The sequence below is a fragment of the Pithys albifrons genome, chromosome 2 (assembly GCF_047495875.1).
Source record: "Pithys albifrons albifrons isolate INPA30051 chromosome 2, PitAlb_v1, whole genome shotgun sequence".
Classification (NCBI taxonomy): Eukaryota; Metazoa; Chordata; class Aves; order Passeriformes; family Thamnophilidae; genus Pithys; species Pithys albifrons.
In genome coordinates this window covers 101,239,078-101,310,259 of record NC_092459.1, presented here as the reverse complement: position 1 = coordinate 101,310,259, position 71,182 = coordinate 101,239,078, and the positions used below count along the sequence as shown (strand labels likewise).

The following is a 71,182-nucleotide window of genomic DNA, read 5'->3' as shown; positions in this document are numbered from 1 at the left end:
GATGTGTGAAGAGGCTAGCTGGTTAATGAAGCGCATTTTAAAAGAGAAACATAAGCTGTGATATTGCACCACCATTCTGCAAAAGCCAGAAATACTGTGTTGTGTTTCCTTCCTGGGCCTGCCTTCACTTTGAACAATAATACATTTTTTAAAAATCCAGTGATGCTTTCTTTTGTGGGGATCTTGAGGGCTTTGCAGCCTCCCTGATGCCTGACAAGGATGAAATGCTTCAGTCTTTTTAGTTTGCTTGAGGCACTGATAAAGGATCACCCACCAATCCTGTTTTTGCAGGACTTTAAAGAACTAAGCAATTCTGAGGCCCCTCTCTTCATAAGCTGGAGTTAAAATTGCCCAATAACTTCAAAAGATTGCTTTGAGTGGTGAGCAGTATGACCTGGTTGATAATGTATGTCCCTGTGCAAGCCTTTTTTTTTGCAGGAAATCTGAAATACGACTAAAGAAAATGAGCTCCTGTCTGTCTCATGTGTTAAATGGCAAAGACCTTCAACAGTGGCTGACGAGCCTAGTGTTTACAATGTGGAGCTGTTCCTGATCTCACAGTTACTTCCTTCACTTCCTCTGATGTGAGGGTTTCTGGTACATGTAGGAAAGTATAAGGGAAGAAATCCCACATATGCCTCCTGACCTTTTGATTGTTTATTGATGGTGTTGCTCTTACTTGAATGGATTTCTGTGATGCTACTAAAACTGCTGACAGTCTAATCCTGGCCTTTCATTAGGTAAGGGTCCTTCTGTCAGAGTATTAGTGACTATCCTCTCTCATCCTCAAGTCTAGACAGAAGTTGCTTGGGAATGATGCTTGACTGAACATCCTGTTCTGGGTAGAGGTGGTGTGAAGGAAGACCTCATTCACCCTGTTCCCAGGTCACTTCTATTGCTGTGCTGCATCTCTTTCCATCTGATGCTATTGTAGGTGTGATTTGCTTAAGTTTGTGTTGCAGGTCCTCCTTTTAGAAAGCAGGTGACTGAGATGCAGCAGTCTGTGCCTTTTAAACATGGCATTTCTCTCTGAAGGACCTGAAATACCTACAGCTTGGTACAAACACTGCTGTGTGCTGCTCAGTTGGAAGAGGTGACCGTGTTACTGTTTGACTTGTTCCTGCAAAAATAAACACTGGTGGTTGTCTCAAAAATGGCCAAAATCTCTCTGCAATGGGAGTCAAGATATGGAGGAGAAACCCAGGTAAAAGAGGAAGGAAAAGATGTGTGTGTGTGTGTGTGTAATTCAAGTCTTAATCAAACCAAAGTCACTCTGAAGCAGCAGAGGTGGGAGAAATTCTAGAGGTAAGCTTGTGCCTTTTCTTTATGCCTTTTGTCGGTTCAGGGAAAGTGGAAATCGTTTGGGCATTATCAAGGATCTAAGGTCCCCTGATAAACAGAGGAAGAAACAGAATGTAAGCACTTCTGTTTCTTTTGAGAAACCTAGTTGAATGTCCTTGCTGTAGGACACTGATAATGGAAAGTGCAGAACCAGGCCTAACTTTGGTACAGACTCTGTGTTGTGTTTGGATGAAGGCAACGGGAAAGTATTTGTCCTTTGAAGGAGGCTCTGTTTTTGTTCTCATTATCTGAAGAATTTAATACTATCAGAAACTCGCATTTCTTATAGAAGTAAAAACAGGAGAAAGAACAAAAGGCTAGGCAATAATGTGCATTTCCTAAGTGTAAGGGGTAGGTGGGAGAGACAAGGGCGTTCAGCATGAGAGAGAGGTGTGCTTGCCTGACATAAAGATCCAGTGCTGTTTCCCTCTAGGACTTGGGGATGTTTAGATACAGGATTTTGCTTTGCCCTTTTGTAAACATTTGATTTGACTGTTGTAAACATTTACAGGTGTTTGAAACAGTAAGTTCATTGAATTACAACAGACTGCATACCCTAGTTGTTTACAGACTAATAGCAGATGTTGCAATAGATGTAGTTAGTGAAATAGGGACACTCCTTTTCTGTGAGGGAAACACAACCAAAATGGCTCATTCAAGGATGCTTAGCCAAAAAACTGGGTGGTGGCTTTCAGCTTATAGACAACAATCCTCTATCCATGGAAGAGTTTGAAAACTATTCCAAGCACAACTCCATGGTGATTACAGAAGGAAGAACAGGATGTCTGTTATTCTTTGCATGTGTGCACCATCAAAAAGGTGGGATGCTCTGCGTTTGGTGGTAAGAACTCAGGTGCATCCCACAGATGGAGTGCAGAGACAGCCTCTGTGGCTGTGCTGCTGTTGGTGTTTGGCCAGCAGATCTGTCTCCCTATCCTACCCATTTTTGTTGTATTTGGTCTGGTCTGGAAATCCATATGCAGCTGTTCTCTAGAGGACATGGTGCAGATGCTCATGCCCTCAACTACAGGAAGTTGCTTAGGCTTCCTTAGGGTAATCTTTTTACTTTAGGGATTAGGGGGAAAGTAAAACCTCCTTCAGCTCAGTCAGCATCCCCAGATGTACATGATTAAATGCATGCACAAAAAGCAGTAACTGCATGAATCTGTGGAGACTGCTGCACCTTCCCTACAGAATTAGTGCAATTTAAGGATTTGGGGAAGTGCCTGCTTTTGCAATATTAGCTGGTTTCTTTTAGTACTAGTAAAATGTTGCCTCTCTGAAGGATCGATGGATTATCTGTTCCATGTCTCCATGCTGAGTAGGGATTAGCTTAGTGATATACTCTGAGACTACATTCTTAGGATGAAGTTTCTCTGTGTGATTTCTTATTGTAGCTGAAAGTACATTAGAGATATGATTTAGGTCACTTAAGTAGAACACTTGGAAAATGCCAGATATCCAATGGATTGCACAGCACATGATTATCCTGTCCCTCCACGCATGCTGCCTGGGGTGAGAGTGGCATGTGATCACCAGAGCAAGGATGGCACCATCATAACTTCTATAAGGTAGTTGGTTAAAACTTTGTTTTAATAATGCCAAGGTCATGGGTTCAATCCCCTGTGTGGGCCATTGACTTAAGAGTTGGACTTGATGATCCTGTGGGTCCCTTCCAACTCAGAATAGTCTGTGATTCTGTGTATGCATTGAACTTACAGCTACAGCCTTCATCCCACTGTTCTTAACTCTGGATTGTTGGACTTTTAATAATTTTGTTTCTAAAGATAATTTGTATATGAAGTTTCTGATGTTCATTTAAGTGGCAAAAGTAAAAGAAACTGAGATTAAGCATTTGTAATTGCTGGCTTCTTCATGACTGATTTGAACTGGGAACCCCATTTAGTGCAGTAGCCATTACTACTTAAGTTCCAGGGCTGACTCCTACTTAATCAGCATCTGGAGGAAGCTTTCAGTAAAGAAGGCTGAGCAGATGTCAGGTGAAGACTTTAGAGGTTTTTGTTTGATGTAAAGTCTCGGCATGGGACAGGGAACTTTTTTTTTCAGTTTGTAAGCTGGTTCTGGTTAGGTTGAGGGGGTTGAGGGTTTTTTGGTTTTGGTTGGGGTTTTTATTTTTCCCCTCCTGATACCTGAAATTGGTGATTTTCCTGCTCCATGTAGGACTTTAAAGGATGAGATGGGAAAATTAAAATTATGCTGTATTTTCTATCAAGACTGCTTAACCTGCTCTCTTACTTCCAACTCCTGAGCTTGAAGGTTCTTGTTCCATGCATGTTCCCTGTCAAGGACAGAATTGCACCACAATTCATATGCCACATTGCTGGGAAAGGGAAGGAGCAGTTGGAGAGAGCTTACTGTCTGTCTCACCCTGCTTCGTTTGCTCTATCAAGCTGCAGGTAAGCTCAGGGCTTCTGGAAGCTTTGTTTGCCTGTCAAAACAAACCTGAGGCACAAAGAAAACCAACAGCTTTTAAGACTCAGTCCAGTGCAAATTTAGGACAAAGAATTCCAATGTTTTTATGAAACTAAAAATAAACACAAAGCTGTTTCCCCCATAAACCTCACTTCAGCAGCATTGGTATTTTTATGTCAAAAGGCTGAAGGAGAAGCTGGTGGATATTTGTCACAGGAAGTGAGGAGAAAGCAAAGGCAGAGAATGCTCTGCCAGAGGTTTTGTTGATTGCTGGCAGTGTTGATGCTTAGATATCTGCTCCAGGTGCCTTGGGGAAGGTGATACTCTCACTGGCTCCTTTACCTGCTTCCTTCCTTTTGCTCCCTTCCTCCGTGTTCTGTGCAGCCCTACTGTGCTTTGTTCCTCCTGCAGTCTCTGCTTTTGCCACTTGTCACCTTCCTGCTACCAATGGCTTCTCTCTCTCTCCTTCCAGCCCTGCTCCTTGCATCCCTGCTGGGCTTTCAGCAGGTGACCTTGCTGCTCCCAGCATGACATCAAAGGCTGCGGTTCCCTGGAGCCGGGCTCACGCTTTGTTGCAGGCTGCTCCTCACCCCGGCTGTGTCTGCCCTGCTGGTGGTGTGGCCTGATGGTGAACCAGGGGCACAGAGAGGCTGTTGCCGGTCTGATTCACTGGGCTGTCACGCAACCAGCACACACAGCCTTGCCAGCAGATTGCTGGGGGTGATGCAAAGTGCAGACAGGGCCCGCTAGCACTGGCACTACCTCTGAAATGAGATTTTTATCCCTGTCCCTCTGTGCTGCTGGGGAGGCGTGAAGAGCACAGACAGATGAAATTATCTGCTCTCAGTTCCTGCTCCGGTGGTGCTGATGCTCAGCAGAGACAGGCTCTGCTCATCTCTTCTACATGGAGCTGGCCGCCACTGTGGGCCAGGAACTGCGATGGAACATTAACACATCCCTCTGCAGACATACAAACGATGGCCAGAAGGCATGTAATGCTGTGACAAGCCTCCCAGATTTCAAGGCCCATCTCCAAAGTATTGTGTCACAACTTTTAAACAAAGTAATTGGATACTTTGTTTTCAACAGGAAGAATCATTTAAATCCCCTAACCTTTGTTTTCAGAAATGCCTGTTTCTAGAGGAGCTATTTTAGAACAGAATAACCTCTCCTGAAGCAGACCTCCAGCACGGAAAACTTCAAGCCAACTGCTTAATGTTTTGTAAGAAAAATTACAGCCAGCTGAAAAGAGCTGCATGTTGGCAAGTGCCAAGCAGCCTTAATTTAGGAGTCATTTTTCACACAGACACTTCAATTCACCAGAAAAGAGAGCCCAGCTGCCCACAAGTGTATCGGTTTGGACGAAGGAATGGAAAACAACGTTTTTGCCTTTCATTTGCTATGCTTTGATATCTCCTTTCAGGATGCATATATACATCTGTTTTTTTCTTGTCTTAAATGGGTAGTTGTATAAAATCTAGCAGAGGCACATATTTTTGTCCATCATTTAACACTGTAAAATTAAGTGTTCACAGTATTGCCTTAGAAATGGCTTAGTTCAGTGACTTTTTCAAGCACTGATTAGCTGCCAAATAATCAGTGTTTGAAAGACTCTGGACCTGATTCTTCTCTCCTTTACACTGTTTGACATCTGCTGACTTCAATGGCACTACTAATTCCCTACAGGCTTGGTATGGGTAAAACCAAAAAAAAATATATATTGTTCTGTATATATGAATATGTATATATCTATAAAGAATTATATAGAAGTGAAATCATAGTAACAGGTGGGGTTTTTTTCACTTGACATTGTGCTGAGATTCCCAGTCTCCTGAAGCACACTTGTAAGCACCTTTTCCTTAAGGAATACCTTCCTTACACCTACAGATGTTCCTTAGAATTTTGTGTGACTACTTGTAAATGTTCCCATCAGCATCAGGTAGAGGATCAGACTAAAATACTTGTTATAAAAACACTAAACCATTTCTTTTCTTTTTGTAGACAGTACAAAATATGATCCTGTTTTTTTGGTCCAAGAACTGACAGCTCAGCTGAAATGCTCTAACAACTCACAGCTTAGACTTCATGCTGTAGCATTAAATGGGAAGCAGTGCCCTTTCCTACTATCCAGTTTAGTACAGATGTGATCAGTTCTGGAATGATGTAGCATATCATTGCAGTTTTACACACTGTGTGCCATGTGCTACACACTTCTATTGGACAAGTGAGAATGATGCAGCCCAGCATTTTTATATAAGGTTTTAACCCAAAGACTTCAAGGCCTTTTTTTTTTAAAAAAAAAGCTGAGAATAACTGCTCACATTTGTATATGGATGCTCAGATACTTCAGATTATTTGCCCAGAGTCTGTATTACAGTTCTGAGGTATTACAGCTTGTGACTCTGGGAGTGCATTGACCCCAAGTTAAAATCTTTATCCATCAGCATTGGATTGTTGGCCTGTGGTGGCAGGGAAGTGCTGCTTGGTGAAGGCATGCTGAGGATGCATAACCAGAGGGTAGCAGTAAGGTTATATTATTCCAAATATTAACTCAGTTTTGCCTCATGGCAAGGCTTAGACTGGTGCTGAATTAACATCACAACAAGCAATGAAATGGCATAATTTTTCAGTTACCTTTCAGAGTAATTCCCTTTAAGTCCTCTTAGATAAACAAATTTGGTGATGTGCCATCTTAATTTCTTTTCTGCCTTTGCTCCTGTCTTTTGTCTCCATCTGTTCATCACTAGCTCAATGCTTCTTATTGTGACATCCTTCCAAACCAACATCTTTTTTCTTGGAGACCTTTTCCTCACTGTTCTCCCACTTACTCTGACGTTCACTGAACTCATCCTATATTTTATTTTCTTGGCCTTAACTGCTCTCTGCATCCTCTTTCTACTTCACCAAATCCATGTTGTTTCTCATTAGATCAAGCAGTGTTCAGAGCTCTTCCTGGGTTTTTTTTTTCTATGTAGTATTGGTGTGAAATGTCCAACTCAATCAGACATTCCACCCTTCTGTCTTGAAACTGATCCTGGAGGTCTTTAAGATTAATGTAAGATCCTTTCCATCACTCCCTCAACCATTGCAGTAATTCTGACTAGGCTGCTGCCTCTGTGCTTGGATTGTATCTGATAACCATTCCCCGCTTAACTTTACTCAAACCTCAAGCTGCCCTGGCTGCAGCTAGTGGAGTGTGATAGAGGTGACAAAATTAATTTCGTGGAGGGGAAGCAAGCAGTGACAGGGACCCCTGCATAGAGATACCATTATTTTCCTCTCTCAGCCTAACAATCAAAACAAAAGAGAATGCTGCAGCTGGGCACTGGAGTATGTATCCATAGATGGGGGATTGCCTTGCATACTCCTTTTGATACTTCTTTTGCTCCTGTTGTAGTTTGGGATTATTATGTAAATTCTCTCCCCTGCCACTAACTGCCCATGCCAGCAGTTAACAAAAGAAGCAGTTAACTACTGATCGCTTGGATGGGTGCAGGTTTGTCTCTTTTGTTTTTTTGGGGACATCTTTTTTTTCTTAGTTTCGTGGAAGGCAGGAGCGGTGGCTGCCGAGGAGAGAAGTGGCTCTGCTGGCACTGCTGGGGCTTCTGGCTGAGCTGCTGCTTTTCTTCTCGCCGTGGCTGTTTCTCCTGGTTCCTGCATCTGGGATCCCGGCCTCTGTTCCAGCCTGACCACCGCCTGCACCGTCCCGGCCTGCCCGCCCCGGCTGGGGCAGTGACCCAGGAGAGAGAGAGGTTTGCAGCTGCTTTTGCAGGACACGTGGTGGTTCCCCACTTTCAGCTTTCTTTTTCCTTCATCTGGGACAAGAGACACAGAGTTCATCTGAGAGCTCACCACTCGTCTGTCTCGCTGGAGAGGGACTGGGAACTACTGGGAACTCACTCCGCAGCCAGCCGGGCTATGACATTTGACACTGCTTAAGTATAACTTTCCTCCTGGAGGAAAACCTGCTGGGTTTTGTTGTTGTTTGGTTTTTTTCTTTCTCTTGTGGTGTTGGGGAAGCGGTTTGCACTAGTCTGTTTATATATAGCAGTTAAGAACAGTTATCCTTCTATTAAAATTCCTTTTTTTTCCCTTAAATTTGATAAAGAGTGGCGTGATTATCGTGGAGAAGGCCCCCTCCCCCGCTTGTGGGTAAACATTTTGGGTTTTTTTTCCCTCAAACCGAGACAGCTCCTCTGATATTTGGTGTGACCAATCTCAGAGAGGAATGTCAGCCACTGTCAAGCATCTATTACATGTGTTGTTTCATTTGTGTGTGGATAAATCCAGCTTCTCTGAAAAACACCATTGTTGCACACATCAGTTCTATTTTAAAGATTTCTGTTGTTAAGAACATGCTGTTGTGCTCCCTTTCAACAGCATCCATGAGCTGACCCTCATGGGATGGTGTAAATCCAGGTCAGTGCCAACTCGCCTCCTGGGGACAAGTGCATCTCACTTCCCCCTTCATCAGCTTTACATTGAAATGTGCCTGTTCTAATAGTCAGTGTTTGTGATTGAGAAATGGTAATGGCTGGGGATATACCACATGCCATACCTTATCAACGGTGTATTTTAATGAAGAGCTATTTTCTGACAGCACAGGAGAGACTGTAGAAGTTTCAATATCTAGGAATGCTGGGGAGTGAAACCTGAAGCAGAATTTGGCAGCCAGCAAATTATTTATTACCTGGAAGCAAAAGAATAGTGGGCTGGACTTTCACTGAATCCCTGCAGCCTGAAGATGTGGTCCTGCCTGCTTTCTTTGTCTTTGCCATATCTCCTCTGCCTAACTTTTGGCTGAGAGGATTGGGCATGATGCCCTTACTGGTCAGTGTCTTTCTCTGAGGGGTGTACTTGGGCCTCAAGAGGAACACATATCCTCAAAAACTTTTGCCCTGAAAATTCTCATTTTATTTTCCTGGCTGGTCAAAGCTGCTAACAAAGATGTTTTGATTTGTTCTGTAAGAATACCTTCAGTCAACCTTCCCAAGGAGTCTGCAGTTGCAATTTGTGATTAAAGTATTCCAGGTCATCCTGAGTTAGAGGTTCATGGGATTGGAGAGGGAATCTCTGTGACTGACTTGAGGGATATGTAATATCTGACTATAATTTTCAGGGTAAAATTACATCTGTGTTGCTCCAAGTTCCCAGGCTAGATCCCAAGTTCATATTTGTTTCCTTCTGAAATAAATTGCACCATCAAGCTTTGAGACAGACATTGTTAGTCTCATGTTGATTGAAGACCTATTTCTATGAAATATAAAGCAACTTTATATCTCCAGGGTTCCACACTGAGAATGTCAGATTTGGAGCTTTCTAAGGCAGATGCCACCTTAAAATAGACCAGGAGAATTCCTATTGTTCAGGTGACATAATGAGGCTGAGATGCAAATGCAGAGGGAAGAAGTAACTGGTATGTTTTGTCTGATTTGTTTTTTTCTGACATCTCTCTCTTCCATCTCTTTTTCTTTTTTTTTTTTTAATAATACATTTTATGGAGGAGAATAGAGGAAGATCAGGGGCCGGCTTCTGACTGGATGATTTGGGATGTACAGCCTGCATGAAGGGTGAACATAACACCTACATCTGACAGGAATGGATTTAGGCATTTCCTCCCTCTTTGCAGAGGGCTGCACTGCAGTATTAAACACTGGTGCTTCTTTGGATCCCCCTTCCCCCTTTCCTAAAGGAGGAGAGGAGGAACAAGCAGAAGCTAATGCTGGTGGCCAATGCATTCACTGTAGATTCAGAAGCATTGAGTTGAAGTCCTTGCCCGAAAATATGTGTGTAGGTTCTGATGTCCAGGACCACCAAGCCTGCCAGAGCTCAAGAAGCATTTAGACAAAGCTTTCAGGCACCTGGTGTGACTCTTGGGGTGGTCCTGTGCAGGGTCAGGAGTTGGACTCGAAGATCCTTGTGAGTCCCTTCCAAATCAGTATATCCTATGATTCTGTGATCTTTGCAGACGATAATCATTGCACTGTGGGGAGAGGGAGCTGCTCTATCACTCCAACCAAGAAACTGCTGAGAACCACAGGAAAATATATCAGTCAAGCTTCAATGAAGCCAGGATATCCTTGCAGACTGAGTGAATCAGTGTTTACTGGTACTGGGCTAATTTTTGTTGCTGAAAATCCTGCTTGCATCAAGTGGAGTCAGAAGGGCAACAGCTGGTAGGTACAGCCCTGAAAATGAAGAGGCCTCAGGTCTATGCCTTTTTCTGCTGCCAGCTTTCCCTCACAACCACTTTTCCCTACAAGGTCATTTCACTTTTTGTCTTTCAAGTTACCCCCATGCTGTGTGAAATAAGAAAGCCCTCGAAGTTGTCTGTCAAAAGTATTATTTTGTCAACTAAAGAAGCCATGGCAACATAAAGCTACAACACGGTTTCCATCACAAGACTAACTTGAGTCAGTTACTGCCTTTGAAACATCTGTGGTGCAGTCTAAAAGTAGACTTTTCTAACAGAATTGAAGGACATTGAAGGAGTCACAAAAAAACATCCCAAAATAGGGTGATGAAAAGAGGAATATCAGATAAGGGGGGGGTGGGGGGGAGGGAGTGGAACAAAAGAGTGCAACAACTGTTATGAAATGCCTTGAGTTTTCCTGCTTTTATTGTTGTTCTTTTTCAGCCAGCCTGATGAGTTTACTGGCTGTGTTGAATGGTGATACAGTGAACACAACCAATGTCGAGACTCTTGTTGCTAAGGTTCTTAATAACAACATTGTTCCTGAAAGGAATTACCTGCAGCTGTGGGCTTATACCAATGCTTAATTCTGCAGGGACAGGGAAGCTGTAGAAGTCTTACCTGAGGGTTTTATCCATATGTGTACTTGTTCCTATTTTGCCTTTGTCCTGTGTTATGCTAACTTCTATCCTCCCTGCTTCTAGGAATGTATCCGTCTGGAGATTGGAAATGGGAGAATAAGATAATCAATTGATATTTTACTTGTGGAAATGCAAACATATGTCCTGGAGGGGGAAAAAGTTGCTCCTCTGTGAGAGAGATTTGAGACATCTGAAATAGCTGAGATGTATCAGGAAACATACTGGACATGACTTTGTGATGTGACAAGCAATACAGGCCAGTTTGAGGCCTGCCTGTGGACACATCACACTTGCTTGGATCTGTAAACTGCACAAAGGATTTTTAATAAAGAAACGCATTTATACAATGTTTTTCACTTGATGATCTCTGAGTGCTTTAGTAGGCTTGGGAGATGCTGGAGAACAATCAATGCAGAGCTGTTCTATAAATCTTGAAGCATTTATTTCTACGGAAGAAATCTCTTCTTACTCCCTTTTTGTTCAGACATCAAAAGGAAAAGAACAACAAGACAAAGGCAAACAGTGACGCTTACACAAAATGTTTTTCTTTATCATTTTTGCCGAGGGGAAAAAAAGAAAGGAAACAAACAGCATCACATGTACATAATCAGGTTTTTCCCCTTACCTACTTCTAGACATGGGCAGTTAAATGCCTCCCTGACATCCGATCCCATCAGATCTCCGAAGCTAAGCAGGGTCAGCCCCGGATTAGTACTTGGATGGGAGACCTCCTGGGAAATGCTGGGTGCTCAGGACTAGAACAGTCCTGAAGACTTCACTGGCAGATGAACCTCAGGACTTAAACGGTGGGGCCAGTTCTGTGCACTCTGTGCCTCACCTAAAAAACTGCACTGCGCAGGCTGGAAGGGCACACGCATGCGTGGGTGTGCCCTTCCCAAATCTTCCTTGGTGAAGCCTAGCCACACACGCACACACACACTTCTAGACACACTTTCACTGATTTGCTGTAATTAGGCAGAAGGTACCGAAGGGGTTTACATTTTAGATATAACAGAAAATGTTGTAATTGCACCATTCTTTTAACGGATACTTTGATTTGAAAGGCTGGAAAATATGACTTCTGACTTTTTTGCCAAAAGCCATCTAAGATAAAGAGCAGCAAGACAGGAAGACAGTTAAAGTTTAAAGGGTCAGGTGTGCAGGGGTGTGTGAAACAATTGGTACTTTTAAGATATGCCAGAAAGCTTAACCCCAAGGCCAGGAAGGCTACCCAGCACAGAGAGGAATTTGGATGGTAAAAGAAAGCATCAACACAAACTGATGGCTGCTGTAGTTAGGGTGTGCATTAAGGGGAGTTTAAGGCCCTCTTAAAGAGAAATAAGGGATCTGCAGTGTTGGTAGGAGATCTGAGGGATGGGCTAATAAGCAAAGTATGCTGGAGAAGGAAGAGAGGTTTATGTGAAACCTTGAAGGAGGATAGAGAATCACTGTGGCTCCTAAACATACATGCCAGTGCTGTGACTGTGCTGGGCTCACTGGGCTTGTCCTGTCTGGTGCCCACACAGCTGCACATAGTAGGTGCAGCTGTTCCAGGGCTTGACATGGAGAATCTAGGGACAGGTTTGCAGGGGTGCAGTGAGCATCTGCTCTCACAGAGACAAGTGGGAGGTATTGGTATCTGCTTGCTCTGAAAATCAGGTTTTCCTGTTCTCAGACTAGCTGTTTTTGTAAATGCTGACCTTGCCAGTTTTGGTGCCTTGTCCTGGTACAGGAGTGCTTGGAGCTGCTACTGTGAAAAGGAAGTTTCTTCTTATTTTTCTAAGTTATTTAATAAAAATCTCCTCCATTCCCTTTTTCTCACCTTCCTCCATAAGGAGTACCTGGCCTTGGCTGGGTCACCTCTCCATCCACCCCTGGGACATTAACCTGTGATGAAAGTCCACTGATACAGAGCTCATGAAAATTGTGTGGTGGACCCTGGTTGAGGAGGTGTGTAACAGTCAAGAGCCAAGGTAAAGCAAATCTTTTCAAATCCTTTTAATGGCAGGCAAAGCAGAAACAATCTTTGAGCGTGGCTGGTAGGGGATGGTTCACAGTGCTGTACTGGCTGCACCACGCAATGCTGCGGCCCCGGGGTGACTCTCCTGTGGGCTGGTGGCAACAGCAGGGACTGAATTGGATCACAGTAGAAAGTCAGGAATTTTGTTAGAAAGTATTTATGCAGATGAATATCAGATATGGGATGGAGCAGCTGTGTCCCATAGTGTGAAGCCTGCATTGCCCTTCTTGCTGATGGGTAAATGTGATATAGAAGCTCCCCCTGCCCTCCCCCACCATCATAGCAGCTCTCTGTTCCCTGCACTGTTCATTGCAATGAACAACTTTTGGAGGACTGTGGAAGTAGAAATGATAGGGTGCACGTAGGCTTCCCGACTGAATCTTCACCCTGGCTCCTGAAACAGTAATCACTGTGTAACCTTTGCAATAAATAGTTCCTGTGCTGAAGAAAGAATCCAGACTGGTTGTGAGTGGTCTTGTAGCCCTGTGTGTGTGACAGATGTGTACAGCTCATACCCCCTGTCTGTCTTTTGTGTAGCATCTGTAAGGGAAGATAAATCTTCTATCCGTTCTGCAAGCAGTGGTCTCAGCAGCAGAACCTGTTCCTCTCCTGTAGCTATTGTGAATAAATGGCTGCTCCTCTGACCTGACCCAGATTTGTACTCCAGTAATTCCCTGGTGGGATAGAGAAGCCAGCAGTTTGCACTGTGTTTGAACAACGTTCTGTACATCCTGAAGTACACCTGAGATATGATGCTCTGTAGATGGGTCGTTGTTGGAGGTGGGGCTTGTGCACACTGTTTTTGAGTACTTGTGAGGCTGTGCTTTGGAAATCAGGCATTTTGCTGAATTACATGAACTGTGAGGAGAGAGATCATTTAATCATTTGTTAAGGGAGTGGCAGTCCTGCAGGGAAAGGGCTGAGAAGGCCTGGGCTGGATGATGTAGCCTGGAAAGACAACAAAGAGCAGCACTCGACCAGACCCAGTTCTCTGAGGTTACCTTTCAATGCTCATCTTTCTATCCATCATTTTTCCAGTTTTGAAGATACTTTGGAAGCCAAGGTTGTTCTACCACTGCTTTTACCATTTATATTGGCTAGAGAAACACAACTAGTATGAGAAGACTTTTAATTTATTGTTAGTCTACTTAAAAGATTTACCAGTGTGCTCAGAGAGTCCTCATCACTTACAATGATGCTAACAATGATAAATTATACTATCTAAAATATTAGAGAGAAAGGTAATAAAAGAAAAAAAATCTTAACATACCAGGTTCAAAACTAATACACAAAGAGCACTTTAGCTGCTGCAGCTTTTCCTGGGTTATGCTTGCCCCTTCACTGTCAGGGCACCCGACTCAGGCGCTGTCTGTCACTCAGGAGAAGGGGGAGGGCTGAAGGTGTCATGGATCCAACAAGTCTACTCCAGCAGCACAATGACGATGATGGGGTCACCTGCTTCTCTGGGATGGTGGTTGTAGTGATTCTGTCTCCTCCTCTGCTAAAGTCCGCCTGGGGCTGCTCCCACCCCATCGTTACGGCTCCCCTCGCAGTGCTCCTTGGTCCACAGAGCTGGGTACATCTGGACTGAACCTCCAGGCAGAGCTGTGCACACTTTGCAGAACTGCTCCTCAGCGTCCTTGCTGCCTGTGAGATGTTTCCAACCCCAAGGTCATGTTCCTCTATTGATGCAGCACCTACCCATGGGGGAGTAGTTCATAGCACTAGGGCTATATATCCCAACCAAAGCAAGGTTCACAAACCTCTCTATCAGGTTTTGCAGCATTAGTGGCCTGTTTCTGGCAGTGGCCAGACTGTGTTTCATGGACTAGAGGCATACAGACCTCTTCTGCCAGTCCAGAGGCAAGAGCTGTCACACACAAGTCCAGCAAGGATATTGCAAAACCTCCCGTGGCTCAAGGCTCCTCACCAGGACTGAGCAACTGATTTGGAGGCATTTGCTCTTTCCTATCTGGTTTTGCCTTGTGTGGATCTGAGGGTGGCCTGTAGCTCTTGACCTTGGTACATAGCTGCTACTTAGTTTATGTAATATTTTATTTTATAGCCAGACTAATTTGCACAATTAACCAAACATTTTAAATTGACAGGATTACACTTTTAGACTCAAAAGACTAGTTAATAATTTCAGTAGGTGATATAGTCCCAACAAGGAGGGATTGACACCAATATGATGGTCAGCAATGTTTTATTGTGGTTGTAGTAAGAGCAACTTGCTCACTCTTGTCACATACTGCAAACCTTGCTTTGGTGGCTTGTTTTGCTGCATGTGTGACTTCAAAAGTTACAGGTGGATGCTGTTATCTGCAACAACTGCTCAAAACCTAATCAAAATGTTACAGGTTTTGTTAGTACACAGTTAAAAAGTTTCTAGTAATTTCAGTGTCATTTCTAAAAGCATTGTGTAATTAAAATCATGCATTTAAATTAAAGTTACATTACATGCTCATGCAGTATTAGACAGACATGCAGAGGTGATTTCTGGATGCTGGATATGCACACAAACACAGCTGGATCACATAAAATGATTACAGACCCACTGGAAAATAAAGGATACATTTCATATTCACCTCTAACTAAGTTCTGTTCTAAACTGATTAAAAACTGGTGTCTTTTTGTATGCAATTTGCATGTGTAAATATCTCCCCCTTGCTGGTGTCCTTCCAGAGGGGCATCTGAGACCACTCCACCTGCTGTCTGCTTGACATTACCACTGTACAGCTCTCACCTCAGAAACCCTCCTGCTCCCAGTTTCTAAAATCACCTCATCATCTCCTCCATAACAAAATAAAATTTTTCATCAGACCAATACATGATTATGTTACACACATGTAAGCAGTGATTTGTTATCCCCATCACTGGGGACCTTTAGTTTTCTACCCATCCCAGCACCATCAATTTAAATGTAGGTGCTCTACATTAAACTTGAAACCATGCAGTTGTCCTAGTATTGCAAAGCTACACTAACAGTACATATTTTTAAAATATAACTTAGCCTATTAGAAATTTCTACACTTAATTTGTTCATCTTTGCTTCTCATAGGTCTCAAAATACGATGTCTTTAACACAAAGTCACAGCTATGCACAGCTATGTGTCTTCTGTGTTACATATACAGACATTGCATCGTATGCTGGTGTTCTGTTAATCAAGATCACTATCGATCATAGGAAGTATGTCTATACTTATTAAAAGAAACACAGGTTCTCTTATTTGGAGATGGTGACCCCTTTAAATTGGATCCACTTTTTTCTTGTCACCATAGTTTTTTAATCCTTTTCTCTTATTTGAACTTCAGCAACAGCAGCTGTTCTGAAACAAAGAGATTCAACTTTTCCATACATCTATGCATATAAGCTAATAAAGCAAAATAAAACCAGGAAAGAAAGCACTAAGCAACATACAATTAATAATATCCTTAATTTGGAAGTGTTATTTATTCGTCTATTCTACCTACAGAAGACAAAACAGCAAAGATTGTTATGAATAGTTATCTTAGTTACCCAAGGTAGATAACTACACCCATAGAACTTTTTGGTATTACGGATCTAAAAACCTGCATCTTCACATATTTTTATACATTTTACTAGCTAATGTTCTTAAACAGCTGCTCACCATTCCTCCATCATAATTGTTTCAGTTGGTTCCATCTCATTTCTGTAACAGAAGAACTGTATATTTTACTTTTAAAACTAAGACAATAATGTGTATACTTTACCATGTATGTGTTTTTAATTCTTTTTTTATTTCAACTTTTCTTTGCTCTAAAAAGACCATGGTGCTAACACATCAACTATAATCGTGCATCACAGGCTTAACTTTTTGCTTTCAGAGTGAACTCTGTTCTAAGTCTATCAGAATATTTATTATTAATTACCCTCCCCTTAAACCTATATAGTTACATACACAATCTGCTATTTATCCATTGGTAGCACTTAATTCACCTTCCTCTGTTTCAATTCTTTTTTCCTTTTTGTTTTATACAACTCCTAAACTTTGCTGCATGTACTTCCACATGCTTATATGAAAACACACTACTGAATTTTAACAATACTAATGCCAAATGTGAACTGCTTCATTTGTATTGGTACCTTTTGAATTTGCTCTGCTTGTACCTCTTGATTTCTCTGCTTTACCTCTGACAACAGGCAATTATTATTTTTTAAATGGTGAGTTTTTTTCTTTTTATAAGTCCAAAGTCTCTGGATTGCCTACAGAAGACCCAGAAAGAAGATGTTATTCTTTTCTCCATGCTTGACTCTCAGGTTTTATATCATGCTTGGGACTCCTGTAACCTCGCTTGCACAACCCTTCATATCAAGAGCTCATTCTGTCCTGCTGCTGCACATCACTGCTCACAGTGCTGCAGCCCAGCTGGTATGACAGCCTGGACTCGTGCCAGTGTTTTATCAGTCCTTAAAGCCTTCCTTTTTCCCCAAACAGCTTTTGCTAACTTGGCCTAAGCACAGCCTGAACTCTGTGCAGCGAACCAGGTGCCCAGAGTGGCCATGACAGAGCTAAAGCAGTCTCTGCTTACTGCAGTCCTGACTGTTTTTGCTGGAAAAGTCAACTTCTCTCTCTGTGTTTCTCCTGTAAAAACAAGCAAACCAAAAATCCCTTAATGCTTCACTCCTCCTGTGTTTCCTCTGTCAGAGGAGCCTTCTCAATTTGCAGCAGCTGCAGCCCGCACCCGGGGCCCCAGCTTTGTTTGTGACATGGATGGTACCTCGAGGGCTCTGCTTCTGATCCCCACTGCTCCCAGAGTGGGAGCCTTCCCCAGTGGTCTGGTTTTGGTCTGACCACGAGCCCGGGGAAGGGGGGGCTGTCTGTCCTAGGCTATGATGAGGAGAGGGCAGGGGCCCCTAGCTCGCTTCCCTCTCTTCTCCCACTGATCTCCAGCAGCCGATCCAACAAAATCCTGGTGGGAACGTTATCCCAGCGGGCCATATCCTCCCCGTGCTTCCGAAGCTCCCTCCATATGTCCACTCGCATTGTGCTTAACTCCCTCCTGGCCATGGTATTTTGTACCACAAAGCGGGGAGCCGCACTGTACTGCCACTGTCTCTTGCCCTGCCATCTTCCTTTCCTCCCGTTTCCCGAGAAGGGGATCTGGGAGGTCTCACTGGCAGAGGTGGTGGTCTGCAGCACCACTGGGGCCCTCATCTCCCTGGAGTTTTCTGTTCCTCTGCTGCCCCTCCTGCCAGACCCCACTCTGTCCTCCCTTGCCCACACACTCCCTGCCCCCTGCCCTTTCCTTCCCTGGGTGCTCCTGGGTTTGACCTGGTGAGGAGCTGGGTCAGGGGTAGTAGTTTCCTTCATGGTAACTTGTTCCGCCTGTGGGGGCACATTTTCCTCACTCTCCTGCTCTGCTACTCCCCTTTCTCTTTCCACAGCCACCGGAACACTGCTTAGCAAAACGGGGTTTGCTTTAAACCTTTCTGGTATCTCAAAAACTAGAGACTGTGGGCTTTCAGGCTTACACTCCTCTACAGAGGGGCTGCCATCTGGAGTGACCCATCTTTTTCCATCACAGTGCTCATCATCTCTTTGGTGAGGTGTTTCTGTAAGGGCTGTGACTGTGACATGTTTTGCCTCCAATGCTGCTTTTAACTTTTCCATCTTGACCTCGCAGGCTCGGTGGTCTGTGCCCTTCTCTTTTAGGATCTGTATTTTTTGCACCAATAATCGGATTGTGCCTTGCACCTCCTCTACAGCTTTTGTGCTAATGGCTAGTTTTTCCTTCAATGCCTGATTTTCATTCAAAATAGCCTTTTTTTGTTCACACACCTCTTGATACTGAAGAACACTTCGCACTTGTTCCACAGCCACAACTCCTTCTCGAGTTATACCCTCCTCCAGTTTAAGTTGCTGAGCTCTTATTTCTGCTTTCAGTTTCTTGTTTTCCTCCCTTAGGTTCTGAATTTCTACCTGGGCTGCCTGTTTTTCTTCAGCTAAACTTCTGGCAACTAACCACACAGCCCATGCTCCTGCACATTTTAAGGATTTTCGGGAGAAGAGTTTAGACTTGGCCATCTCTTTTAATTTGGCAAACTCCAGGTCAGCCTGCTGGATACTTTTGCAAGAGTTTGGACCCCAGGGGTTTGGTCCCCACTGAATAACCCAATTTGCCAGCTCTGACATATTTTTGTCTCTTCTAAAGGTATTTTTGATGTTACAGAAAGGTCTGCTTACAAACTGTAACTTAAGCAGGCTGAGAGAAGATAGCAGAGGCTCACCCAAATTTGGGCTTGCTCCTCTGTTGTTTTTCTAATGTACTTCTTGCCTCCAGAAGGTTTTCTCAACCTCACAAGAGGAAATCTCACAAGCAGGGTTTTCTGATTTAGCTCTTCTCACAGACAAGTAGAAGGCTTTTGTTCCTCTGTCCAGGGATGCTTAGAGGTATTCCTTGAGCATTTCTTCTCCCTAGGCAAAAGGAAGACGGTTTTCAAACTTGCTGGATTTCCCATTTCAGTATTTTCAGCAAGTCTTTAAAGGGATGCATGTGTTGCCTGCAAAACTGGGTGCTATGCTTTCAGCAAGACACTTGAAGGAACACAGAGTACTCTTATTGCTGGTTGTCCCTGACTGCCTCAGGATGGCACCCAAAAAAGGCTCTCCCAGAAGTGTTGCTCATGAAAAACACCCTAAGGGCTCCCAGAAGGGCTGCTGCCTTCTCCACTAGTTCTATGCACCACAGCTTGTGCCTTTATGTGGGCTAGAGAAACACGCCTTACATGGGAGAAGCTGCTCTTTGAACTACTTCAGAGTTTTAACAGCCTGATCAAAGAGTGCTAATCAATCCACTTACAATGCTGGATAATATTACCTAGACTATTAGGGATAAAGAAGATAAAAGGGAAAAATAATCCTATCAGTGTCAAACCCACCCCCTCCCTCAGCTGCTATGCCTTTCCCCAGTTTATGCTCACCCCTCCGCTGCCCAAGAATGGCTGCAGGTGTTGTTATCCAAGTCCTTCACCTCCCAGCAATGTGATGCTGATGATAGAACTCCTCTGTCTGCCTCTCCAGGAGGGTGGTGATGGTGGGATTCCTCCTCCTCTGCTAGAGTCCAGCTGGGGCTCTCTGTTTGTCCCGTCACCTCTAAGGCTCTCCTCGCCGTGCTCCTCAGTCCCCAGAGCTGGGTATATCCACACTGACCCTCCAGTCAGAGCTGTGCACACCTTGCAGAACTGCTCCTCATTCTCCTTGCTGTTGGTTAGGGGTGTTTCCCAGTCTCAAGGTTGTGTTCCTCTGTTGATGCAGCAGCTGCCCATGGGGGAGTAGTTCATAGCACTGGGGCTGCTGGTATCACACTGTGCCAGGAGTTTCAAGGCCCCATTGCCCTCCCCTGCCTGCGTTTTTCCTCCTGGCTCAGGGAGTGACTGCTGTGCTGCTGCAAAAATACAGCCGAGCCATGCTGCTGGGTGCCTTTCAGCACCCCTTGGACCAGGTGAAGCAAAACCCGAGCACAGATGGGTGAGGTCCCCAAGATGTTTGACAGTTGCTGTTACAGCTACAAAGCTCTCACAAAGCTCCCCATGTGTCAAGTCACAACCAAAACAAGATTGGCCAACCTTGTGCACCCCCGGTGGTTTGGTTTTTGGCCAACCTTGTGGCCATCCTCTGTCAATGGCAAGACCACAGTTTGTGGGTGCTCAGTATGCATTGCACCGCCATCATCTTTCTGTGTTTCCCAAGAGCTCCATGCTTTTCTACAACAGCCACAGCAATAGAGGAGCAAATGGTTTGTGCTTTGCCCTGAACAAAGAGACCATCACTGATGCTCCTCAGCATTTTCAGCAGGACCTGCAAAGAAAGCAGTGGGTCTCTTTGGGGGCTCAATGCATGATGGGTTGACCAGCTCTATGGCCAAATAAAACCATCAGGCAATGCTGGCAGCAAGGGCAATAATTCTACATAGAAACAATTCCTCAAAGAAGTAAAACAAGGAGAAATATTTGAAGTTCTGCAGTTATTAAAACACACAAATTCCTGCTCATAAACCCCCACCGTCCCCACAGATCAATGCTTTGAGAGACATCTGAAGCTTTGTAAATTAGAAGAGGTAATAGGATTAAAGCTGCAATGTGACAAGACAGCTAATTTTTAATTATTTCCAACTCCTTTCTAATTTCTACTTCATTCTGAATATTTAAAAACCTTTCCAAATGTATTTCACAAGTTTCAATAACAACCTGGTAACTGGATGTGGCATTACAGCAATTTATAATCACCTCCTAAAATGGGGATCTAAATTAATCTTTCTACATCTCATTAGTTTAGCTATCAGATCTTTTACAAGATAATTGGCTTTCAGTGGCTTTAATTTAATTTAATTTATTAATATCTTACATTTATTTTTCATAGATGCTGTTTTAATTATTGAACTGATACATCTCAGAAACATAATTCTTTTATACAACATCAAACTTTTGCTTTTAGGGCTCTAGAGCCTTTTAAAGATGTTTTAATGATAAATAATAAGTCCTTGTTTGTGTTTGCCTTTAGAGTGGATATCAATTTACTTTTGCCTTAGGTTCTCACAAAAGAAAATTAGATCTTATTTTGGAACATCCTGTTGTGCAGATGAGGCTGCCTTTATTGTTAAACCAAAGCTTGTTCTAAATTTGTAATGCTATAAAAGTACAAACAAGGGGAGGCAGAAGTAGTAGAAAGAATGTGCAATAAGTAGCCAATTCATACCTGACAGGTATTTATGTAAATTATTTCAGTGGGCAGCAGAGTTAGGGAAGACCAGTTTCCCATGGTGTTGTGTACCATGGCTGAGCTCCCCAGTGCTGGTGGCAATGCTGCCCTGCCTGAAGCTTCTCCTGCAGCCAGGACCACTCCATCAGGGGCTTGCCCTTCCTGTACCCACACCAGTAGCTGGGTTGGGGGGCTCCACCACCATCCCCTTCGCTAATTAACCTGCAAAAATGTAGTATTTTGAAAACTTCCATCCTGCTTTAAATTTTGTCCAAAATGTCCTTATCAAATCAGTGAGGACAAACAGACAAGCTGACTGCATGACTGACCCCGAGAACGTCCTTTCTTCAGAAACCAACCTAAAAATATGTTCCTTCCTAGAGCAGAATGGTAGCTATGTTGAAACATTTGACAGTAAATGTGATGATGATAATTGATGTTTAATGAATAATTCAGGGTAGTTTTAATATTTTAGCTTCATAAAATACCTTTCATTCCCAGGAGTTAAACCAAATTATAAAAGGTGTACCTTTACTCTGCAGGGTCTCCTTTTGCCATTAAATTCACCACTTCATGGGGATCAGCTGCACAACACGTCCAGCACTGGGCAGGTTGCACAGCACTGATGCACAGAGTGGTTGTGTCCCACTGGACATGAGCCAGTAGTGTGTGCTTATAGCTCAGAAAGCCAACTGTGTCGAGGGCTGCATCAAAAGAAAGACAGGTCAGGAGAGGTGATCCTGCCTCTCTACTCTGCCCTTGTGAGACCCCATCTGGAGTGCTGTGTCTGGCTCTGAAGGCCAGCACAAGAAAGACATGGATCTTCTAGAGCCAGTCCAGAGGAGGCCACAAGGATGATCAGAGGGCTGGAGCACCTCTCCTGTGAAGACAGTCTGAGAGAGCTGGGGTTGTTCAGTCTGGAGAATAGACACCTTAGAGCACCTTCCAGTAATAAAAGAGAGCTTACAAAAAAAAGGAAGAATGACTTTTTGCAAAGGCAGATAGTGATAGGACAAGGGGGAACAATTTTAAACTTAAAGAGGAGAGATTTAGATTAGATGTTAGGAAGGAGTTCTTTACTCAGAGAGTGAAGAGGCACTGGAACAGGTTGTCCAGAGAAGCTGGGAATGCTCCATCCTTGGAAGTGTTCAAGGACAGGTTGGATTGGGCTTTGAGCAACCTAGTCTCTAGTGGAAGGTGTCCCTGTTCATAACAGCGGTGGGAACTGGGAGATCTTTAAGGTTCCTTTCAACCCAGAACATTCTATGGTTCTATGAATGACCTCGGGCTGGTGACAGAGTCTGCAAGTCCAAGGACCCACAGAGCTCAGCACTTCCAGTTCTGTGGTGGAAGTGAATTTGCACCCCTCACCAAGACCCATCAGGGCACACCTGTCACCTGTCAGGTGTGAGGTGTGCTGCCACGGAGGGGCTTTGCTCTGACACGGTGTAGGAGCAGCCTAGGGGCACACACGCTGGCGGTGCAAGCCACCCCCTCTCCCACCCAAAACCCGGAGATGAGGAGGGGACAAGGAGCCCCTGCAGACGCGGCTCGCGGTCCAGGGCTGCTGCGCCCATCCTTCCGTTTCACCCGTGCACCCCTTCCGACACACGATCCGAGCCCACCCCACCCGCCGGTGCCCCCCGGGATGGACACCGGACACTAGGGTGTCTCCCAAAAAGCGGCCGGGACGCAGAGCCCTGGGACCCCGGGGGTGCCGGGGGGCGCGGGGGCGGTGCGGGCTCCGCACGGGATGCGCAGGAAAAGCGGCCCAACACCCCCCTCTGCTGTCGGCAAACACCGGCGGCACGGGCGCTCCGCATCGCAGCCGGCTCTGCCACCGCCCCGAGAGGGGTCGAACCCAAAAGTCCCCGGCAGGTCACTCACCCCAGCTCTCTGGGCTTACTTGTCCAGCTAAAGCATAAAAAAGTCTATATCTGAGAAGAGGAACAACCATCAGCAACGTCAGCTCGTGTCAAGTAACACCAGAAGCCTCTGGCCCTTGGGGTAAAGCCAGGTTTGGGTTTAGACACACATGGATTAGAGTATGAAAGTTATTACTTTATAATGTCCCTTCCGCCCCATGCCCAAAATTCAAAAGTTGCTGTTTTACAAGGTTACTCTGCAACAGAGCTCTGCCAAATCCCTTTACTCTGCAAATTGTGACCTCTTTGGACATGAGGCTGGTTGTTAGGCTTTGTCTGCTGAGGATGCAGGGCAGAAGGCCATAAAACAAGACAGGTGTTATGTTACCATATTGCTTTTGTCCAGTTCTATCTAGTGGCCTTTTTTATTTTAGAAACTTTTCAACATTTTAAAATAACTTTGTTAGTAAAACAGTGCTGCAAGCCTTTCTTCTTTCTATCCCTGCTCCAAATGCCCCAGGCTGACACTTTCTTGTAAAATCCATTGAACACAGAATTTTTGCTACTGCAGCTGCTCTTGGCAGCACCCCTAAGCCAGGAGGGTGCCTTCCAAGAGCAACATGCAGGGCTTGGGTGGTGAGCACCTCAGTGAGTCTTGAGGAACTCCACTGAGCTCGTGCTGCTGCAGCTACTGCAGGTCAGGCTGGGACACTTTTCCCTTCTCCAGGAGGCTCCCAACATGGCTCAGCCACAGTTCAAGGCTTTTCCTTGATGGCTTCTTATTAGAACTGTACAAATAAAAAATTATTCCTCCTATTAATCAAATCAGAAAGAAGGTCAACTGGGTTCATTTTAGATCAATCTAAAGCAAATGTTTCTGGTAGTTTGGTTTTCTCAGCAAAATGAAAAAAACTTCCCTGAAAGAAGTTTTAAACCACCCAGGGCTTCTTTGCACTTGTTTTTAACCTCGCCTCTGCAGCACTGCTGTGACTGTCTGCTGACTTAAGACGACATTTGCAAACATTCTCTTTTAGTCCATAAGAACCTTTTTTCAGTAGGTAAATGATTGGTCCTACCATGCCTCCAAGCTCTATTCCTGTATTAGCCAGAGATGCCCAAGTGTCAGCCAGAATCAGCTCATGACTTTGGCATCATGTGCTCTTGCCCCAGACAGGAAGAAAGACAAGTGTATGATTTCTAGACAGCTAGGAAAGTTCTCTTCCAAAAATACACAAAGAAATCTTCAGATGCCACCCAGGTCTAGCTGTTCAGGAGAGGGGGTGAGCAAGAGGTCCAGAACATGATCCAAGGTCTGGATCTGGACTTCTATGCTTCCACCACTGTAATGTGAGCATTTTTGTCTGGCCTGCCAAGAGGCAGGGCAGATAGTGTGGATTTCACCACCTTTGGAAAGTCAGATATATAGGAAATAAAAACTTTTTCCTAACAGCCCACTCTGATTCCTCTCTACTAACAATATTCCCTGTAGCCAGACCAAACTTCTGCATGCCAGTACTCCTGCTTAAGGGATTTAAAATTCCTATTGATTTCAATGGTATTGGGCTCGAGCTGCTTAGTTGTTCACCTGCTGGAGCCAGGAACTGGCCTCTGGGCTGCTGCCTCATCACTGTGTGTGCAGCAGGGCTCATCAGGCCCCAGGACGGCGTATTCTCGGCTGTACCAGAGCAGAGTACATCATGTTTCGTCCTTGCAAAAGGTTGTTATAAATGGTTTCATTTCAAGAGAGCTCAATTAGATCTGGGAACTCTGCAACAAGTTCATTCCTAATTGTGGCTTGGAGACTTTGCAATAGTCAAAAGACAAATGAATGCTGAAGAAAGAAGTGAACAACAGCAGGCATTTTCATGAGGTCCTCTTTACTGCTTATTAGCTGTGCCCTGTCACATACTGAGTACTTCAAGCACTTCACCTGTCATTTCCAAGACTGTCAGATTTCTTCTCTCAAGTTTCCATGTCTTTCAGGGGAGAAGCTGAGTACACTACCTGCAAAAGGCACTGTCCCATTACATTTGGGAGCCAAGAAATTTGGAAAATGAACATTTGCTGCACCTGAAACTGACTTGCACCAAATGCTGCCATGCAGCACCTTTTGATATCCTTCTGCAGGCCACAGGAATGACTTCTAGCTAAGCAAGATAATGAAACGCTCAGGACATCAGTCTGGCAGATGCTTTTTAATGGGGCTTGATTGTCCTGAGTCCTGAGAGTGGCCTGGTTTCTTGGGGATTACAGCTGGCCTTATTTAAACTTCCATCTCAGATGATCACCGAAGTCAGGTCAGTTCTTGGGGTGGGTGGACTCTGTACGTGCCAGTGCTTGTAGCAGAAACCACTAGGCTGCTCCTTTCTTCCAGTGCTGGTGCTGGCCCTGGGGCAGACTTTCTGGAAATTAAAATAAGAAATTTACTTTCCTTTTCTCATTTTCCCTAGCTATGAAAATATATGTATGGATGGGATTATCATAAACAGCATCATTAAACTGTGCCTTGGTCTTTGCTGCCTGTTCACAGTGACTCATGCTGCAATTCTTGCAGTGTGGGTCAAACAGGAGCCAGCATTCAGCAACCACAGTCCTGGCTCTTCTCCATCCCAAATGCTAGCCCCCAAGGAAGAACTTCTGTGAATGACTGAGAGATGTGGGGTCCCTGAGCATCCCCTCTTTCCAGTTAAAGCAACAAGAAACTGGTTGTTGGCTCTCTGCCAGTTGTAAGCAGTGGGTTTTTTCTTTTGGGACTGGTCCTACATTCTGTTTCAGCAGCCTTGATGCAAGTGCAAGGCTGGCCAGAGCAAGGAGTTGGCCTGGTTTCCCGCCTCCTTGTCTTCCAAGTCCCTGTGCCACTGTGCTCACGTGTTGCGTCTGGGAGTGGGTGACAGCTCACATAATGCAGACTGGCAGGTGACCACAGAAAATGCAACACGGGTCACGTCTCAGCAAGCCAGGCTCAGCCTAAGTCTCCCAAGATGCGTCACTAAGACTCTTAGGGCTAAATCCCTCCCTGCCTAAGCGCAGCCAGCAGCAGCCCTGCAGCAGGGATGCGCTCGGCCCCCCACTCATGCCCAGATGCACTTTGCTTGGCTGCCACTGTAACACAGCTTGTCAAATGGCTTGTGAGCTCTGCTTAACAAAGAGCCTGCAGCAACTGAAAAGCTTTTACCTTTCTGTACCCAAGAGCAAGGTGTGCAGCTGGGGAATGAGACCCTGCCAGGCTGCCCATTGTCAGGAGGTTGTGACCAAGTCCCAGCTTCGAGAGGGTCATGATCTGGGATCCCTTGCTTATTAAAAACAGCTCTTGCACAGCAGGGTTTCACATCATTCTGGTACCTTTAAGCACTTCTCTGTGCCTCTTACAGGGGCAAGGAGAGGGAGAAGGAACGGGAAGCTGGCTGGCCCTTTGGCAGACAGGGGATACAGCCTGTCTCCTGCCTGCCTGTGCTGTGCCTTTGCTGGGACAGGCACTCGCGGGGGGTAAGGCTGACCTTTGGGTGGCCTTTCACATAGCGCCTCTCTTGCAAAGAAGGCCAGCACTACCCAAGCATCTCTCCCACAACTGTCCCCATGTGAACCCAGCCCTGTCCTAACTTCACAGTTCTCATTTCTTGCCAGTCAGGTCTTAGCCATCCAGCCAGGTTGGATTAATTTCTCCCTCTGCCTTGTTTTTCCTTCTCCCTTCCTCTCCTGGGATCCTCTCTCTACTAAACTGGTCTCACCAGTCTCCATCTGGGTTTCCTGCCTGTCACGGGCAGGTCCTCACACATGTCCCAGGCAGGCCTATTTCTGCCCCTGTCCCGTGTACACCACACTGGGAAACCTTGCATCCTCTCAGAGCAGAGGCAGGGCACCCTGTTGTCTGGCAAGGCAAGTGACAGAGCTCTCTCACCAGGGTGAGACAGAGGCCTAATCCTTTTTTTCCCCATGAGAAAAAGATAGGAATAACATCCATACCCCCTCCAGACAGTAGACAACCTCCAAGTGTCATCGCTGTAACAAAGAGCCTTGCTTCACACAGACAGGGGCTTTGGAAACATTTAGTAATTAGTGCCAGAGATAGTAAAGAGCTTTGCAGGAAAGTTGAGACCGTTCCTGAAGTTGCTCATTAAATCTCCTCAGAGTTCCTCTGAGTGAAGTAGCTGCCTGGAGGCTTCCCACGCAAGGCGAGGGCAGGCAGAGGACCAGGCTGCACCAGCCCCCTTCCCACTCTCCTGCCCGCACTCCAGCCCTCATGCTCAGCCCTACACCCTGCAGAGGAGTGCCCTGTCTCCCCTCTGAGGAGCTGTGTCCCTTTCAGGCTGAGGATGCGCATGTGGTCAGTGCCCATTGGCTGCAGCATCTCCGGCTAGGCAGGTGCTGGGCTTTGTTCCCTCTCCCTCTCAGGGGCTTTTCCAGTGGTGGGGACCATGCCCAGCCCCAGCATCCCGTGGCTTTGCAAACAAGGTGGGTGTGTTTGTGGGGTGGTCTGAAGACTGTGTGGGACAATTGGTTAAAAGTCATGCTTGCTTTTCTCTTGATGGCTCCACTGTTGCACGTGGAGCTGCTCTGCTCAGTCACGGCTTTGTTTCTGTGTGCAGACAGAGAGGGGCTGGAGCACAAGAGGCTGTTCACTTCTACAAAAAGGTTCATAGAAATGTTCTTTAATTATCTGGGGATATAAGGGATCAAAGCCATCCTTCAGAAGTTACAGCTGTAGGACACTGCTGAAATGCCTGTGCTTGAGACCAGCTGTATGGATATTATTGCAATTAGGACACTGTTTTAAGTGACTTGGAGGTGGGTTGGTCCCATCTGGAGAGGAAGAAACAAAGCGGGAGATCTAGCTACTGTCATCTACCACCTATGGGGGGTTGGGGAAAAGCTGGGGCCAGACTCTTCTTGGGAATGCATAGGAAGAGGCAAGAGATGCAAGTTGCAGCAAGAGTTCTGGTTAGAGAGGTAGAGAGATGTTTACTATGGGGATAGTGAGGCCCTGGATCTGGTGGCTGGAGAGGTGGTGGGATCTCTGTTCTGGGAAATGATCTCTGCTCATAGCTCACCTGGACCAGCCCTCAGCTGCCTGCTCAACTCTGCAGGTCAGCTTGGCTCCAAGCAGGGGCTGGACAGGAGACCTTGGACCAAACCCTTTCTGCCCAAAGCTGCTTTGTTATTCTGTTATCCACGTCATCCACATCCATGAGATATTTCTGCAGTTAGTCCAAGGGTTTACTGATTCACCACATCACCAAGGCTGCTACAGCACTCATGCCAAAAGAGCAGTGTTGGGTCAAACCCTGGGACTCCCTAAAGCAATGCCATAAACCAGCCCAGCCCCACAAGATTTCAGCCTCCAGTACCTCCAAAAATTCCCTGGGTAGTCACAGTTCAGGGCAGACCTGGATTTAGTAACCGGGGGAAATCACAGGAGGTTCAGGTGAGAAGTTTTGGTCCACCTCACAGGTAGGTTTGACGGTCAAGGTATCTGACATGAATCTTGAGCTGTGGTAGGGGTTCACCTGCTCCTTACCAGAGATAAGAAGATGGCAGCAGGGGGTGGTCTGGGGACTTGACAGTCTTGTTTCTGTGACATGTATGAATATGAGTGACAGAAAGGCAGGTGCTGTACAGAGCTGGACCCAGTTGCGTATAAAAATATACTGTTCCATCTGTCTTCACATAATAAACACATTAAAAAGGAACAAGGTGTGTCTCTAACTGTCTCCAAGGCTTTACATAGGCCAAGCTGCCTATTTTTTCCTTTTTACAACAAATGGAAGTAGAGCAGTGGGCTGGTTTCAGGGGAGAGAAAGGAGTAGGAGGCAGAATATCACATCCTATTTCCTCTTTTAAATACTTGGCAGAGGAGCGAACTTTCCATTCCCATCTGGCACAAGCAGACTAAACACAGGTTCCTTTCTGATAGCCATCTGCACTCTTCTGCTACCTTTTCCCATCAGTCTTCTGCAGGCAAAATGCAAACCCACACACTATTTAAAGTTACTCAAATTTAGGGAGTGTAACCAAACAATCCCTTTTAGTTACCTTCTTTCCAAGTCACTGAGCATCTAGCGCCAAACCAAACAACAGCCCGGTTAATCAAAAGGCTCAGGACATGAAAGCAACTTCATTTCCTATTTGTGAATGCACAGATGTTTATCTTGGATCTCCCCTTGTTAGTACCCCCAGTATTAAATCATAGGCGTTTAGGTGGAACATGAGTGATTGATTTTCTATTGAAGCAGCTCACAATAAGGCTTGGCCACCCCACTGCTGTACCGTCCTCCTTCCCATCTCCCTAAGGATGGGTCTCTCTGCTGGTCCAAGGGGTCCCTGCAAGAAGTGAGGTGTATCGTGGTGCCTGGGAACATCGGCTCCCGGAACACTTGCTGACACTGAGCTGGGTTATCTCTGCAAGGACCTGCATCAGGCACACCCTCAGGATGGTGAGGCTGATAGCTCTCAAGACCCAGGCACTAGTGAGGCTGGGCCAACACTGGTACTGATAAGGGAGATGAGCTTCCTTGCAGATATAGACGTGGGGCCTGACTCCTCTGCAGCTCCTTGTTCAGCCAGCCAGCCCTACCTTGCAAGCCCAGCATGATTTTGGCCAGGCCAGGGAACACCATGTTTCAAGTGAGGTGCTGGTTTTGATGTGGTGCAGCAGCTGGTACTACTATCCCTGGTCAGGCCTTTATCCCATCCCTTACTCCTAGGCACCACAGCTGAGCTGCAGGTTTTGACTGTGTCCAACAGACCCCAGGGAATCTACAAGCTCCATTCATAAGCAGACTTGGCCTCCATGTGTCCTGTGGTGGTGAGACCCTGTGGTCCACAGTCAGGCGAGTAGGAGGATTCCTCCTTCATACAAACCAAGATGTTCTGAATGCCCATGGACATTCGCCACCTGATACCAGTTCTTGTCTGCTTACATAGCCTTTAATTTCAAGTGGAGGTGGCCATCTTCGTCCTTCACTCATGCCTGTCAAACTGCTACAGAGCCTGACAGACGTGGCCTCATCAACCAACCCTCCTGTAGGGGTGGCTGCATCATGGAGGTGTTGATGATGCTCATGTGCAGGGTCCATGGAGCATTTTGAAAGGCTGCTTGTGGGGGATGAGTGCCACTTCTTCCAGCACCATTTGTGACTGCTTCCTTGGCTGTCAAGTGCTCTTTTGGAGAGCAGGGAGCCATGGTGATAGTTTTCCATATTGCAGAAACACCCTGACTGCAAGACTAAGCTGGTGGTGGCTGAGGCTGTGTTTGGAAACACCTTCCCACCCACAACCACTCTGGTGCCGTCTGCCTGCTAAATGAGAGCCGTCTCCACAAATGCAGCACTCAAGCTTTCTCCGCAGCTGCGAAACGCTGAGCAGCTCTGCATACGGCGTGACTCTGCCCCACGCCGAGGACAGACGGGTGCATGCACCCGCCCGGTTCCCGCAGAGCCCGCGGTGCGGGGATGCTGCAGGGCCGTGCGCTCCCGGCAGAGAGCGTGTCCCGCACGCGGCGTGAGGGCAGGCGGCCTCGCGGAGGAGGAGGAGGAGGAGGGGGAGAGCCGTGTACCCAGACCTCGGCAGCCAGCCGCTTTCCCTGCTACCCAGGGCTGCAGATGTAGCTATAGCGTGCCTGACACCGGTCCAGAATGACTCGGAGGCCTGGGCGAGCATCAGATCATCCCACCAGTGCAGCTCTAGAGGCAATTTTCCCCTAACTTGCTTTCTGCTGCAGTTTCAGTGCCCAGGTTCAGCGGCGGGGGGGGGAGGGTGGGGGGGGGGGGAGGGGGGGTGGCACTCCCACCTATGGTCACAGTGGGATGGGGACACCTCCTATCCTAGGTACCCTCAGCAGCTGGGAGGGGTACCTGCAGGGGGCAAAGAGGGTGCGTTTTCCTCTGGTACAGTTTCACTGAAGTCCATAGACGTAAAGGTAGGTGAGCAGAGAATTTGTCACTTCTTTAGTGGCATGACTGAGCTGTCTGAATACAATTTTTCAACAGTAGTGACAGATTTAAGATAAAGCCCGTTCCTTCCCCTGTGGGCTGGCCACATGATGCAGCTGCCAAAGGACAGCAGTCATTGGGCTGCTTCCTACCATAGGAAGAACCCAGAATCATGCAAAATGAACCACAGTGACTCTTGCTGGGAGGCCTGGAAGAAGGGGGTTATGTAATGAAGACTGTGTCCCACTGCCATCACTGCCATGTCTGTAACTGTATGGGATATGATGAGCTGGGACCACTGTCCTTCCCCTGCTGCTTTGAGCATAGCAGTAGTGGTGGGTGAGGAGAGGTAGGGGTTACCCTGGTACATGGTTATTCTGTGCAGTGGGTCATGAAGCAGGGAGAAAGATGTCTCACTGGGAGCTGTTGTGGCCAGACTGGAGTCTTTGGAAAGGGAGGGAAAAGCTGCCACTGAGTGGGCACAGGACTACAGAGCTGAGATAATTTAGATATTCGTTCCCTGAGCCCCCAAAGAAGCAATTACTGCATCGATCCCCATCTTAGCGAGCTCTTGGGGCAGAAGGCAAAAGGATAACTAGCCTCTACTCTTAAGTAGGAAGCTGAGGATTTTATGGGATTACTTCTTGCTACTTGACAGATGTAGGTCCTTTTAGGTCAGAGTTAAGGTCAGTGCTGAGTATCATGATTTGATCTAATAGGCACCAGTAAGAAACTTTCATCTAGCTGGAGATGGGACAGGATAATGACCACATGGGACTGTGCTGGCTCTTGAACACCTGTGCCCATGAAGGAGAGTGTGGAGATGGGCACTGCCAAAACCCATATGGTCAGAGTCTCTCTCTCTCTTCAGTGCCTACATCTGCTCCCTGAGTCTGGAGCTACCACAAACCCTGAGGAGCTGGATGTCTGTGAGGAGCCAGACCACCCAGCACATCCAGGTTCAGGTTGTCCTCTGCTCATCATCTAAAGTGTGGCCATAGCTCTTCCTAAGTCTAGCTTTTATCCAACAAGCAGTGGAGCTTGGAGCTCAGGGCTTGGTGAGCAACTACCCTTCTAACTCCAGTACTAAACTTTCAACACTGATTTTCTGTCCTTGGTCCTTTCCAACTCTTCTCAACAAAGCTAACGCTGCTGCGGAAACTTCTGGGGGCTGCTGTGCATCCACCCATTCAGTTTCTCCCACACTTTGTAGGGGGAACATAGTGGGTTACCTGCACTTACAGCAACCAAAGCTAGAGCATTGACTCAGTTCTGTTGGGACAGATGGGCCTGATGTTGATAATGTTAGTCCTCTTTTGGTGCAAAAATAATGTTACTGGTGTAAAAGCTGCTTTGTGCTATGACAACAGTTACAGCTTTAATTATGACACCAGGGCCAAACAAGTACAGATGAGATGTTATAGAAACAATAAATTCCCCCAGTTAGCTCATATGTTTTGGTGCCTTCTTGATGTTTGGATTTCCATGTTGCCTCCCTCCCTCTTAAGCAAGAGATTCTCCTGTGTTTCTGAGGTTCCCACTGTCTCCCTGATGCTTGCAAGGGACTTGCCGGAAACTGAGAAGGGGTGGTGGTGTCTCTAGAGTCAGCTCTTCTCAAGGAACTTCTTACCTGACCAATAGATTAAAAAAGGGAAATAAATACCAGTGTTAAATAAAACCAAACAACACTATGTCTGTTAAAAAAATACTCTGGTCAAAAAACACCCTGTTAAAAAAATAAACCTGTTAATAAATAAAACTCCAGTGTAATGAAAAGGGGAAATGCAGTGATTCAGTAAAGGATTTAATTTTTCTAATGAAAGTATCTTCCATACACTAATTCCAGCCAAAAGGCATTCCTGTTCCCTTGACAGAATATAAATATTAACCGAGACACTCTTTGTTCTTAATGTGTCCTTTTGTATTGGCATGATCTGGAGCTGCACTGAGAGCTCACATCTCCTGCTGGCTTCCTTGCCAGTGCTGGGTCATCGGTACAACTCCAGAGCAGTCCAGCAAGGATATGTCCTCCTCCCCTGAACATGGGACTCTGCTGCTTATCCATGCTGTTTCAGAGCTGATCTCCTGCAAGTGCCGTCAAGGTTCAGCAGATGGACAGAGAAGACACCTCCTTTTGCAGAAACCTGAAGGAGGTGCAGGTGAGAGACCTAAGCCATGTCGGAACGCCATCAAGCCCCATTCTCTGGGGTTTTGAACCGAGTTCTCTGCTGCTTTATGGACTTCATCTTATTGCAGAATGATTCTGAAACTCTGCCCCGCTGGTGGGAGCAGTAGGCAAGAGAGAAAGTGCCTGTGAAGCATCATGGAGACCAGCCCCGAGTGACAGATGTACCTGGGAAGTCTGCAGGTTATATGGGGACATGTCCGAGGCAGGGCTGAGTGAAAAAGGGACCAGGCACTAGGTGAAACACTGGCCAGGGTGGACACAGGGCTAACGAGTGTGCAATGTCTAGCAATGGAGAAGAAAAGTGGGGAAAACCATGGAGAAACTAAGCTCATCATATTTTAGGTTTCTCCTGACAGAGATGCGACCATGTCCTCTGTCCTTTCCACCTCTATTACTGGCCCCTCCACTCTCCTATTGGTAACCTACAGAAGCTGTCACCGTAAAAAGGAAAGGCCCCTGTTCGGAAAAGTCCTTAGCACAAAATTAATTATCAAGACAAGCTTGAGGACTTTGCTGAATTGCGCCTGCAGAGCTGGATGGAAACCTGCCGAGCCACTCTAAGTCACCCTCATCAGAGGGCTGCAGACTAGGCTCCACCACAGCCTCTTCCTTCCTAAGGGTCAATGTAAAATAAAAACAGATGCAACCTTGCAAAAAGCAGATCCAATTTCCAGCTCCTTAGCAGCGCATCTGGATCCATAAGATCAAGCCCCTCCACTCTGCCAGCTGTATCGATTCTTCTTGCTTTTCAGCATAGGATACAAACCCCACTTTTCCTCTCTGCTCCCCAACCCTCCTCACAGCCAAGCGCACACAGGGTAAGGCAGGCACATGCACACTGAGTGGCCTTTTCTTCTCAATCACCCTCTGAAAGTCACTGTGAAATGCAAGGCTATGTGGAAAGTGGCTGGAAAGAATGACACTGTGAGAGTCTATTTTTTCCCAAGGAAATAAATAGACCATGCGTTACAAGCACGGAGAGGAGAGGGTTTGTGCCAGGTCATGCACAGGTAGGGCCATACAGGGACAGTCCGGAGTTTGTCTGAGCTGTAGTCACTGCCTCTGAGGAAGATTTTTGCTGGGCAGAGGCACTTGGGACATGGCACGTGGCTCTGGTGGTGCCACCATGGTGGCAGGCTGCAGATAGCAGTGGTTTCTGTAGGTCTGTAGCAACCCTGGGCATGAAAACTATTTGCAAGGGGGACATGAAACATGGAGGAGTGAAGCAAGATACTGCATGCTGTGCAGCAGTTCCCATGTGTGCAGGTACCTGGCTCTGGGGAGAGGCTGACCACCTCTCAGCTGGGGCGGGGGCTTTTAATGTCTCAGGTGCTGCAGAGCTTTCAGGCAAGCCAGAGCTCGAGCCCTGGCTCCAACATGGTTGTGGTGTTGGCCTGGATTCAACTATTTCAAAGGGCACCGGATGGTCAAGTCAAGCCCCAAATTTAAATTTGTTAAAATAACTTTTTGCAAAACATTAGGATGGAGAGAAATGTTTCCATGGTTTTGTTTTTGAATTCCAAGCGGGAAGAGTTTATTTTTTTCTCTAGGAAACTTTCCCTGCAGGATTCGCAATGCTGGCTGGGAGACAAGAACCAGCGAGCTCTGCTGCTGAATGGAGGTGACCCTAAGAGTGACCCTGTGCTGGTCACGTCGCCTCGTGCAGCCTCACTTACTCTCTTGGAAAAGGGAGGTGGCAACGTGCATGGCTGCAAAAGGGTGGGATGCCAGCATGGCCAGCTATCTTGCAGTCCACCCAGGTGGCCGTTGGATCTAAATCTGGACAAGTAGCTTTATATTTGCATGGTTGGAGGTAAACACAATGAAAACTCTTACACTGCAAGCAGGTTAGAGGAAAATAAGTGGAAATGACTGCCCAGCAGTTTTATTTCTTCTTGACTCTGCTTATGCACAAGTGTCTTCAGTGAGGATAGTGATGGTCTGTCCTTCACCATCATGCTGCTCCTCCTAGATTGCTGCCAATTCATAACATGAGTGAATGCCTGTTACTGCATGTTTGTCCTCTGTTGGTTTATACTGTCCTGAAAAACAAAATATAATAGACTGTTATAAAATTAACTGAAGGCAATAAGAAAGGCATGAGGGCTCATCTGGTTTCAATCAGCTCAGTGCCCTGGAAAGCAGTTTACCTGAGCTGAGAGACTGAGTGCTGCTGCTCCTGCCCACAGGTAACCAGGTATTTCCACGTGTTTAATGCAAAAACACAGCACTGAAACAGGGATCTGGTGAGCACTTGAGATGAGAAAAAAAGTGGAAATCAAAGCAGACTGACCTCTGTTTAGTAGAATTGGCTGAAAGCAGAAGGCAAAAAAATGCCAATTTTCAAGTGCTTGTATTTTCCTCCCATCACAGGAGCAGGTAACGAGTACAGGGGTTCATTCTCATTTGCAGTTAAATACTTCAAGCTGATCCCATTTTATTCTCTACTCCCGTGTACTGCTCCGTGGTTGTGGGGCCACAGATGGCAGGAAACTCCTCTAGCCTTACCCTTGAGCAGAGTGAGAATTTGGTATTTTAGGATCTGCGGTGTAATGAAAACTGATTACTTGGATACGTGGATTTCTAAGGTGGCAGTTCAGCAGCTCAAGGGTTAATGGAGTTCCCTCACTTTAAGCCCAGACATTGACATAAAGGCTTATCTACCTTGCTAACCTTGTTCTTAGCAAGGTAGGAGCTGCAGGTGGACACGACAGCCCCTTCTGCTCTGTCTCTGTAGCTCCAGCTTTTTATACCCTGTTGGGGCAAGTGAAACAGAAGGAGGCACAGCTATTATAGTACAACTCCCCTGCATAAAGAACACCTCCCCAGGCTTATAAAACACCTCCCATCCCTGAGATACCTGAATACCTTCAGCAAGACTTCCCTCAAGGGAAGGGCCAAAGGTGCAGTGTTCCCAGTAGTCACCTCACCCACTAAACATTACACTTGTCAGGAGCAGGGGTAGAGCCACCCCTGATCCAGCAAAGCAGCCAAGCGCGGTTGATGGAAATCACGGGAAGTGTGCCTTTGCTTTCAAAAGGACTATTAACGTGCTTATGGTTAATCACACAAATAAATCTCACAGTGGCTTAGAGCCAAAGTGAGCAATAAAAGCACTGATCCCCAGGCCTCCTAATGGGAATTGGCCAGGGCCAGGGCCGATGTTCTCACCAAGTCACTGGGAAGTAATCTGCATACTCAGCACATAGACACCCAGGGATTTTTATTAGATGCTGTCCCCTCACACGCCCCCTAAAAGGCTGTTATCTAGGTAGAAACTCAAAACTATGTGCCCAAGACAACCAGGATGGCAAGGCAGGTGTCCAGAGGACATGGGAAAGTGAGCCCTGCTCCCATTCCTTGGTCTCCTTCAGGGGTCAAATGTATTGAAAATCAAGTATTTAAAGGAATGTGGTTCCCAAGGAGAGAAAAACCTTGAACCTCAAGCCTGCTAATGTAGGAAGGCATTTAGAAAGACAACTTGGTGTGCCTGGAGCAAGAGGGACTTGGGGGGCATACGGGTTTTTCATTGGCTTTTATTTTGTACAGACAACACCAGGAAATCCACAGTAGGTGTTTGTATGTCCGAGGGAAACAGGCAGGCTTGCTTCTCATGAAACATCCCAGGGAACTGAGCTATGGCCCCATCTGATGTCCCGCTTTTCATCTGGACACAATGGGAGATGAAGGCATTTGGGGCAGGCTGGAAAGGTAATTTTAAGAGACCTGTCTGAAGCAGCACGGGTCTATCTCCTCCCAGAGCAGCCCCAGTACCACCAGGCAATGACTTGGACTGTTCAGCTTCAAAAAAGTCTCTTATAAGTCATTTTATTAGTGGAGAAATCAGCAAAGACAGTAAAAGTGAGTTTATGTGTCCTGGGAGATGCAGCAGAGAGAGGGGGCCCTTGTGGACAGGCCAGCAGAACACAGGGAATCTGCTTCCCCAGCACGTTGGGGACTTGGTTGTCTTACTCCTCTCTCTGGCTCCAAACATTACCAGGAGGCTCAAGCAGGCAAAAGGACTATGTATACAGAGTCCACCCTACTGCCTCCCTCCCATTAACCTTGTGGAAGGTTAGCGATGGCTCTTTGTAGGGAGCTCACTCGCACCCATCTGAATTTCCACACATCTGCCAGAGCTCGATCAAGTCGTTGTGATTCATTTTAATCTGGCACAAAGCAGCAGCTTGCTGAGGCCTCATGTGAAACATCCACATACGCTTACATTATATAATATGAATTTAAGAAGATTAAATTATCTGGTCTGAGGAAACACATGCATGTATATATGTACACATCTATATACAGTCTGGGGGGTGGCTGAGTGGAGCTGAGGGAAAAGCTTCCCTTTAGAAACCCTGAACTTGTGCTTTTTAACACTTAAATTACGGGGCAAATAGTGTGTGTATGCCTGTGCATAGACACACGTGTGAAGCATGGCAGCAGCTGTATGTTCTGCACGCGAAGGAAATAAGAGAAGCATTTGTAACTGCGTGCTTGGTTATCCACTTTGTTGGCAAAGTCTGAGCAGCAGTATGGAGCAACAGGTGGAATGCACTCCCTGCACTAAATTTCACATGCCAGTGTAGGCAAGATACTGCTTACTGGGAAAGCAAACAGAGAAGAGAAGTGTCCCCAAAAGCCCTCACCATTTCTCAGCAGCCTTAGAGGGCCTGGCCCATCCTGTGGCCAAGATCCTCGGGGCACAGCCCATTTCTCAGGAGGCTGCATGAGCACCAGCAGCAGATCGATGTGCATGGTCTGGACTCATGCTGGGTTTGGGGTGCCCAGGCCTTTTGCCCAAAGATGGCTTTTGCCTTCCAGAAGTCTCATGTTGAGAGGGGAAGGGCTTCACCTGTAGCTGCCCACGGTGCTTGCACTTCCCTGGCAGCAAATGGATTTGCCTCTCTCTCCTCCCGCGCCTTTCCAGTCATTGATTCACATTTGCTAAATATAGCTCGGCTCCGTGAAACTGCTCCCTCACTTCACTACAACCTGAGGTGTGGGGCATTGAAGGTGCGCAGGGCCGGGGCTGGGCGGCCGCTGCCGCTGCGCTGGGATGTGCCGGAGCGTCGTGGCGGTGCCCCCGCTCCGCCCCCGCTATCACCACCACGAAGGGTGTGGATTTCGAATCCCCTTCGTGAGACCCAGCCCCAGCCCCAGCCCCGGCGATGCTCGAGGTGGTTCTGGGACGTCCCTTTGAGGTCGGTGCTAGAGGGAGCGGAGCCGAGCCCAGCCGGGCCGGGCTGAACCTGCGCCCGGGTTGAAGCATCGGGGACCCGTCCGTCCTGGCCGGGCCGTGCCGGGCTCCCTCCGCTGCCACCCGCGCGGGCACACCGGGCGGGCAGTGGGGCACACCGGGCGGGCCGCGGGGCACACCGGGCGGGCCGCAGGCACGCACATCCCCACACCACCCCCGCCAACGGCGCTCGCCGAAGCCATTCATGAAAAGTGACGTCATGCAGATGGGCGGGGCCTGGGTCCCGGCCACGCCCCTCGGGGCCATTTAAGGCGCGCGGCGGCGGGATCGAGACTCAGAGCGGCGGCGGCTGTTGGAGAGGTTCGTGGATCTTACGGAGCCCCGCGCATCGTCCCGCCTCATCCCTGCTTGTCCTGCAGCGCCCGTGCTGTGCCTGGGTGCCCCTCCCGCCACCCCGCACCCGGGGCAGCCTCCGCCGGGACTTCATGTCTGTGCTGTGCCCCCTGCCCTGGTGAGTGGGCGCTTCCCGCGTGGGGCGGGCGGGCGAGGGGACGGCGCCTGTGCCGCCGCAAGGTGCTGTTGTGACCGGGAACTCTTGAAGCGGGGCCCCTGCTTGTCTGCTGGGCCTGCAGCCGCCCTACTGTCCCGGGAGGAGGCGGTGCAGCGGGGCGGGATTCAGGGAAAGCGGAGGGAAAGCGCCGGTGGTGGCGGTGCACACTCCGGGCAGTGCGAGTAGGGCGATAGCGGGATGGGCCGCAACGGGGGAGCTGCGAACTGTGGGAGTTCACTTTCTCGCGCTGGAAACGCCGTTCAGGCTGTAGAAGCCGAGCTGGAACTGGCGCCCCGCGCTCCGCTGTGTGGAAGTCCCCGAGGCTGCAAAATAAGTCAGCGGGAGCTAAAGGACCACAGCTGGAGCAATTATTAAAAAAATTTTAAAAATAAAAAAGAAGAAACCAACACGCATCCCCCAGGGCTTGCACTGTACTGTGGTTTTTTACTTTTCTCCCCTCGTGGGGCAGAGCTGGACGTTAAACGCGAAGCCGCTGCTGGAGCCTCCCCGGTGTGCTTGAGCCGGTCCTGGGGCGAGAGTAAGGAGGTGCTCCCAAGGCATTGAATGTAGCTCTGGCGTACGAGGTACTGAGCTTTTTCCGCTGCCTTCCGAGCTGGGGCAGGAAGGAAGGGACCAGAAATAGACTGCCTGCCTATAGCCTCTGCTGCTCACTTCGCTTTCCCGATGCCGTTTGAATTTTGTTCAGTCCTCCCGAAGACCCTCAGATCACTGGAATGCTGTCTTTTGTTTCTAGCTCTGATTATCTGAGATCTGCTGAAATGACTGAAGTGATGATGAACACCCCAGCTATGGAAGAGATCGGGCTAAGCCCCCGCAAGGATGGGCTGTCGTATCAGGTAAGTGCTTTGCTTGCTGCTGAGGCATTAATTCCATTGGAATTGCCTGGGCTGGACTGTAAATTCCGTCTAACGTACCTTTCTGCAGCTGACCTAATAGCATGTCTTGCTGTAGTGAGAACTAGTCAACAGACTGGAATGTTTGCTTGGCAGGACACGGTTGTCTAAAATATCCCTCTGTATCAGAGCCGGTTGGCAGAGGACTTGGTTGTTTTTGAAGTGCTCGAGCCCCCACTCATTCAGCATTCCAGGGTCTCAGTGGGAAATGGGGAGGTTGAATAAAAAAGGATTCACACCACTCACCAGGCTGAGGACTCGTGAGATCTTTGTAACACAGTATACAAGCCATGTGCTGAGGGCAGGAGAATGTTGATTATATGGCATCTGCATCTTTCTGATCTGTTTCTTCGTTTTCCTAACTGATGTGCTCATTTGGGGGGGTTAACAGTCCTCTGTAAGATACAGTGAGGCCAGAGACAGCCTAAACGAGCCTTGAAATGTCACTGGAGATATCTATACCTGAAGGCATGAGCTGCATTCTTTTTTTAAGAGTTCTGAACAATGTAGTTAGCCTGTAGATCAATGGCTGGGATGAAGAGATAGTCTTCAGCTTGAACTTCAATGCTTTAGTTTAATATCCCTTTCATCTCCTAGCTTATAGCTAATCAAAGCGCAAGTTATGTGTCTTTGCCTACTAGTTCCGTGGTTTCCTACACTTTCAGGAGACTTGTTGATGAGATTTAAGACAGATGCTGAGTGCTTGCAAATGACTTGGATCTGGTCTGTGTATTGGGTGGCTTCCTGGCAGATCCAGATGCAGGGTTCATCCTTTGCAGGTGTTACACAACCTGCATAGAGGCAGTTGCTCTAAGTGTGCATCCAAATGAGGTGTGCTGCTGTATGTTTGCATATTTGTCTGAAAAATGAGCTACAAGGCAGCAGCAGTGCACTGAAGCATGAAATCAACTGAACTTTGGGCCATGGCTGAGGCCTCTAGCAGAAGTCAAAGCTATGTGGAATAAAAGGGGATGCACTTCTTTTTTTTGTCAGAATTCTGGCTCTGGATAGTGCAAGATGTTTGGGTTATAGCTGTGCTGTGCTTCAGTGTTTGAGTTGGTGGGAAGCCTCTCTCCTCTTTTCACAGCGGGAATGCACAGGCATAAGCATGGTTCTTAAACCTGAAGCAATCAAACTAACCTCCATGGGGTGTCAGGTTGTCTTTATGGGTCACCTTTTGAAGAGGCTTAACCCAGTCATGTCAAAGGCCTCTATCTACCTATCATTCCCAAATAAAGGCAGGATCTAGGTGCCCTGCTTGTTCTCATGATTGCTTCAGCCAGGTTTTTGCCCAAGTGCTAATGACCTTGATAAGTCTATTTGAGCCAACTGGGGAACAGGCCTGTTTAGTTTTGAGTGGATCATCTGAATTAGAAGGTGTGTGAGTCATAAATGCTGACGACTCATATCTGTCCAGGGTTTTTGCATCCTAGATCTCTGCTCTTTAGTGGTCTAGTCACAGGTGCCTTTTATTAAATGCCTGCAAGAGCTGGGAGCTTCACCTTGATATGAAACAAACTGATGGCAGCAAAAGTTAAGGCGTTGAAATGGAAGATCCTTATGGCAGTAGCAGTGTGTGAGTCTGCCTCTAAATCAGGTTAGTATAAAGAGGATTGGAGAGCAGAATCCGGCCTGCCTTTTCTGGCTGCTTGGCTGGGAATGTCACAGTGGAAGTCAAGGTAAGTTGAAAGCATCCCTGAAGGGTTGAAAACTCAAGTGAGAACAGCAAGGGCAAATCTGATGCAAACAGCACCATGAACTTTGTTCTACCTCAGATTGGCACTTTGTATCTCATCTTGCTGATGGAGAGAGTTTGGTACATGGAAAATTGTATGCTAGTCTGAGGGCTATAGTGCAATAACTTAAAACCAGGCAGGGGCTAATGGAGCATGACTGCTCCTACACTGAGGCTTCTTGTTCTAAGCTGCAACATCTTCCTCCACTCATCTGCAGAGTCAGGCACTCAGGGTGTCAGTGTAACAGCCCTTGGCTGGCTACGAAAGGCAAAAAAACAAGTGTAGCCAGAATCAGGAGAGGCAAGGTTGAGGCTTCAACAGTTTCTCTGGCTCCTTTAGTAGAATTTGTATTTATTTTACTGCAGAGATTACGTCAAAGTGAAGTTCAAAATGCCCTCCATTAGGCTGAGTAGAGCAGGGACTGTCTGGGAGTTGGTCTCTAGGGTGCTGTGAGACTGGGGCCTGCTTGTGTCGTAGGCAGACATGGAACTGTCTGGACCAGAGGAGGTGGTACAGAAGCTTTACTGGAACTGCAGAGCACATCAGTATCTGCTTCAGACAGACTTTTCCTACTAAGAGTACTGTCTCAAAGTATTTTTGCCTTTACTTGGAAGTAAACTGAGGAAACAAGCTCATATGCTGAGTATAAACTTCAGCAATCTGATTCCTCTGTCTTGTGGAGTTCACTGAACTTCAGGGCTCCTGTATGTCTTGCTGGTTATGAAAGGAACTTGTGTTGTTGACTTTTTCCTTCAGTTCCCTCCACCCTCATGCCTCTGCTCACACTCTGGACTGTCTGTCCTAGACATCAGCTGAAGGTCTGCCCTTCCCTTGCCGGTGAAGCTTCTTGGCCTTTGCTGGGCTCGCCATTACTGCTCTTTAAGCAATAGTGTGAAAACTCAGACTGCAGAAGTAATACCAGTGTTATCTGAGTTGGCTGCATAGGCTTCAGTCGTTAGTACAGTTTCACTTGCAAAACATGCCTTCTTCTCAGCATAAGAATGCCTTTTCTCAAGTTAATATGTGAAATGCTTGTAAGCTAACATGTTAATTTCAAAATCTTTCTATGTAAGGCAGCTTTTATTACTGTATTTGTGACAGAAAGCTGCTTTCTGAGCCCTCTGAAGATGATTCAGCCAACAGATTTCAAGGGCCTGAGCAGAAGTGAATGGTGAATTTGGGGCATAAGTCTCAGAACAGGGCAGTGTAGACAAAACAGAAGATGTGACTGAAGAGATGATGTCATGCTGGGTCTTGTGCCGGCAGTGAGGAGCTATTTCTGGATCTTTAATAGATGTCCCATAATTCCCAAGGGACTTACTAAACAAAAAACTCATTGAAATGCAGCTGATGGCTCAAGATGCCCCTGCTACAAACAGATGTGCCTATGGAGGGCTTCATGCACTTCCTGCCTGGCAGCCTCCAGCGAGCCAGGCCTATTTTGCTGCCAGTCAGAGCTAATGTACCATTTGCTATTTTCCAGCCCCTAGAAATACCCATTCTTTGAAGAGCCTCATCAGCACTCTGCCAGCTTGTCCTCGGCTGCTGTCTCGCAGCCGCACGAACAATGCCACTGAAACCGAGGTGGAATTAATCATTTTGAGGAGCTGTTGTCAAAACAGCACCTTGACCTGAATCCTACCTTGCTTCTTGAAAGTGGAATGGGGTCTTAGCATGACTTGAAAACACATTAATGCCCAAAGTGTGTGTTTTGAGCAAATGCAGTTTCCTGAGTTGAGTGTGCTACTTCACTGCAGACTGGCTGTCTGGCTGACTTGCTGGTCCTGCAGGACCTTAGTCTCCCTTTTAGGAGATTGGCCTGTGTAGGTTGGGCTTGCCTCATGCCATCAGCTGGGGTTTGGTTGTCATGGGGAGCTTGAGCTCTTTAAGTCATGATCGCATCATGCTGGGATCTGTTTGGGTTAATCACAGCCACAGCTAGCTATGAATCACGTCAGAGTGCCTGAATCTGGGTAAATAGGCTTAACTCTCCATCCAGGGTCTATGGCTAAAGCTTGGTGTCAAGGAAGTAATTTTTGGTGAGTGCAACACCTCTTCACCAGCACTGGGGAAGCACAGACTGGTCAGTGCTGAGGGGTTTGTGCCTGGTGGATCCTTCCAGTTAAACTGAGGGACCAATGTGTTGCTGACCCAAGGGCTGATGGCTCAGTGGAAATTGAACTTCCTCTGTAATGGTCTTGTTTTCTTGTGAAGTGCTTGGTTTCTGTGCAGCATTGATTTATTTGTGCAGGGGAAGTCCTGCATTAGAGCTGGTGCTTGCTGCTGTGGAAGGTCTTGAGACTGGGCTGCAAAAATGTGATAGCAAGCATGGTTACTGAACAAGATGGGTAGGCTGAGTCAATGCTTATTCCAGGGTCTGGGACCTTAAATGAAGGCAGAAGCAGGATATGGGATAAACAGATCCAAAATTAATCATGTTTGCAGTTATGCTATGCAGGAAAGTGTTCCACTGAAATCCAATCTGAATACAGCAGCTAATTGAAATGCTTCAGTGTGTGTTTTTTCCTCCCTATTTTGATGCCTTGTTACCCCGATGGAAAATTATTAGATGTATGAAGATTCCCTTGCCCTGAGATAGGGCAATATGTCTGTGTCTGGGGAGTTGTCATAGTTCATCAACCTGAGTCATGGGCTGCTGTGTGCACACTTGATAGAGCTTGGTTTTGAGTCATGACTACTGTGTGAGTAAATATATGTCTTGTAGCTGGAAAAGTCCTCCAAAGAGGACACTGAGACATGACTTAAGTGAAATGAGCTTGACATGCTTCTTAATGGTAGTAAAGTTTTTAAAAATTTAAATTCTGATTTGGGATTTGGAATAATGGCTTGATACTGCTGAAGAGGCACAAAATTCAGCTTTTTAGTACTGGGAGGATGAGTGTGTGTACATCAGGGTGTATCGTGTACCTGAAGTGGTGTCTCTCTCAGTACGGAGTTTTCAGTTTTGTATAGTTCTACCACAATGAAGCAAAGCTTTCCCCCACAACAGTAACTTAATTTGGGAAGATCTCATTGCCGTAGTCTCCCTGTAATACAATTTAAATAGTTTTCACCCCCATGGGAGGGAAGACAAGCATTTTAACTATGGGAGTTGGTATGGAGTACACATGTGGAAGTTGTTTTGAATTTACAAGTGTCACTTGGATTATGGTAGTGCTGAGCTAATCCTCTTATTTGTCTGACATCTCTCCTGCTTTTGGTGTTTGTCCATGCCTGTGAATGCTGAGAGAGGGTATGAGCCTCCCCAGGGCAATGAAAACTTTCCGTTCTTATTGCCAAGACTTCATTCAAGGATAGTAGAGCAAGATCATCTGAAGCAGAGGCAAACATGATCTTCTAAAATCCTATCAATTTTTGTTTCAAGTTTTGCTTTTCCCTGCGCTTTCTAGCTGCAAGGCAAGAATTTGGTCAATTTGTATGTGATCTGGATTGGTTCATGAGGAGAGCAGTTCCCCAGACATGATTTGGAGGGGCCTGTAAAAGCCAGTCTTGCAGTTAGCAAGAAGCTGTGTTGAATAGTGTAAGAAGCAACATACATGGCCTCTGTGGGCTCTAGAGGTGTTGCATGGGTCTCTCCATGGGCCAGGAGTTGGGGCTCAGCTGCAGGGGAGGCTCTGCAGAAGCAGTTGTAGCCCCTCGTGCTGTATCATGCAAGTGAAGGGGAGAAAGATACCTTTTAATTGCTGCCAAATTTGCTTTTAGGCAGCCATTGCAACCAGTTGGTCCTTGTCACTTGTCCCCCATCAGGTGACCAAGTCAGCCCAGGGAAGGCTTCTGCCTCAGCTGTGTGCAAGGTGGCTTTCTGTGATGAAGGAGAGAGAGAGAAGCTGACCCGTGTCTGTTTTGCTCTTTAGGTGGAGGGGAGGTTTTCCTCCCACACGCCTGAGCTGGGTAATGTGACTAGAAAGGCTTGTAGGCAGGTTTTGCTGTCCTGGCTGCTGTGTCAGAGGGTGCTGAGCTCCTAGGTCAGAGCTGAGCTGCTGCATACCCAGCACGGACCTTGCTGCAAACTTGGAAGTTTTTTTTTTCCCAGTGTCTGAATCGGGAGTGGGACCAGATTTGGTGCACAGCACTCACAAATGTAGCACGACACTACTGAAGCAGGAGATAGGAGACAGCTGGTGCTTGCTTGTATTTTTTTTTAATAAAAGTGAAAGGGGAAGATGGTTGGGGTAACTTTTCCACCCATCTTCCCCAGATGTACAATTAGCCTTAATCTGCATCCCTTTTCCCTCAGATCTCTGTGCTTGGCCTGCTGTGGCCCTGGCTGTCACACTAGAGGAAATCTGCCTTCTGTACTTTTTCCACTTACGGTCCACGCCCCTTCAAAGGGCAGTTGCAACATCTCCCTTCATGCTGCCTCAACGATTAAAAAGCATGACTTAGTGGAAAAAATCCTGACCTTCTTGGGTTCGGCCTGTCCTGCAGCTGTTTGAGATAAGATTGTGCTAGGAGGTTTTTTTATTAAAAAAGCTGCACACCACATTTTGCGGATATTTGTTTGTAAGGAAATGTCTGCTACTTAGTTTCTGGAAAAAAAAATCTGGCAGGCTATTTTCAAAGAAATTGCTCCAATTTGACCTAATGTGCTTAAAATAATAGCAGCCAAAGGTTGGTTTAATTATTATACTGCTATTTTTCTTGCATAGGAGGCTATTTTCATGATATTATCAGCTTATGTAACCTCCTGAACCACACTTTTTTTTCCATTGCAACCTTCTAAACCGTGTTGTGTCAAGGATGCTTTTTTCCTATCCTGAGTTTAGATAACGAGTTGATGCTTAAGAGCCACTGACTGTGCTTTCAGTAATTCACCATGTGCCTGAAACTGCTTTTGTTTGGCTGAGCAGAAGCCACAAAGCTCCAAGAAACAGTAACAGTCTCACTTGTGCCAGGAGTGACTAGTAGCCAGTAGCTCATACTATAATGACCAGGTTGATGTGGCCATGTTCAAAGACCTCCTGTGCTCTTGTGCATGCTGGGTGCTGTAGTGGGAGCTGGACTCCTGCACCACTGTCCCCAGGACTAGATGAACATGTGCAAACAGCCCCTGATTTGTGCATTACCTTCTGTTACCTTGCCTGGCTTTGCATTAAGTAGCAGTGCAGTGGCTGTCTCAGGATGGCAGTCTGGTTGCCACAGAGCTTTGGATGCAAGGGAGGAATGAGGCTGAATAGCAGAAGACTGAGTATTGACAAGGAGGTGGTGGTATAGTTTATAGTTTCTAGGCTGAGGAACGAATTGATAGGATGTTATTTCACTTTTTGTGGCCAGGGCTTCCTGAGGTGGTGGGTACCCATGGGATTGGCATAAGGAGAATGACACTTCATGGTTAATGCTCAGGGTTCCTGGACAAGAACCTGCTTTTGTAAATGGAACCACAAAGATCAGAGCAGGTCTTGCTCTCAAGCTGAGGCTGGCAGTGCTGCTCCCTGCAAAGATGCTCTTGTGACTTGAATGCAGATGGTGTTCAAAGAAAAGTACAGCCACCTGACATCTCACCTCATCTACAACCTTAAGGGGAGAATGCATTTTGTCATTATCTTCTTTGGGGTGTTTAAATGCAGCTGAAATGTGAAATGAGCACTCCGATAAAATTGTTTGAAATAACAGGTGCTAATTGTTCAATCTTCTGGTGACCTACCAGGAGTTCTGGTATGGTTAGTGGCTTTTGTCACCCAGCAGTACCCTTCTGGAAGAGCTGGGGTTTGAAGCTGATCCCCCAGTAAGTTACCAATAAGTACTGTAATCTTATCTGTTGACATTGCAATCTAGTCATGCAAGGCTTCTGCTAACACTGCACTAGCAGTTTTTCCTGTGCCTGTGTTTTGCCTTGGTTCCAGGGAGGATCAAATTGTGCATCCCAGCAAGTGGCACTTCCAGCGAGTCTGGGCCCTGGTGCTGGTGCAATGCATGAGTTTGTGCATCCATGTGGCAAGCTATGGATGGGAGGGAATGGGTATGGTAATGGTCTGCATCTTGAGGGGCTGGAGATAAGGGAGTTCTCACATTCCTTGCCTGAGAAATATGGTACATAACTGCTGGCTATGTCAGATACTTCTTTCCAGAAGAAACACGGTCCAGTAGGCAGCCCTTCCATAAAATGAGTGTCGTCCTGCTGATTTTCACTGCCAATATATGGTAGCTGTACTGTGCAGAATACTGCCAAGATTATCTCTAAAATGCAGCTGAGTTTTTGTTTCAGGCTGATGCTGTGCCCTGCGGTGATACCAGGCACAGGCCCTTGCTGCAAGACCCTTCACCACTCTAGCCCTGGGTTGCTGTGTTCTCCCTTCCAGCAGCAGAGCTTGGAGACAAGCTTGTTCTCATGTGCAGCTTGACCAGCAGCAGGAAATGAGAGCTCAGATGCTCTGATCAAGATAGCTCAGTGTGCAAACTCAAGAGCATCAATGCAAAAGGAGGAGTGGGGGAGCGGAGCATTTGGATAAATAGCCAAAAGGGCAGATACCTGTTTGCTGGGCACTATCCAAGAAAATGTGTGCTTTGGAAGCCTCTTGGGCAGTGCTCATTTCCATTACTTGGAGACTCGAAAAGGTTACTCACAAGTTCAAGAGTATTCCCATCACTCAGTGGTTGACACTCTGTCCAGACTAGTCTGCCCTGAGGACCTGAGTGTCTTGAGTTGAGTTTTGACCTAGACTGTTTGAATGCAGCCCCTCTCACAGACTGTTCTTGGCTCTTTCAGATCTTCCCTGATCCCTCAGACTTTGATCGTTACTGTAAGCTGAAGGACCGTCTGCCTTCAATCGTGGTGGAGCCGACGGAGGGTGATGTGGAGAGCGGTGAGCTGAGATGGCCACCTGAAGAGTTTCTTGTGCAGGAGGAGGATGAGGAAGAGGAGGAAGAAAACTGTGAAGATGCAAAGAAGGACAACAAGGAGCAATAAATGGCATGAGGAAAGGCAAGGGACTGCACCCTTCTGAAGAAAGAGCCACACTTTTTTTGAAAGTCTTTTTAAAAAGACAAGTTCAATTTTGCACCTGCAAGATCTTAGTTTTTTTGTATTCTCTGTATCGAGAACTGAAGCCCTCGGTGTCACCAGACCTCCTGAGGAAGGAAGGAAGTAATGCAGAGAAATGTTTGCTGTTCTCGAGATCATTATCTGTATTTTTCTGAGGTGGAGGCAGCAGTGAAATTCCAAGCACATGGCGGAGGGTGACCACGGGAGGACTGCTGGAGGGGGGAGCTCGGGAAGGGGGAGGAAAGTTGGAGGTGGCAGCATTTGGCTGGGAGCTACCTCTGGCTTCAAAGCATCAGAACAGAGCCGTAATATCTCAGATTTGCCTTTCTTACAGCTTCCATTTTGTGTGTTGGGGGGTGGAACAGTGTCCATAGCGAAGCATGGCTAAATGCTCTAGTGACAAGGAGCCTGTAGCTCTCCCCGTTTCAGCACCTCCTAGGGTAAGGTGAGTGTCCTTAGGAGTAGTTTGGTTTCTTGCTGTTTAGCCTGTTCTCCAGCCACTTTTCCCAAAGCTATTTTCTCCCCCTGTTTGCCTTTAGACTCTTAAATGCTGAACAGCTGTATTTGCAGGATAATGTTAGGCTGCTGCTTGTCATCTCTACACGATGCCCTAGTTTATCTTGCAGGTGGTTAGCATGAGGTGATGCTAAAGGTGCTTCTGTCTGCAGCAAGAGCTCATGTAGGTTTGAACACCTCAGATTTTTTCTCTCCTGTTTGCTGAGGCTGCAGTGGTTGGTCTCATTTTGTATGGCACCCAAAGGCCCGGGATGGAGCTTTATGCCTCTTTACCTCAGTGTCCTTGAGGTTGTAAGGGTTTCATGTCTCTCAACTTGCTGGTCAATGGGCTTGAGAGGGCTGGGGTGGAGTTGTGGGGTCTCCTCTGGCTTTACACTGCAGGGCCTCTGCAGTGCAGGACAGGCTGGTAGTGGGGTGTGTTGTGGGTAGGGCTGCCAGACCCTGGAGATTGTCCAAAGACAAAACACCAGATCTAGTGTGGATCACCAGTGGCATTTGTAGGAGGGGACTGTGGGGAGAGGATTAGTCTGGGTGTCCTGAGACAAGATTCTTCTTAGCAAGGATGAAACATTCATCATTGTTTAACAAAGTGCAGACTGGCTTGTGAAGTCTGCAGTTGTGTCCTCTTAACCATATCCTGCCTTGAGGAGAAGTCATTGTCTCCATTTGAGAAGGCCAGTCTGCTACCAGACAGGGTAACCTGCTGCTTTCCTGGAAAGGGATGAACTTGCAGCTTTGGGGACCAGCTCAGGAGCCAGTGGTCTTGGGATAGGATGAGAACAGTTACCACCTAAACCAAGTCTGGGGTCATGGAAGAGAAAAAGAAATGTCAAGGCCTTAACCAAACTTCCATAATAATCCCAATGCCACCCCCCTTTGCTTATAACTGGTTCCATTTTTAAAATCTATTTGGATATGTGTGTATTTGTATTTTTAATACCTCATGAGTAGATAAATGCTGGTGGGGTTTGGGAACTGCTTTTAACATTTTGGCAGGATTGTTTTAGTCTTGTCTTGCTTGTGTTTAAACATAATGGCAATAATTTATCAGCTCTGTGTAACTGTTTTGGACAGATTGGAGTTTGGAGATGAGTTAGCACAAAGCAGGAGAAATTCAGTGTTCTACACTGTGGCTGATCTCTGGTGCAGCCATGCAGACCCAGTTATACATACTCCCTGCCCATCTTGGTGGATGGCTGATCACTGAATGGTCATGATGTGGTGATACCATTTTCTCTAGTGATGGATTCAGCTGTTGTATCTGTAACACTTGTTCTAGTCTTGCTGTCTTACTGGAATGAGCTTGTACACCTGCATACCAGCCAGTTGTCTTATTTCTAAGTGTTACTCTATTGGTCTCTACCATCTGTACCACCAAGTCAAAGCTGTATATCAAAGATATTACTATGTGGGCAGCAGTGAGATGGCAATCCTTGGACTTCAGACCTGCTGCCTGCCCTAAAGACTTGCATATTTCTGTCTGCATCCTTTTTTTGGAAGTATTGTGTATATTTCTATTTGTTGTTGAACGTATCTAAAGAACAAAGCACTCCAGTAAAACTCCTCCTGTTGTATGATATACATTCTATATTTCTGTAATTCTTTTTTGAGCCTCAGGGAGAAGCTAGCATTTTTTTCAAACTACATTTTTGTCACTGTGACAGTTGTAAATAAAGTTTGAAAATGCTTTCCAAACATACTGGCTCTGTTTTTACTGCCAGAGTAGGTTGGGATGGTCAGCCTTCCAGATCATTGGCTTGTGTTTTCAAATCTTAGGTGTGCTGACTTGCAAGGCTAATGCCAGTATCTGAAGAGACTCATGTCTTAGCAGTTGAGGCTGTTCTGTGAGCCTGAGAATGCTGGTTTTGTGCATGTGACTGGCCTCAGATGATGCCCTATTGGCAGTGTAAATCTAAATCAGCTTAGAGTGAGGGACAGCATCTTTGCCTACCACCTTCCTATGATTGCTCACTGCTGTGTGAAAGGCTGCAGCAAACTGCTGCTGCAGCTTCAGTCCTGAAAAAAAAACTGTATTTATATCTATACATCTACCCCCTTACCGAACCTTACAGAGCATGAAGTAATGGAGAGTGGAAACTATTCACAGCTAGTGTTAGTCATGTTCCCTGTGCATGCTCTTACCCTGCCCTGAGCAAAAGCATGAAGACAAGCCTTGCTTTGCCATCTTTGGGTCTCAGCTGAGCTACCCGGTATATTGCCTGTGTTGGCCATTGCAGGTCTAGAGGGCAACTTTTCTTGAGTGCTTGGTTGTGTCTTGTCACACACCTATGGCTGTGGAGGAAATGGCATTTCTGAGTGTGATCCTGAACTTGTTTGGTACCAAGGCAGTGGTCTGGGTGTAGAAATCTGACCATGCCAGGATTCAGTATTGCAAATTGTGTACTTAATGGGATTAAATTTTCCACTAACACCAGGTGATAAGAAACAAATACCCTGGAATACCCATATATTTAAGACACACGGATAGAAGTTCCTATGATTTGGCAGGTAAGGCTCTAATCTTAGCTATGCAAACAAGCCCAGCTGAGGCTAGTGTGTTATGTTTGCATGTTTAAATACACTAACAAATGACCATTAGATTTAATGCTTTGACTGAGGGCATAATTGATGTGAGCCCCACAGTTCAAAGATGAATTGCGTTGGGCTCAACCCTCATGGATGATTTATGCCATGGAAACAAATGCAATATTGAAACTTGCCTTTCCTTTTCTTCAGTCAACCTCTAGCTAAGGTGCCTTGATTTCTCCTCTTTGGGCAGGGAGTTAACTTGCCTTGTAGAAGCTGCTGAAGCATTTCTAAGATGAACACCTGGTCTGAAATCAGCAAAGATGTTCACTCTTGCTCCTGAACGTTTGTTCAAAATACAGCACTGGTTAAGGAAACTGCAAATGTATTGAACTTGTCTGCTACTTCATGTGCTTCACAAACAGGTTTTTCAGGCTCACGTCACAAAGAAGCCACTCACTTTGTTTCCTGATGCATCATGCTCTTGGGGCCAGACCAGAAGGGCTGGCCTCTCAGTGGTGCTTGCTCTGCTGGGGGTCTGCCTTGTATCAGCCTGGAGCAGTGCTGGTGGGAAGGGGGCTCTTTCCTGCTCCTTAGCTCCAACTGTTGTGGTCAACTTCCATCATCAAATGAAAATGGACTTCCTGCTGCATGAGTGAGTGTGAATCATTGCAAAAATTGGTGGGTGGCATAAGGACCTCTCTTTGCACACAGAGCAATGTTTCTTCTGGTTCGTGTTTAAACCTGAGGAATTTCTCTTCCTCAAAGCTTTGCCCTATAGCTGAAAGTATGACACAGCAAGCTGTGCACTTCTGCCTTGCTTAGTTCAGCCTATATTCACCCTCCTTGATACTTCTCTGTAGTGTTCAGTGTATATCCACTTCTGTTTAGATTTGTCAAAGCACACAGTCACTTGACCCACACTGTGCAGATGAATTGTTGGCATCTGATTTTGCCTATGTTTGGGTGCAGATTAAAAAGTTTTGCTCTGTGGAAATGCAAAGATAATTTACCATCTGCACTCCATATGGGGAGCAGCCATCCCTAGGATACAGGTCCCCTTGGTGCAGGTCAAAGTTCTGCTCTGGTGTAAGCACAGCACACTCTTTATCATTGCAAGCAATAGAAGATGAATTGTCTTTCAGGTGAACTGTCTCCTTCCAATTTTAGTCCCTGTAGGAAGTTCCCAGCAGCTGAGGATATGGAGTTTCATCCCTGTGATGTTGATCTGCTTTGAGATACCTTGCAGCACAATAAAAACTAAAACAAAATCCCTCAAATCTAGTCACCTGGAACAAACCAAGGGATGTGAGGAGCAACATCCTCTAATGCACATTCTCTGAGCTCTCCGAAAACAAGAGGAATTCCTCTTTATAAACAAGAGGAATTGCTATCCCTAAATCCTTGCTCAAGGAGAAAAGCTCTGGGCATTTCATGGTTCAGGTGATGCCTTTTCACCTTGGAGAGGAAGGCAAAGATGGGGGTCTGGACCTGGGAGAAGCACAGCTACAGTGATCATCCACCTGCAGAAAGGGTTGTGCAAGCCTGAAAGGGGAGGAGAGCAGCTTTGCTGAACGAAACTCAAACCTGTCCTAACAAAAATGGAAGCTTATGAGCATTGTTTTTAGAAGGGAGAGGGAAGAGGCTTCATGCCCAACACCTAGGGTGAAACTGAGTGCAGAGGAACCTGCTTCACCCAGGAACTGCCTGGGACTGGTGCTAGTGGTGTGTGTGGACATGGTGAGGAGCAGGGCTGGAGTGAACAAGAGCCAATGCAAAGCGAGGAAGGGCACTGTGAGTGGCTGCTGGCCTGGGGCAGGAAGGGGCAGAAGATGGGATGGGGTTGTAAGGTGTGAAAGCGGGGACCTGCTCTGCCAAAGGTCCTTTCTGGCTCTGTAGTTTCGTGCTTGAAGGGCTGAACATGCAGCCAGTACATACACTGGCATCCTCATTGACCTCATCATCTCTCAAAATTTGGTCAGTGGAAGTTCACTTGGAGGAAGGGAGCAGCAGGGCTTGGCTTGGTCATACTGTGCTAATGGCCACAGCATGAGCTGAAAGCCTGGAATAGCAGGCTGGTGCAGTTTGGGTGCCAGAATGGGAAACAGATCAGCTGGGGAAGTTTCAGAGCTTGAAAATGTCTTCAAGCACAAGAAGTCATAACACTTGCTAGTGAAACACAATCAACTTTGGCAGGGCTGGAGCACAGACAAATCCACAGATGAGGCTACTATGGTACTATCCCAGAAAATGAGGATCATCACTTGCAGGGGCTAGTGGGAAGCCCTGGGAGATGAATTCGTCTCCCCATTGTGGAAGAGAGCACCAGCCTCTATCCTGTGGTCCCACTTTCCCTATGATGACTAAAAGAGGAAGGTGTGAGTTTAAGGCAAGAGAAGCAATTTTTATTGTTTCAAAGGAGGCTTTTCCCTGTCAGTGAAGAGCTTTTTCCCCCAAACTGTGTTATTCACTCTGAGAGAGTTGTCTTGTGCTTTTTGTATGTTAAAACAAAAATCTCCAGCCCTGTGCTTGGGGTCAGAGACCTGTATGTTGCCCACCAAAGGCAGCAAAGATAGGATAAGAAGAGGTGGAAGACAGCAGTGGCTGGTGGGCTGAGGGAACAGAGCCTGAAGGGGTGAACCACTGCCCATCACAACAGGCAGCTAAAGCATAACAAAGTGAAATACACTATTTTGAGAGACCTGAGGGGTGGAAAGACTGAGCAGGGAGGAAAGCCACAAAGGAAGCATGCACTGAGCACTTGTTCCCTGCCAGAGCTGTAACCACACAGGGTTACCGTAGCAGCGACCATCAGCTTCATCTGATAAAAATAAGCAAGGAAGTCAAGTGTACGAGAGGGAGAGGATGTCAGAAGCCAAGCATGAAAATGTCACAGCAGCTTTGCTTTCAGTTTCAGTGCTTCCTTCTTTATTCAGCTCTCAGCCGCTCCAGGAGGCCCAGGTATTTCCGGCTCCATCGGTCCCAGGGTGTGCCCTGCTACTAAGCACCTCTCTTCAAAACATCCCCCGGCCCAGGTGTATTCTCTCTGGTGTGCACAATGCCCCGCCTTACATGCTGGGAGCCACATGCACGCAGCTTACAGCTCTGCTGCAGCTCTGCTCAGCTCTGGAGCAGCAGCCAGCACCTCGTCCAGCTACAGGCAGGCAGCTCCCCTCCTCCTGCAGGGTGGCACTGGCTCTGGCTTCCAAAGGTGAGGATCAATACAAGGGAAAACATAAGCATAAAATCCCAGAGTGGTCACTGCCACATAACAGCGTGCTCCTGCTGTTCGCTGCACTGGGAACAGCTCAGCTGTGGTGAGGAGATGTCTCAGGTTTGCAGCTTCCTCAGGTTGTGCCAGGGTAGTAAAAAAGGTGGCCGTATTACAAGAGGTTTGAACTCTTCCCCATGGGTTCTCTGCATACAGAAGTAAGAGCCAGGCAGGTTACAATCAGCTCAACAAATATTTGTCAAGCACAAGCCTTCCTGAGCGGTGTTTGACATCTCTTTTCTGCTGCACTTATTGCCAGCACTGTGGCTGTCAGGTCTGCTGTGAATGCTGCTTGTGGGGTGTGGACCAACCCCTGCTGCAACGAGAGCCGAGGACACATTTCCCCTGGTGAAAACAGCGTCTCTCTGGTGACCGGATGACAATGACCCTGCGTCCCACTGGGTGGAGGTGTTCTGGCTGAGGCTGGGTGGTCTGGCAAGCTGCAGAAGTGGAGCTCCTTACCATGCACCCTTGGGGCCTCTCAGCCCCTTGCCCTCCCCTGCTCTGGCGCCTACAGCTCACTTTACCCTCTGCACAGCCTACTGAGTAATTGGCACATTCTGACATTGATTTGGTGGGTTTAATCCAGTAATGCTTCAATTGATGGGATTTGGGATATCTTCACAAGAGGGGAAGACAGAGATAGGTTTAGAACAGGGGCTCAAGCATAAACTTGCTCTGACAATGGGACCAAGGGAAGGCTTTGCAGGGGCTCCTCAGTCCCTGCCAGGCTCAGCTGATCTGTGCTGGGGTATTATCCCCTGCACCCAAGGACAAAGGGACTTTGTAGTGTGCAGTCTCATGACCTGTCTCTATGGGTTGCCCAGCTGAGCTGAAATTCGATTTGCTAAAATCTGCAGTGCTCAGATGTGGATTCCTGGCTGGGTCTGCTGTAAGCACCTGTGTGTGATAGAGGGAAGAGCCTGTGGGCATTTGTATGGGACAGGTGAGAGCCATGCTGCATGCTGGCAGCTTTGGTGACACTAGATAACCTTGAGCTGATCGCCTGCCCACCCCCGTGGCGGCAACGTCCCATTCGAGTGCCTGCCCTATCAACGTTCAATGGATTGAAACCATCCTCTGCTAGACTGATTGGCTCAGCTTGTGCCTACCCTCCATCCACAGGTGTGAGTAACCTGTTGAACCCCATTTGTGATGGGGGTCAGGGATTGCAATTCTTCCCTGCGAACGAGGAATTCCCAGTAAGTGCGGGTCATAAGCTCGTGTTGATTAAGTCTCTTCTCAGGGGTCTTCATCCCTTTCTCAGAGGTCTCCATCCCCACACTGGGGTCACCATCCCCTCCTCAGGAGTCTTCACAATAGCAAACACATATTTCACTATCATGGATAACCTTAGAAATAGTGTCCATGGTTAAATCCACCCCTCGGCCTCTCGCCCACCTATAGGAGGCCTGAGGCATCATAGGCCCATCGAACCAGGAGCAACTCTCCCTTTATGCTAGTCCAGGTGTGATGTTTCTCAATAGGTCAGCTTTTGGGCACATGAGCATCCACACAGTGAATCTCCACAGATTCTACTCAAGCAGCCTCAGAGGTAATTGGCACAGAACAGCTCCTCCTAGCACCTCCTAGAACCCCCAGTTCTACATGCATCAGAGATTCACTGTGACAAATGACAGACAATCACAATCTACGCACAAGGAATCACCCCAGTTATTCAGAAAAAGTCGTTATTTCCACTCTGATTTTTCATATTAAAATGTTCTGGACTTAAGTATTTCTCTTGAGCATTTTTCTGTTCCCACACGTGTCAGTCCAGATACTATCAGTGGTGGTTCACCCGTGCAGGCTGGCTGGACTAGAGCCTTCCCACAGATTTAAAGGGGATGCTGGTCTTTCAACCTTCTCTGCTGGGGTCTCACAACCAGTCTGTTCCATCAGGGAAGAAAATAGAAAATAGTGGGACCCCCAGCAGGCTAGAGGAAACAGCAGCTTCCCTTCTCCCTCACCAAGTGTAGGCCATGTAATACCCTTTGAAACATTTCAAAGGCTGAACACCCCTCAGTGGTGGTAAGTAGCAGACTGCCATTCGCCCTTCATCTGGCTGCACATGTAGCAATATGTGATAATGTACAAGAAGTAAAACACTCCGTGAACAGTGCAGATGAAAGCCACCATAAAAACGTGGTAGAAGAAGCATTGTTAACAGGAACAGTAATATCACTTTCCGTCTGTCAATGTCTGCCTAGAGGTAACTAGAAGGAGAAATGAGAAAATGATGCCTCAAGTTTTATTTCATGTCTTATCTGCTGTTTACCAGGTAAAGATCCAGTCTGGAGCTATTTCAATGGTCAAATGCTTAACACTAAGATGTGTGGAAGGGCTTGCAGCTTTAGCACCTCTTTTCCTCATTTGGCTGCTTTGGTCCTCTGGACAAAAGCAAGTCTTGGGAAATGACTGCCAAAGCTTTGCCTGTGACCAAAACACAGTGGAGGACTGGCAGGAGATCGAGTAACCGACAGGAGCTGATAACAAGCTGACTTCGCTAATTACTGTTTTTAAAGTCCAAAGTCATTGGAAAAAATGAGTAAAGTTGTATTTCACACACTAACTACAAGAAGAAAGTGCAGTGGAATGTCTGAGTCACTGCTCTGAGCACTCTTAATTACACAGAGATATAGGTTTCATACGCTGTGTTACATATTACAAATGTGTGGAGACACTTGGAGCAGCCTCGTGTCTATCATTATGCATGTTGTTTACTGGAAGATGGTGAGATGACCCAGTGGGCTTCAGTTAGAAGGAGGTTTTTGGTGGTGTTTTTTTTTTTGGGGGGGGAGTGTTTGTTAGTTTGGGTTTTCTTTCTTTTTGTTAGTTTGTTTGTGGGGTTGTTTTTTTTTTCGTTTGTTGGGCATTTTTTTGAGGGGGGGGGATGTTTTGTTGTTGTTACTGGGTTTAGGGTTTTTTGCAGGTGATTTTATTTTGTTTTACAGAAATTTGGAGCAAAGTCTGAAACCAGCATACTACCAACAGTAGGTAATGATTTTCTTGCACATGCAGGAGCATGGCTTACCCACCTATCTGCTTCATGCAAGCACACACACATAGTGTGCCTTTCACCCTGTGTTGGCACAGTGCCTGGCTCAAAACCTGCCATGGTACTTGGTCCCTTGGGAGTTATTCTAATGCAGGTAACAGGTTAGCTCTGTGTATGTGTGTGACAGCCCCTTGCTGGCAACCTAAGTGGCACATGGAAACCAACTAACTTCCAAACTCCTCAGTCCGAATTGAGGTGATTGCACAGATCAGGGCATGGCTGGTCCCTGCTGGTGGTGAGCCCTTGGTGAGGGGCAGTGGACCTGCGGAAGTCTGTCTGGTGTCCTGGTGTGTCTGGGTGAAACAGGCTAGGGATACATCAGCCTTGGCAGTAGGAGGCTGCTCTGGTAGTCCTGGACTGTATCTGCCAGCCTTGGGTAGGTTCCTCAGGTGCCCAAAGGCATTGGAGAAGGCAGAAGGTACCTATGCACAGGCTCACGTGTACATCCTTGGCCATCCTGTGGGCTTCCTGGGTAATCCCAGGACAACAAGTGTGCAGACCACATTATGAGACAAGTTTCTTGTGGGGCACGTGGACCATGAGCTGGAGAGACAACATCAATCTGCACTACAAGGTGTTAAGATACTCTTTCACTGAGTGACCTCCTGGGATGCTGATCCCAAGACTGTGGGCAGAGTCCAGTACCAAAGGCAGTGCCAGCCCCTGTAATTTGGCACACTGATAGTACTTTTCCTGGATTACCTTTGCACTCATGTGACTATGCTTTCCCAACAAAGTATACAAGCAATTAAGGAGCTAAGGACTCATTAAAAAACCAACCACACAACAGGGCTTGTGACTGGTAGCTGGTGTCCCCAGCACAATTACCCAATAAGAAAAGACTTTGGAAAAATCCAGCGTGCAAAGGGTTAGGAGCTCACTTGCATAATTCTTTTAATAAGTTGTTTTGTCATAAGCCATATCATAAACAGCCAAGAGCAGGGGCAGGAAGGAGGAGGAGGAGGATGGTGAGGAGGATGAAAGGCTCCTCATAGCCCCCCAGGCTGAGAAGGCTGTAGGTCGTTAACTGGTGGTGACTAACATCATTATCTGTTTTCTTCTCCTTTGTAGTGGTAATGTTTCATCTGTGGTTTGGCCTTTTTATCCTTTTGTTCAAAATAAGCCTGTTTGCCTTTTCCTCCTCATCTTAGTTGCTCCCCTACCTTGGGAGGGATGCCTGGGGCAGCTCATGGGCTTCTGGAGGGTGTAGATATGCAGTCCCAGGAGGTCAGGAGATGTATTCATGAGGGGAAAAAAGGGCATTTTAGGAGTTTTGAACCCCAGGTTTGTATCCTCTCCAGAAGAGGTGGGAGCATATGCAAGCAAGGACCTCAACCCATCCTGCTTCATTGCCACCAACATTTCCCCAGTCCACGAGCAGACGCGTCAAGAGAGACCACCATTGCAGTGCAATGAGGGTTTGTGTTTTTTATAATGTAACCTCCCATAAAAATAACAACTGTTGGATGTACTGGCTTTCTGCTGGCCCAGGTTCCCAGGAAACACAGCAGTGGGGACCCTGTGCCTCCCCACTCTGCAGAAAGCTGAAGATATAGGCAATTAGTTACTTGTGCCAAGCCCCACTGAACACCTTAGATAAGCTGGTGCCCCAGGGTGCTTGGTTTAGTCTTCCTGGGCCTGGCTTTCCACTGCACCAGGGCTTTTTTTTAGCACATATATTTTCCATCCTATGGTGGGGATGGTGTTTGCTTATTAGTGTCACTGTTCTCCCAAGAGATGCCCTCTGGCATGTGTATCAGCAGGAAGGCTGGAGGTGACTTCTCTGCTTTCCAACAAAGTCCTAGGAGAGCAGAAGGCAGGGGCAGGCAGCACTGTCGTGCTGGGACATGCCTGTGCATGTTGGAGCATCTCAGCCTCTTGTGTTTGCACACACGTGTCTGCACACGTGTGTGTGTGGATGTTCAGCCAGTGCCCTGTGGGACAAGGTTTTTCCTGTAGCACACAGTGCTGGGAGGGTGTGTGAGCACAGGTGTGTAGGGTCATGGAGTCTTTCTCCTGCTCCCCAGAGTGCACCACACCCTGTTTCTTTCAGGGGGAAAAATCCTGACAAGCCTGATTGACGTAAGAAATGACCAGAAACACAGAGCTGAGACACAATTATGAAAAAAATAATAGGAGGTTTCTGGTAATGGCAGCCTGGGGTATTTTATGGTGGCAGGTCAGTGTCAAGAGATGGACAAGGGGAGGGGGGAAGAGGGGCCTGCTCACAGCTCCTGTCTACTTTTTCTTTTTTTGAAAGGCATTGCTTTTATATTTTACATCCAAACACTTTTCTTCTAGCTGCCAACCCAAGTTCTGAGTGTTTACTATTCTTTTTGAAGGGGTAAAGGAGGGGGATAATCTGTGGGCCCAGATCAAAAGGCGCAAATTCAGGCTCAGCATCACAGACCACACTGAAGGAGCCACAGCTCTTCCTGCTGCTGGAGAGATAATTAGTCCCCAGAGGTGGCTGCTGTTTGGGGGAACCATTTTACAAGTCAGAGACTAGAGCATTAAGGACCAGCTATTAGAGGCAGTTGAGGGTGCAGAAAGGGAGGAATGCTTAAGTTAAACAAGAATTTTACACTTGAGGCAGAGTGGCTGCATTTGGAGAAGGGAATGGAGGGGAGATCTAATTTTTAAATTAGTGCTGACCCACCTCTGCCTCGTGCCAGCCAACCTCTGGCCTGCACTGCCACCAGTAACAGTCTCCTTACCACAATGCAGAAGGGAAAAAAAAGAATAAAAAGAGAACAGGGAAATTCTTGAGATTCTTTCCGATGGAAAAAATGTCTCCACTTATCAGTCAGTGTCAACAGCAGCAGACACCTGTGCTTAAACACCCAACAACGTGACAAGCAAAAAGGTAACCTAAAGCCTCTGCTTCAACCTCCCATGTATCCAAGAAGGACAATGGACTTAGACACCTCTCCATGAGCCTGGTGGGGCTGTGGCAAGTGTCTAAAAGCTGTGTGAAGGGAAGCTTAAAGGTGGCAGAGCTGGCAGCATCCCACAGTCAGGAAATGCCTGCAGCCTGGCTGCTGGAGTGAAGTGTTAGCATTCCATCCTTAATTAGACTGTCACCTACTCATCCCTCCCTCCTTCCCATCCTCCCTCAAGCTCTTACTTTATCACATGCAGTGGTAGGCTGTGGCACTCAATATTTTCCCATCCAGCCAGTGTGGGAAGCTCAGGAAGAGAGCTGGTGGACATGGAAAAATGTGCTAGGTGAGCACTGGAAAACCTAGCACACACTTGCCAGTTTGGGAAAGCATGGAGTCTATACCCCTGGGGGAACTGATGCTCTGTGATTGACAGGGTTGTTTGTTCTTATGGTGCCACAGCATGACTCCTCATGCTGGCACACCTGAGCCACTTGCTGCCATTTTCACCTGCTGGGAATGCCAAACCCTTCATATACCACTGCTTTTGGGGATTTCTTGGTCAACCCGTCAAAGCTTCTGCTCTTCCCACTGTCCCCTGCTAACAAGCACCCATGAAGCAGAGGGGAGGGCCTAAACAGACTTTCCACCATTCCCTTCCCACCTTCCTTACCAAGTCCTTGTTCATGAAAAATACCAAAGTTTTGGTGAAGAAGACCTCCAAATATTGCAGCAGCCTTGTGTTTTTTGCAGGTTCTATGCAATGCTAAGCTGTTTATAGTAAGCCATGAACACCTGACGGTCTGGTCAGGGGAACACCTGCTTCCCATCCCTCAGTTCTCACCTGTTTCCAGCGTGATCTTGAGCAAGCTGCTGATTTTCTACATTAAGTTCTCAATTAATGCTTAATTTTAACTTGATTCCTAGCTGTGAAGGGCTGAAATAATAGTAACAATAACAATACCGTGATAAGGCCCATTCAGAGAAATATCCTACACGTGAACAGGAAGGGTCAATGACCGGTGAACACAGAATTATAGAATAGTTCAGGTTGGAAGGGGCCTTTAAAGATCATCTAATCCAACCTCCTACTATGAGCATATCTCCTTATCAGACATCACCACACACATATCCAGCATGTTTCCTTCATAACTCCTATTGCTGCTTCTTTTCTCTTGGCTTAGTTAGTGATAATGCTATTGAGACGTTTTCTAAATAGACAAAGGAACACCTTTAGTGGTCAATAGGATTTAATTTATCTGTTAGGAAGATGCATCTTGGTTAAGGTCCATGCATCCCCACAGTAACTGAGCCCCCAGAATGGAACATTGGCTCATATCTGTCTCCAAGCCCTGGTACATGCTGGCTGATGCTTGTTACTTGAAGTACTTGGATTTAGTGTGTAGTCACCCTCAGCACCTCTTGCAGTAAGGCAGATGTGCTGGGGAGGATGTCTACATTTAATGACAGGGTAAAGGGGAGATCCTTTCACAGTGGAATTTTAATTGTTTAAACTGTTTAACTCTTAATCCTATGTTATTTTGCTAACAGAGTTCAAAACAGTGAGAGTTTTACTAGCATCGTTGTATCATTAGGAGAAGTGATTTTTTTCTCATGTTACCCAATGTTTTTCCCCAAATCAAACCACTAACCAGTGTCCGCTAAGCGCTGCATAATTCAGCATCATTTGATGCCTGTAATGCTACAATTACTCTTCAAGGCTCATTGGCTTCAAGGTCTTCAGGCTGTAAAGTTATGGGAGTGTGGTTAGTTGATTTTCAGGAATGTCTACTCTCTAGCAGGGACTGGAGAAGGAAAGAACTGAAAAGAAATGCATGCAAATTCAATGACATAGCAGATACTTTAGAGGCATTTCAACACAGCAATACCCACAGGCAAAGAAATTGTAATTGTGCAGGGGAAACAGCATCACCAACTCCTATGATTTTATCAGGAGTCTAGTAATTTCTAGACTGTCCTTAAAAGCCCAGCTGCTGGAGTCATCTCATTGTCAGGGAGTCTCGTCTTCCTTTTAAATGAAAAAGAGCATTTCCCCCCAGAGAAAATCTTTAGAAAGTGAAGTATGTTGAAAGTTCAGAAATAGAAGGAAAAGAGAACCCAAATCATACAAAAAACAAGCAGGAAACTAAAACAAGAATTCATGATCAAAGCCATGCTTATGCAGTGGGGTTTATTTGCTTTGGAAAAACTCAATGCCAAAACCAAACCTATCTCCATTTTTATCTGGACACCTGATTTGCAGACACTTGTGTTTGTCCCATCCTTCAGTCCTAGCTTGAAAACACCTTAGGTGGCTCCAGGATGAGGCAGGAGGAGATGTTGAGGCTCCACCCTTGCTCTTTTTCTTTCTCCTCTCCTCATTTTTACCCCTAACTTGCAGTTCCCCAGCTCTTGGGGCTCTTGTCAGTCCTAGAACTGTTTGCAGGGCAGGCATGAGTCATGAGGAGTGTAGGCTCCAGGGCCAGCCACAGTCTGTATGTGGGCAAGGGAAGGAGAAAGGCAGCTGAACAGCCAGGCAAGAGAGGAGTTTGTCTTGATCAGAGGACATTGCCTGCCTTTCCATGGAAGGTTGTTATAAAGACTTGAGGTGGCACAGATGCCCAAACTGAACCAAAAAGACCATCTATCTTTTCTTTTTTAAGCAATGTACCTTTCCCTCAGAAAAACGGCACTGGGCTTTTTTGCTGGAGGTGGTGAGCCTTTACAGCACTTTTCAGAAGTACTGTGAGTCTGTTCCCTCATTCCTCAGAGCAGTCGCTTGAGCAAGGCTGGAGATAAATATAGTCAGAGATGGGAAAACTTAATGCTTTTAGAAACTTCACTCAGTACTGGATCAGCACCCAAAGATTTCAGCACTTTTTCTGAGTGTATGTTTGAACTTAATTGGGCCTCCTGGCTCCTGGAGGCAAAAAATGATCTGTCACATCGTTTGTTCTGGTTTCAAAAGGCCCATGGCAATGCAAGCACAGTGCCAATTTCCTCCAACCCTCCGGGATAGCCCTCTGGCTAACTAAGACACTTCCCCATGTATGCAACCTGGTGACTTTAATCTCTTCCTGGCAAGCTGTTGGCTGTCACAGAGAAGGTACATGTGCAGTGCTCTCTCCATAGCTTTGCTGTTGGTCCAAAATGCAAATCCCAAACTTCCAGAGCGGATTTTGCAATTTTTGTGTGTGGAAGTTTGAAGTTTGCAGTTCTGCAGGACACTTATGGAGCTGTAGCCATTGCAATGCAAGGAACTGTTTGACATGAAAACCAGGTACTGCAGTCTGAGCCCTTTCCTGCAGTGCCTTTGTGCCAGTGGCTTTGCCAACAGCAAGGGCTCTGCAGAAAGGACCCCTGCACTCTTAGTACAGCACTAAGCTGTGATCCCCTTTGCTTTTCATATTTTCATGAAGTCCTTCTCTCTCTGTCTCACTGCCTGCACAATTCTGCCAAAGGTTTGGATCCATAATGCCGCCAAAATGTCTTGCTGAAACCTAAGAGTGAAAATATTTCTGTTTTTGAAGACCCCACATTGCTGCTGACAAGGAGTGAACTCCTTCTTTCCATAGACAAACCCCCAAATGTCTGGTTTGGCTCTAATAGATACTAACTTCAGCCTAAGGAAAACAGCAACAAATCAGGAAAGCCAAGTTTCCTGCAGAAAGCCCAGTGTTTGTCCAGTAACTGAGAGCTAATTCCAGGAATAAAGCAGCTGCTATCCTTGCACACAAGCAGTTGTCTTGGAATTTCAAGAGGAAATGAAATGGGGAAAGGAAACCACAACAAAAAAATTATTAAAACATCATGTATAAAAACATGCCAAGGGTATAGAGCAGCAGAAGTTCTCATTCAGTGAAGCATTACATGATTGGTCAATAGCTCAGCAAATACTGCAGGTAAAATTCTGGGTCCTCTGAAGCTGACTGTCAAAAGTTGGAGGCTGGATTTTTCTCAGAGACCGGGCTGTGCACATGTACCTCATTTTGCCTAAAATACTTATAGTTTGTTTCATGCTGTTCATGGGAAATTCTGAGTCCTGATCCATGAAAAAATAGTGACTGAGATGCAATCAATATCAAGTCAATGCAGTCCCACAAGTACAAATTGAGAGAGGATTCAAAATCTAGGAAAAAATTGTCATCAAGACGGTTTTCACTGCTGATTGAGTTGAAAGAGAGTTTTACCTCTGTGAGAACTTGCACAACCCCCGTTGCTTCTTCATTTTGGTGCTTCATGATCTTTATCACATTCATTCTTGTGCAGCCCCAAGGGATGCAGGTCTTTCCTAGCACAGGTGAAGAATATTATCAGAGATTTACTGACATCCCTCAGTCTGGCTGGCCTTGACTATAAGAAGCCTTTGTCTTCAGCTGTGGCTTAGTACTGATGCAAGACCTTTTTTTGGTCAATCTTTCTTTTGTCTCTGCCCCTTCCTCCCATCAAGTGCAAAATGGCTTCCTGTGTATTTGGTAGGGAGGCTTTGCAACACTGAAGAGCAGCACCCTGAGGTAACCCCCAAAATGGCTTTTATTCATACTCTGCTGCTTCTTACTGAGGGCTTCTGTGTGTGCAGGGAATGTCCCTAGCTTCCCTTTGCCACGTCTGCTTTGCCCTCCCATCCTGTATTCCCATCTCCTCCACAAATTCCTTCTCTGTGACTCTCAGTTTCTCCTACTCTCCTGGTTCTGCTTTGCTGAATGTGTGTGGCCTGGGTAAGGTAGGCTAGAGGGGTTTGCTGGTGCCTCAGGGCTCTGCTGGCATCCCCTGTCTTTGCAGGAGGTTCCTCTCCTCGTCCATGCAGAAGACACTGGGCCTCTTTGTGGCACAGCATTGACCTGTGTGTATCAGAAAACATAATGGCTCTGCAAAAGGGATGGGTTTTGACCAGCTGAGAAGCTGACATCCCTCAAAAGCCTTTAAAGCTCCTGTCATTGAGTCTACAAGGACTTTGGAGTAATTTTGCATCTTCTGGATCACCAGAGAAAAGAAATCTTCCCCTGTCCTTTTTGCCTTTTCCACTGTCAGAAGACTTCAAGGGAGGGAGAAGCTGTGCTCCCAGCATGTGACTGCCTCTCTCTGTGCTGCTCCTGTGGCAGAAGGTGGAAAATCACTAATACCGCCATGACATTTGCTTTGCTTGCCTTCAAAGTGTCACCATGGGCAGGGAGCTGTGGCTGGGACAGCCTGCTGGGATGCTTTCCTCTCTCTTCCTCTCTCCCCAGCACCCTCCTGACTGTATGAGAACAATGGGATGATGTAACTGGAGCCCTGTATACTAACTCCCCTTTGAGGCTGTCACACCAAACAGGAAGTACAAACAGCCCCAGAACAGTATTTCAGTCCTTGCTCTGCTCCTCATCAGAAGTGCTCCCAAGGAATGCTACCTGCCAGACCCCTCCTCAAATGTCTGAGCTGCTCTGCCCCTCACCGTCTTCCTTGGGCCTGGTGCTTTGACCAGACTACAGTTGTCTCCTACCTGGGACTGGCAGGCAGGTGGATTTGGGGATGTGCCTTGCCCTGGCAGAGCTGAGGCTGGCAAGTGATGTTTCCCACAAGAGTGGCAGGACCCTTGGGAAGCTGATCCAGGACGTGACTCCAGTTTTGAGGACAGATCACAGAGGGGAGGCTGTGCCGCTCCTGCTCCTGTTACCCCTGCTCTGAGGGCTGCTTGTTGCCAGAATTACAAACATCCCATTGACTTGCCAACAACTTACCATCTCAAAACTCATTTTACCTTTTGCACTGAACAGTAAGGTGCTAGCACGTGAGCTTGCAATTTCTGCTGGGGTATTGTTCCTTTGTAACACATTTACTGGGACATCTGTTGAAATCAATAGACCATTAGGAAGTACACTGTAAGGGTGTTGGTCCAAGTGAGGATGCACACCAGGTGGAGGGAGATGTGTCATCCTGATTGCAGGACCTCTACTGAAGCAAAACTTTCAAGCCTGCTCCCTTTAAAGTGCCCTGAGTAATCCTCTTGTTCTCTTTGCTTGTCCTTCATATTTGGTATGTTTTCAGTTCCTGCAAGTGGGCATGCAGCATTTAAATGAGGCTTCACTCATTTCAACCTGCTGCTCCTTACCCTGCAGTCTGGTAGTAATGTGACAGAGCTGGATTTCAGAATGGATTTTCAGATGTCAGAAGATTAATTGGTGCTGAGCACATGCTGGTCAGTGGTGCAGAGACAACACTGTGTGTCAGTGGTGCTGATCCAGTGCAGTAGCGTGGTGGTGCAGCAGTATCACATAAGGTATTGAGGACAGCCATAGCCTTTTCAGGAAAATCCTGTTGTCCCCCAGGCTTTGAGTGGCTTCTTGTATTAATGAGGATAATGGGTCTCTACCTATTAGAGATGTTTGCAGCAGGTACCATTGCTACCATCTCACAGTCTTTGTGCTGTAATAGGTATCCTTATGCTGGAAGTGAGGTAATACCTGCAGCACTGGCCTCTGGTATAAAGGCAGGAACCACATCGTAGCCACAGCGGAGTGGGCTGAGAAGGGGCTCAAAAGAGATGCTCACAAAAGACAGTTGCAAGAAAGGTGTCACAATGTATGTGGATGAGTTTCCCTTCTGGGTGAAGAGGGATACTATGTTGCTTTTCTGGAGGACATAAGCTGATTTCCTAGCTCAGGGATGCATCAAACCACAAAGTTTCCCTGAAGACTAATGCACAGCTGGGCTCTGGGTGTGTGGATGGGCTATGGAGCTGTAGCCATGTCCTTACCTGCCAACCTGGCTACCTGACAGCATGACAGGCCTTGCCTATACCCAACTAGAGTCTCTTGATCAGTGTCTATATTGCTTTAGGCTTTGTCAGGTTAGGAGATGAGTCCAGAGAGCTGAGGACAGGCAAACATGTTCTTCTCTTTGTGCCATTTACATATTTTAGCATGGTTTTGTCTGGTATTTCCTGAAGTTAGCCCTGAGCAGCTAAATGTGAGTAAAAATGGGGAAATCCACATGGAGGAAGAATGTTTGGTAAGTCCTAACCTGGTTTCTTGGATGCTTCCAGGCAGGCCCTTAGACACATTTCTAGGGCTTTCACTGACAATGTGGACATCGTGACCTGAGTTTGTTACAGCAGATATAACTTTGCTTTATTTCCTTGACCATCCTCTATGCTTCTATCTCGTTTACATTGCTAGTCTTTAACCTCAGCCTTGCCACCTCCCAACTGCTCTCCAAAAAGTGCAGTTGTGATGAAAAGATGCCACCTTCATTTGCAAAGCTCACTGGCACCTATTAATGAAAACACCCATTACATACTACTGTAATGCTGGTAGGGAAAGGGCATATGGCCACATCTCAAATCCTGTGTTCAGGTTTGATACCCTCACCCCAAGAAAGACATTGAGCTGCTGGAGCATATCCAGAGATGGGCAGCAAACCTGGGGAAGGATCTGCAGCACAAGTCTTATGAGGAGCAGCTGAGGGAGCTGGGGGTGTTTAGCCCAGAGGAAAGGAGGCTCAGGGGAGACCTTATCACTCTACGCAACTGCCTGAAAGGAGGTTGTAGTGAGATGTGGGTGAGTCCTTTCTCCCAAGTAACAAGCAACAGGACATGAGGAAATGGTCTTAAGTTGCACCAGAGGAGATTTAGATTGGCTATTAGGAAAAATTTCTTAACTGAAAGGGTTGTCAGGCACTGGAACAGGCTGCCCAGGGAAGCAGTGGAGTCACCATTCTTGCAGGTGTTTATAAGACATAGATGTGGCACCTGTGGACATGGTTTAGTAGTGGCTTGGCAGTGCTGGGTTAAGGTTGGACTTGATAATCTTAAAGGTCTTTTCTAACCTTTTCTAACCATAATTCTGTGATTTTCTACCTAAGCACTCGGGATCTGTCAGGCTTCCCTTGCATATATAGGTAGTCAGGAGGGTCACCAAAGCTTGCAAAGTTTCAAGATGGGAGCAAGGCTTCCTGACATTTCCCACAACCGTCTCTGACCATTATTTTAACTGGAGAAGCAGGCGCTGAACTTGTTATGTATGTGAGACTGAAGGTCTATCTGGTTTTCAGCAAGTGGTTTGTACAACAGCAACCCTCTGGGAGTTAACTGAGATAAAAGAACTGCATCTTTCAATGGCCGTATCTGAAGTTTCCAAGTTACAATATTACTTATTCTCAGCTTCATGCCCCAGTGCTACTGAAAATGTGTGTTTTCAGCTTCTATCATGCATAATGTTAAACATGACATCTCCTGAAATGCTAGGTGTCTTCTTCCCTGCACCTCAAGGTGATGGGCTAGAAGCAGATATGCTGAGAAGGAAATAAAAAAAGCACTTGAAGACAGGGAAATGTGTTTTCACACTCTGTTTGCAAGCTGAGATTGAAGGAGAAAAAGAGCAGGGACTGAGGTTCTGTGTGGCAGCTGGGAACTACATGGCTCAGGAGTCTGGGTAATGGGCTATGAAAGTCCTTCACCTCTGGGTTCACAGTGTTCATCCAGGCACTGGCCAGGAGTGAGGGAATATTGTTGTTGTGGCAGAGCTGCTCAGTAGTTTCTGTCAAATGAAAAGGACTTGATTCCACTCTGACAAGCCCTATTCCTGCTGCAGCAAGTGTTTAGAGAACCAAGAGCTGGTTTTGGCAAGACTGTTGTTGCCCCACTGGATATGGGGTTCCCATTAGACCAGCTAATACTGATGCACACTTGTGACTTTGGCAAAGTGACTTTGACAAATGTCTACTCTTTGGTGCCAGATGAGAAAATGTATGTGCTCCAATCAAAAGAACTGAAGAAATGGGCTGGATATAAAAAAGCAGTAACTGGCTGGGCTGGCAAGTGAATGAGAGTGCAATCAAATGGGAAGATCAAACCTTGTCGGTGGTAGTTGCGAGCCTGGAGAACCACCCAAGATTACAACCAGCTCCCTGACAGTCCCTTCCTTGGAAAAGGGTGGCTTCACATGTTGATGGAAGGCACTACACACTTGTTAATCAAAACCTTATAAAAATGTTGCAGTGCCAGACCCTGGAGAAATTTGTACCCAAGATAAAGAACTTTCTAGATGAAGGACCAGCTGGTTTGAAGTTCCGGAAGGGAGCAGTATAAAAAGCACTTGCTATTTGAGAGAGCACTGGGGAGGGCTGGGAAGGTGGCATATGCTTTTGGTGAGTTTGCAGGCGTCAACAGTGACAAGGCACAAACCTTCCCGGCTAAAGCTGCAGTTGGCCGGAGGTGGCAGAAATGCTAAAAGGTTGGTGCAAACTGTGACTGCCTCAGCGGCTCTGGGCAAGGAGTGAAATAATTGTCTTGACCTCGTGATAGGTGTCAGACAGGCCATGCTTGAACACTGGCTTGTTTCAAGAGACTTCAGAAAAAAATGTTCAAAACAACCACTGATAGAAAATTGACAGGAGGGAGGTTTGTAGCCCTCAGAAGATGGGAGAGCAATTAACCCTGTGCTTCACTGATGAGACTGGACTAAACAAACTTTTTGCAGGAAGACTGATGAAAATTTCTAGGGAAAAGATTCAGGAAGATGTGTTAGATCCAGATCTGTATTTTCCTGCGCAGATCTTGAGAGTGCAATGCTTTACCCTTTCTGTGTGTTTTAGGAACCTTGGCAATGCAGTGACAAGGAACTTTAAGCACTGACTCAAAATCTGGTGTCAAGCTGGGTGTGTGATCCTGCTGTAGCTAAACTCCCCTGCTTTTAGAATATATTACCATGCTACAATGTGCTGTAAAGTTAAACTGGCAGTGCCTTCAGAATGCTTGTACTGGGTATGAGGCAAGTATGGAGACAATCTAGCATTCAGAAACTTGCTGAACTGGGAAGATAAAAGATGGCAAAGCATTAAACCCATGCAAAGCATGGCTGCAGTTGGGGTTCACAGCAGCATCAGTGGTGATGGATGTTGGGGTGTGTGGGTTAAGGGATAAAGGATTGCAGCCAGGGCAAGACCCTTTGGCTGGTGTTAGCTGAGCAGAGCACCCTGGCAATGCTGTGACCTGGCTGAATGAAGGGTCTGCAACTCACAGAGGTGGTGAAGGATGCAAGGAGATGGCTGACCAGTGGCTTCCATGAGTGCATTTGCTGCTGGTGGTGCCGATACCCAGCTGTGCTGCACCGCAGAAGGGATGGGGTGGCACACCCAACCCAGTGTGTGGGCGCAGTCGGCAGTTACATCTCTGATGCTGGATTTGGGAAGGGCTGCTGTGAGCTGATGCCATGG

General features: G+C 46.7%; 1 protein-coding gene across 1 annotated transcript; it reads left to right on the top strand.

The window, feature by feature from the left end:
- The first annotated feature begins 38,847 nt into the window (after positions 1 to 38,847).
- Positions 38,848 to 50,948, top strand: LBH (LBH regulator of WNT signaling pathway). The gene is made up of 3 exons (XM_071580004.1): positions 38,848 to 39,043; positions 39,837 to 39,939; positions 48,460 to 50,948. Exons 1-3 carry the CDS (start codon positions 39,018 to 39,020, stop codon positions 48,658 to 48,660), a joined length of 330 nt encoding a protein of 109 aa, XP_071436105.1. The 5' UTR covers positions 38,848 to 39,017; the 3' UTR covers positions 48,661 to 50,948.
- Positions 50,949 to 71,182: the final 20,234 nt, after the last annotated feature.

Excerpts from the sequence above, each read along its gene's own strand:
- LBH (XM_071580004.1), top strand. The coding sequence starts at position 39,018 with ATGTCTGTGCTGTGCCCCCTGCCCTG. Across the intron at positions 39,044-39,836 it reads GTGCTGTGCCCCCTGCCCTG|CTCTGATTATCTGAGATCTG; the intron begins GTGAGTGGGCGC and ends TTTTGTTTCTAG. Across the intron at positions 39,940-48,459 it reads AGGATGGGCTGTCGTATCAG|ATCTTCCCTGATCCCTCAGA; the intron begins GTAAGTGCTTTG and ends TGGCTCTTTCAG.